At 42.9% G+C, this 64,507-nt stretch overlaps 4 protein-coding genes and 1 pseudogene across 7 annotated transcripts in view; 3 read left to right on the plus strand and 2 right to left on the minus strand.

Annotated features, from left to right (window-relative positions):
* The window catches only part of LOC120054868 (thrombospondin-4-B-like), an 11,812-nt gene extending 1,008 nt beyond the window's left edge, over window positions 1-10,804 (minus strand). The window contains exons 1-20 of the mRNA XM_039002566.1: window positions 10,726-10,804; window positions 9,332-9,529; window positions 8,959-9,206; window positions 8,758-8,869; window positions 8,460-8,545; window positions 8,293-8,344; window positions 7,890-8,071; window positions 7,648-7,785; window positions 5,520-5,600; window positions 5,275-5,427; window positions 5,086-5,190; window positions 4,867-4,974; window positions 4,605-4,764; window positions 3,691-3,809; window positions 3,351-3,403; window positions 3,077-3,258; window positions 2,666-2,844; window positions 2,388-2,436; window positions 1,186-1,382; window positions 350-522 (exon numbers count right to left, since the gene is read on the minus strand). Of these exons, the coding sequence (XP_038858494.1) occupies window positions 350-522; window positions 1,186-1,382; window positions 2,388-2,436; window positions 2,666-2,844; window positions 3,077-3,258; window positions 3,351-3,403; window positions 3,691-3,809; window positions 4,605-4,764; window positions 4,867-4,974; window positions 5,086-5,190; window positions 5,275-5,427; window positions 5,520-5,600; window positions 7,648-7,785; window positions 7,890-8,071; window positions 8,293-8,344; window positions 8,460-8,545; window positions 8,758-8,869; window positions 8,959-9,206; window positions 9,332-9,529; window positions 10,726-10,804 (2,654 nt within the window). The remainder of the gene's footprint in view (window positions 1-349; window positions 523-1,185; window positions 1,383-2,387; window positions 2,437-2,665; window positions 2,845-3,076; window positions 3,259-3,350; window positions 3,404-3,690; window positions 3,810-4,604; window positions 4,765-4,866; window positions 4,975-5,085; window positions 5,191-5,274; window positions 5,428-5,519; window positions 5,601-7,647; window positions 7,786-7,889; window positions 8,072-8,292; window positions 8,345-8,459; window positions 8,546-8,757; window positions 8,870-8,958; window positions 9,207-9,331; window positions 9,530-10,725) is intronic.
* A 3,434-nt stretch (window positions 10,805-14,238) lies between these two features.
* On the plus strand, window positions 14,239-24,263 carry mtx3 (metaxin 3). Of its 3 annotated transcripts, none has more exons than XM_038975680.1 (9): window positions 14,239-14,328; window positions 16,418-16,487; window positions 16,832-16,908; window positions 17,001-17,096; window positions 17,275-17,457; window positions 18,203-18,279; window positions 18,377-18,531; window positions 19,069-19,157; window positions 21,017-24,263. In XM_038975680.1, exons 1-9 carry the CDS (start codon window positions 14,248-14,250, stop codon window positions 21,110-21,112), a joined length of 924 nt encoding a protein of 307 aa, XP_038831608.1. In that variant the 5' UTR covers window positions 14,239-14,247; the 3' UTR covers window positions 21,113-24,263. The 3 variants fall into 3 exon arrangements, with proteins under 3 accessions (XP_038831608.1, XP_038831688.1, XP_038831763.1); XM_038975760.1 differs by having other exon boundaries at window positions 17,004-17,096; XM_038975835.1 differs by lacking the exon at window positions 19,069-19,157 and having other exon boundaries at window positions 21,017-21,127.
* A 5,997-nt stretch (window positions 24,264-30,260) lies between these two features.
* On the minus strand, window positions 30,261-43,049 carry LOC120051358 (ras-related protein Rab-3C-like). Its single transcript, XM_038998190.1, has 4 exons — window positions 42,837-43,049; window positions 39,056-39,174; window positions 30,767-30,891; window positions 30,261-30,451 (listed from the first exon to the last, which is right to left on the minus strand). The coding sequence occupies exons 1-4, from the start codon at window positions 43,047-43,049 to the stop codon at window positions 30,261-30,263; spliced, it is 648 nt and encodes a 215-aa protein (XP_038854118.1).
* A 2,530-nt stretch (window positions 43,050-45,579) lies between these two features.
* LOC120051367 lies at window positions 45,580-50,191 on the plus strand (annotated as a pseudogene).
* A 3,888-nt stretch (window positions 50,192-54,079) lies between these two features.
* LOC120030497 (serine/threonine-protein kinase PLK2-like) lies at window positions 54,080-60,377 on the plus strand. Of its 2 annotated transcripts, none has more exons than XM_038975939.1 (13): window positions 54,080-54,293; window positions 54,450-54,557; window positions 54,663-54,779; window positions 54,941-55,070; window positions 55,256-55,439; window positions 55,556-55,754; window positions 57,356-57,503; window positions 57,768-57,859; window positions 57,981-58,194; window positions 58,405-58,564; window positions 58,810-58,939; window positions 59,241-59,351; window positions 59,610-60,377. In XM_038975939.1, the coding sequence occupies exons 1-13, from the start codon at window positions 54,102-54,104 to the stop codon at window positions 59,799-59,801; spliced, it is 1,977 nt and encodes a 658-aa protein (XP_038831867.1). In that variant the 5' UTR covers window positions 54,080-54,101; the 3' UTR covers window positions 59,802-60,377. The 2 variants fall into 2 exon arrangements, with proteins under 2 accessions (XP_038831867.1, XP_038831944.1); XM_038976016.1 differs by having other exon boundaries at window positions 58,408-58,564.
* The last annotated feature ends 4,130 nt before the right edge of the window (window positions 60,378-64,507 follow it).

The following is a 64,507-nucleotide window of genomic DNA, read 5'->3' on the forward strand; positions in this document are numbered from 1 at the left end:
CCCGACCATAGCCAACACAGTGACTAAGGTCTGGTTTCAATTATGGACTCTTGGCATACAGGAACTACCTCACTGGCTACATCACTACTTAATCTGCTTTAATCAAATACAAAATAGTAACTAGCAAGATAGAGATCACGTTTTTTTTTTTAACGAGTGCATTTCGCAAGTGGCTACCTCAACTAAAACCACTGCAAAGATTTTTTGCCTGACGTAGTTCCTGTATGACAAAAGAGTCCATCATTTAAACCAGACCCTAGTCACTGTGTTGCCTAGTCACTGTGTTGCCTAAGGTGGAGTTTTCCAGACTAGTGTGTGTGGGTAGTCCGTGTGGATGTGTGTTTCTCACCTGATGTATCCAACCTGTGGTCTGTGCTGTAGATACCAGCGGTAGGACACCTTGTCCTTCCAGCCCACGTTCCTCTTGTCCTTCCACAGCAGACGTACCTGGTCGTTGGTGTCTCCTGTGTGCCACAAGGAGTTCCTCAGATACTCCCCTGGACCTGTCTTAGACTTCACCGCCTGGAGGAGGGAGAGAGAGGTGGGAGAAGGTAAGAAAGAAAGGTCAGAAGCCTTTTGAGATTGATCACTGTATTTCATTTAACCTTTATTTAACTAGGCAAGTCAGTTAAGAACAAATTCTTATTTACAATGACAGTCTACACCGGCCAAACCCGGACCAATTGTGCGCCGCCCCATGGGACTTCCAATCACAGCCGGTTGTGATACAGCCTGAATTCAAACCAGGGTGTTTGTGGTGACACCTCTACTGAGATGCAGTGCCTTAGACCGCTGCACCACTCAGGAGCCCATGTAAATCAATCAATATTTATAAAGCCTTTTTTACATCAACAGATGTCACAAACTGCTATACAGAAACACAACCTAAAACTCCAAACAGCAAGCAATGCAGATGAATAAGCACAGTAGCATGCACCCACGCACACACACACCCCTATACCTTCCCTAGACCTATAGGGCACCAGGTACACTAGCCGTTAGAGCATTGGGCCAGTAACAGAAAGGTTGCGGGTTTGAATACCCGAGTTGACAAAGTGAAAAATCTGTCGATGTGTCCTTGGGCAAGGCACTTAACCCTAATTTGCACCAGGGGCACCGTACTACTATGGCTGACCCTGTAAAACTGCACCTATCTGGTGTGTGACCATTTATTTGTATTTTTACCTTGAGCTGTATGCCAGGCTCAGCCACAGCTCTGAAGGGTACAGCCTGCCAGTAGGTCTGTTCAGTCTGTTTCCACATGACCACGTAGAAGGAGGAGGAGTCCTGGTAGCCGAAGATGAAGCCTGCATAGTCATCATCAGTCATCGTGTTCACGTGGAACGTCCCCTCAAAGTCTACCCCACTGAACGCTGTGTAGCCTACACACAGACACGCACACAAATACACACAACACAGGCTTATTACATCAAATCAAACTGTATTTGTCACATGCGCCAAATACAACAAGTGTAGACGTTACCGTGAAATGCTTACTTACAAGCCCTTAAACAGCAGTGAAGTTCAAGAAGAGTTAAGAAAATAGTTACCAAATTAAAGTAAAAAATTATAAAAAGTAACACAATAAAATAACAATATTATGGCTATATACAGGGGGTACCGGTACCAAGTCAATATGCGGGGGTACAGGTTAGTCAGGGTCATTTGTTCATGTAGGTAGGGGTAAAGTGACTATGCATAGATAATAAACAGCGAGTAGCAGCAGTGTAAAAACAAAGTGGGGGGTGGCCACTTGATTAATTGTTCAGCAGTCTTATGGATTGGGTGTAGAAGCTGTTAAGAAGCCTTTTGGTCCTAGACTTGGCGCTCCGGTACTGCTTGCCAGAGCGGGTGACTGGAGTCTCTGACAATGTTTTGGGCTTTCCTCTGACACTGCCTATTATATAGGTCCTGGATGGTAGGAAGCTTGGCCCCAGTGATGTACTGGGCCGTACGCACTACCCTCTGTAGCGTCTTACGCCCGAGCAGTTGCCATACCAGGCGGTGATGCAACCAGTCAGGATGCTCTCGATGGTGCAGCTGTATAACTTTCTGAGGATCTGGGGACCCATGCCAAATCTTTTCAGTCTCCTGAGCGGGAAAAGGTGTTGTCGTGCCCTCTTTACGACTGTCTTGGTGTGTTTGGACCATGATAGTTCGTTGGTGATGTGGATACCAAGGAACTTGAAACTCTCGACCCGCTCCACTACAGCCCCATCGATGTCAACGGTGACTGTTCGGCCCGCCTTTTCCTGTAGTCCACGAACAGCTCCTTTGTCACACACACACACACACACACTGAACAATGTGGGGCCTACACATACAGAGTGAGTAGCACAGAGAGGGTGGACATCCGCCTGTCAAATGGGAACTGAGAGTTGTCTTACCTACAGCGAGGCCAGGGTCAGAGTTCATAGTCTGGACTATCTCCATACCCTGGGGAGAGAAGGAGAGAGAGTTATGATACTACAGATGACATACTAGAGAGTACTCCACTACCTACTGTACACAGCATAGATCAAACTTAATCAAATAACTCAATCAAGGATCGAATGGTGGACTTCATGCTCTTATTTTTGCATACTCTTTGACCCTACAACTGTTATTGTTACTCAATATCTGCTAGATGACTAAAATGTCAGCATGTTAAAGACGATAAGGTCACCTGGTTGAGAACCACCCAGTTGGGATCAATCTGGGCGTCACCCTCAGGGTCCAGTACTACCGTCTGATAGGCTCTGAAGTCAGTCAGGGTGACCTCAGCGTTCTCTGGACAGTTGTCTATCCTGTCAATCACCTTGTCCTGGTCAAAGTCCCCTGCACACGCATCACCCACGCCGTCATCTGGAACACACACACACACATACATGCCGGATTAGTGTACTGTACATCAATGCATCATTGAGCCAGCTAGGTCTTTGTGACACACACACACACACACACACACACACACACACACACACACACACACACACACACACACACACACACACACACACACACTGAAGAACAACTAGACTAGAGAGAGCATTGCTATAATACAGCAGGAAGGAAGAGGATCAGTGTTGTGACTGACTGTCCTCATCTGTCTGGTCAGGGTTGACCACCAGTCTGCAGTTGTCTGCTTGGTCCAGGATACCGTCGTTGTCATCGTCATCGTCACACTCGTCTCCCTGTCCGTCCTTATCTGTGTCCAGCTGGGAGGAGTTGATGACTGTAGGACAGTTGTCCTTAGTGTTCTGGTGACCGTCCCCATCACTGATAGAGAGGAGGGTCAAAGTCAACCCAGTACACTCACTATCAGTAAGTATCACTTCTAAAGGTGCGGATATGTTTATAGAAGGATCTACCTGTCTATGTTGGTGTCACATGTGTCTCCTACAAGATCATCATCAACATCTGACTGTGGGAGAAGAAACATAAATCTTATTCAATAATGTCATGAGGCTGCACATTACTGGCTACTGGCTACATTAACAGTGGGTTTCAGTCTGAGGTTGGGGTAAAGGTTTGATATTTGGTAGGATATTTGACCTGTAGGTTGTGGTGCTATGGTTGTGTTGTGGATGTGCTGTGGTTGTGTTGTGCAGTGTTGTGGTTGTGTCGTAGTTGTGCTATGGTTCTGTTGTGGTTGTGTTGTAGTTGTGCTATGGTTCTGTTGTGGTTGAGTTGTTGTTGTTTTACGGTTACCTGGTTGGGGTTGACCATGTCAGGACAGCTGTCACAGGCGTCTCCCACCCCATCGTTGTCTCTGTCCCTCTGGTCTAGGTTGGTCACACGCTGGCAGTTATCCAGAATGTTCTTCAGGCCTGACCACAAAAACACAAATACAGATAAAAACACAGACACAGTTATTTTTCTAGTCTGAGTGTTAGTGTCCTCGGGCCCCAGATGACAGAGTTTGTTCAGTTGAATAGTTTCCACTGGCTCTCAGCTGCTGGCAGGGTTTATGATGTATTTTTTTTTTGCAGAGACAGACATGACCAAGTGTTAGAGGGGGAGACATGACCAAACGATCAAGAGGTTGCACGATCAAATGCACACACACACACACAAACACACACAATAAACTAGGGCACAGTTTCACTGCATCTGCCAACGGAACAAATGAGTTTAAAAAAAAGGTAATCTAGTAGCTAAAGAGGACAATTCCAAATGGATCATTTATATTGAGAAATGGGAACTCATTTAAATCAATGTTTTTACTAGTGTTTTGAACTTTATGAGGCGGAACCCTACCCCAGCTCCTGTTTTCCCTGTAAACAGATGAGCTAATAGGTAGCAGACTTTGATGGAAGACAGACTGAAACAGACTGAGAGGATGTGAATGGATTCAACAGATATGGCTCTGCTCTGTTGAAGACAATGATAATGTCTGGAACCGCTGGAGACAGGAGACATGCTGTTTTCAACCAGACAGCTAGACTGACCTCAGACTAATTGTGGTTTTGGGAAAAACGTCATGGATTAAGATGTCTCAGTGTGAAAAAGTACTGCTACGGTCACTACCTTAAAATAAATCACTAGCTGTGGTAGAATTTCCTTCTGTCTCCAACTCTCTAATGACCAAAACCTGGGGAAGGCACGTCAAAGCACACACACACCGTCTCCATCCATGTCATCGTCACAGTCATCGCCTAGCCCGTCCTTGTCCGTGTCTCGTTGATCAGGGTTCTCCGTCGTCAAGCAGTTGTCACACGCGTCGCCATGGAGATCCTTATCGCTGTTCTTCTGGTTCACGTTAGGATGCAGCCAACAGTTATCCTGAGTTACACAGAGACAGAGTTACTGCACATGTTAAAGGTGTATCCTACTTGATCGTGAATGCACTATACCCGGAAGGCGTGTAACAGTTGTGTACTGTACCTCTATGTTAACGATGCCGTCACTATCAGCGTCATCATCACAGGCGTCCCCGAGCCCGTCCCTGTCTGCGTCCTCTTGGCCAGAGTTAGGAACGAACGCACAGTTGTCCTGGAAACAAACATGGAGGCTGCCTTACTATGGGGGAGAGGGAGAGGGTAAGAGGGAGGGAGAGGTAGAAGGAGAGGGAGAGGTAAAGAAGTAGATGGAGCTGGATTTTACCTTCTTACAGTTGTTGTCCCTGCACCTCAGCTTTTCGTCTGGGTAAGCATCGATGTCTGTGTCCTTCCCACACACATAGCCGTTACCTGCCCACCCTATGTCACACTGATGGACGGAAGAGGAAAGGTTTTGGATTTGATCTTGGATTGACTGTGCATTAGTGTCACGTGTGTGTGTGTATGTTCTCACCTGGCAGCTAACACTCCCGTCTCTCTCCACTACACACTGTGCATTGCTGTCACAGGGGTTGGGCTGGCCGTTCCCACAGAGCCTCTCCCCACTGCAGCCGCTCACCTGATCCCCAGAGAAGCCACTCTTACACTCCCCACAGCGGAATGAACCCTGGGAGAGACAACAAATACAGGCCCAGGCTTCATCTCAGGCCTACTATCAACAGGCTTGAATGGGAATATTCAAGCTGCTGTGACTCTTACCCTGGTGTTGTGGCAGTGAGAGTTGGCGGTGCAGCCTCCGTTGTCAGGAGGACCCTGGCATTCATCTATGTCATCACACACCTACAGACACACATGGAGAGGAATACACACACACGGTAACCAGTGGTGTAGTGGTGCTTGGAGGAGTGGGTAAAAATTACCAAAGGGCCCACCCGATGAAGGAAAGGCGCCCTGTGTGAAAAATTCTGTGACAAACAGTGACATACACTCTGAATGACCTAAAATGATAAATCCCATATTGGGCTTTCACAGTCAGGCCAACCCAAGCTGTACTGTGCAAGTAGGCTGATAAATGAGGCTGTCAACTGAGTCAGAAATTCACAGGTTTTTGATTTTCCCTTTTTGGGGGGGGTTTCGCTCTCAAAGTCGATTAAATTTTTTGGGGGGAAAATCAACAACATTTGATGTTCTAAGTCCACAACAATGTTTAAACCACATCAGGAGACCACTTTTGAGGTCTCTGGAAAAATCTAAGACATTTACATTTTTTGAGTGTGTAGCACTGTTGATTGGTTAGCAGTGTTTCTGTAGAGCACAAGTTGGCAAAACAAATGGCCACTGGATTGATGCAAATAGTCATGATATCATTTTGCCAGGTAGGCGTGGGCTACATTGTAGCTAGTTGACATTTAATTGAGAAGGTTTTTGGGAAAGCCTTTCCATCCACCAGAAGACAATTAGGCCAATCATTAGCATCGCTATATATGTTTTACTTCATATTATTAGGCTTGTCTTGCGTTGCTTCAAAGCAGCCTATAGCCAAAATCCCACCATATAAACGTGGAGGTAATTCTTTTATAAAGACTTCCTCATATGCTCTCTCCTGTTCTATTGGTTTTCAAATGAACTTAATTTCATTGTCTTGCAGGCAAAGGCATTATTGTAGTCATATTAGCAGCCCACGATAGTTGTTGCATCTTTAGATCTCACCTCTTTCTAAATGACTAACGGATATTTCAATCTCTGCCCATGAAACCGCGTATGGTGCATATTATAGAACGTTTTTTACCCGCAAATTGCATTTTGGGACATTTGCGCGTAGCCATTGCACATTTCTGTACTTACAATGAGAAGAAATAATAGTTTATCAACATTTTAAGCTAAGCATTCTTATCTGTTTCATCCGCCTTATTAATTGATACAGGCTATACCTCCACCACACTACCTTGATACTCATTGTGGGTATTAAGAAGTTAATATATGCAAGGCCCACAGAAACAGTGGTTATATGGTGTATACCTGCCTATGCCCTCCACTACACCACTGACTGTAACAAGGCAGCAGGCAGCCTAGTGGGGCGGCAGGTAGCCTAGTGGTTAGAGTGTTGGACTTGTAACCGAAAGGTTGCAAGATCTAATCCCTGAGCTGACAAGGTAAAAGTCTGTCGTTCTGCCCCTGAACAAGGCAGTTAATCCACTGTTCCTAGGCCGTCATTGAAAATAATAATTTGTTCTTAACTGACTTGCCTAGTTAAATAAAGGTTAAAAAAATTTAAATTAAGAGTATAACACACTCTATACCATGTGCCTATTACTGTTTATAAGCAATTTGCACATGTGGTACCTGTTTGTGTGACTGTGTGGTACCTGTTTGTGTGACTGTGTGGTACCAATTTGTGTGATTGTGTGGCACCAGTCTGTGTGACTGTGTGGTACCTGTTTGTGTGACTGTGTGGTACCAGTCTGTGTGACTGTGTGGTACCAGACTGTGTTGTACCAGTCTGTGTGACTGTGTGGTATCAATTTGTGTGACTGTGTTGTACCTGTTTGTGTGACTGTGTGGTACCTGTGTGTGTGACTGTATGGTACCTGTTTGTGTGACTGTGTGGTACCTGTTTGTGTGACTGTTTGGTACCAGTCTGTGCGACTGTGTGGTACCTGTTTGTGTGACTGTGTGGTACCAGTCTGTGTGACTGTGTGGTACCTGTTTGTGTGACTGTGTGGTACCAGTCTGTGTGACTGTGTGGTATCAATTTGTGTGACTGTGTGGTACCTGTTTGTGTGACTATACGTTACCTGTCTGTCTGACTGTGTGTTACCTGTTTGAGTGACTATACGTTACCTGTCTGTCTGACTGTGTGTTACCTGTTTGAGTGACTATACGTTACCTGTTTGTGTGACTGTGCGTAGGACACTCCCACTCCGTTGATCTCAAGACCAGTGTATCCCAGAGGGCATCTCTCACAGCGGAACCCAGGAGCTGTGTTCACACACCTCACACCGGGGAAGCAGGGGTTAAACTGGCACTGCAACACACGCACGCACACACACACGTTAGCGTTCACACCATACGCTGGGGAAGTAGGGGTTAAAGGTTAAACTGACCCGGTAACACACACACCCCCCCTACCTCGTTCACGTCATCACAGTGAACTCCGTCTCCAGTGTATCCGTCGGGGCAGGGGGCGCAGGTGAAGCGTCCTCCCTCGGCCGGGATACACATGTCCTGATTGAAACACATACCTGGACTACACTGGGACGGGCCTGACCGTGCACCTGTACCTGGGCCTGACGCCATGTTGCCACCCAGACCTACAGACAGAGACACACGCATGTATGATATAACATCACATATAACTTGAGTATCCTCAATCAGTATCAGTCTCATCAATATCTTATTGATCCGGTTTCAGTTGACAGCTAAAATAAGAGCATGCACATAAGGAAGTCATTCATTATCTTCAGAAAGCATTAGTCCTAAGCAGTAACAGTAGCACTGTATTAGTAGTAATATATCTAAGAGAACAGCTTACCACATGCCAGACACTCTGAGATGGTGTTTCTAAGGAATGTGGTCTCCTTAATCTTTTACGGGGGAAAGAAAATACCAGTTAACTGTAGATACAGAGAAAAAGACAAATGGCGGTGCCTTAAAAGGTGAGGGTACAACAGCATGTCTACTGTAAGGCAGGTGATGTACCTGCTGGAGGAGCAGGTCCTTCATCTCTGACATCATCTTGTGGAGCTCTAACATCTGAGACGGATCCTGTCCGCCTGCCTGGAGGCCTGTGGGAAATGTAGTCTTTAGCTACAGTTTTAGCTAAAGTGTATTTCTATGTTCCATCATACAGACTTTATGACTTGATGGTTTATGATAACTTATGTCAAAATGCGGGTCTCAAGTGGGTCAAATGTACAGTATGGCAGAGACGCACAATGTGACATCAGAAAAGGTCAAGTCATGTTTCAGGCAGCTTATAACAGGCCTGTGTTCTTACCCAGTAGCTGAATAGTACCCAGAGACTCGCTCTGCTGTATGCTGCAGTCCTGGAGCGTAGCGACGTTATCTAACGTGTCCTCTATCACCAGTTTCAGGTCCGTCAACTCATCCTGACAGAGACAGGTGGACAAGTGGTTGGTGAGTGACAACACAAAAAACAATCGTACTCATCTGTACCTATGCTAGTCTTGTGTCTCACCTGCCCGGTGGGCTGCAGGGTCCTGAGCGCCACCTTGTTGTGTCCAGGTGTCAGCGTCCCGAAGGCAGCAGGCAGCTCGTCCACAGTGTGAGCCAGTCTACAGTCTACGTAGACCGCCATACGACCTGGTCCTCTCTGCAGACCGCTGGCATGGATCATCACATGATGCTCTTTGCCGTCCGCCAGAGAGGGGTGGCTAAAACTGGTGGTGCCAGCCCTACCATCAGTCTTCTGGTAACGGATCGTCACTGAGGGAAAGGTCAGTTAGTTGCTTAGGAATGATAACCGAAGAGGAGGGGAGAGAAGGAGGCAGATTTGATTTAGATGTATGATCACATTTGTAAATTGAGACAGACAGCACGGCAGTGTTTACCCTTGTTGAGTTTGGCCTGCAGGGTGAACTCCAGGTACTTGCTGTTGTCCCTGGGGTTGATGATGCTGTAGAGATGAGAGGGGGACTTGCTATGGAGCCTGAAGGAGGAGAGGAGGAAGGCCTCATCCAGACCTTTATTCTTCAGCCCTCCCTGTGTCAGGTCAGGCAAGCAGTCTGGAGACACCAGCAGGTCGTACACTAACACAGGACACACACAAACAACACAGAGACAACGTTTATTCAGAAGTCATGTGTTTGTGCCTGTGTGCATGCGTGTGCGACTGTCATTAGTGAGTTTATTAAGTGTGTGACTTCATGCTTGTGGCAATTACTGATGAGCTGTAGAGCTGCTCGTGCTGAGTGTCAGGGCTTTATGAAGTGGTAGATTGTGTGTGTGTGTGTGTGTGTGTGTGGTGCCACTGTTTTATGGCGTGGCAGATTGACCAAAGGGCCAGCAGTAAACTCTTTCCACTGGAACAAATCCACTGCTTCTACAGCCATGACCCACATTCTGGAATAATACTAAGAGATGTGTGTTTGTATGGAAAAATTGATGCGTATGGATTCCAGAGAAATTAAGTTATTGCACAAACACTTTCCTAAAGCCAATCAGTGTCATTCTATTTGGGTCACCCTATGGATAGATGTGTAAGTATGTGACCTTTTCCACAACACAATGCATTAAACACAAACCCATTAAAGTCCTTTTTTTATTTATTTCTCCTTTATTTCTCCTTTATTTAACCAGGTAGGCCAGTTGAGAACAAGTTCTCATTTACAACTGCGACCTGGCCAAGATAAAGCAAAGCAGTGCGACACAAACAACACAGAGTTAGACATTCAATAAACAAACGTACAGTCAATAACACAATAGAAAAGTTTATATACAGTGTGTGCAAATTAAGTAAGATAAGGGAGGTAAGGCAATAAATAGGCCATAGGGGCAAAATAATTACAATTTAGGATTAAACACTGGAGTGATAGATGTGCAGAAGATGAATGTGCAAGTAGAGATACTGGGGTGCAAAGGAGCAAAACATAAATAACAATATGGGGATGAGGTAGTTGAGTGGGCTATTTACAGATCATTTTAACTGAGCCGCTGCTAAATATATCATTATAATTCATCAGAAAATCACTGCAAAATGCTTGATTTAATGAGTAATGGAGAAATGACAGATTCAGAGAAGCAAAGTCAGAGATTCAGATTTAGTGTAGATTGAGTAGATTTAGAAGTTATAGATTAAGAAATTACAGACTCAGTAGATTAAGAAGGTACAGATTGAGTATATTGATAAGGTATTACAACGAATAAAGGTTACTGGTGTACTACTTTAGGAGCATTTTGATAGGTCAGAGAGGGGTATTGATAGGTGATAGGTTGAGGTACTCACCAATGCCTTGTGCTGTGACAGTCGTGGCCAGTTGTAGCATCAGCAGAGAGAGGACCACTTTTCTGATCCACACCCCCATCCTCACACTTCCTAGTCTTCAGCCTTCAGCACAAACCAGTCCTGAGAGCCCAGGCTGGGTCACCGTCACGACTAGTACACAGTACACCTGGTCCTACAGACAGGGATCAATACAGCAGCTATCTATTTAGAATACCCCTGGTGCTGACTGATGGATAGACAGACTGACAAACTGACAGACGGATGCTGAAAGCAGAGTCCTAGTAGCAGTGGGGAGATTCTCCTGTAGCTACAGACTGGCTTTTTTAAAGGGGCCAGACCTTAAAGTAGAGGGGTGTGTTCCTGCATTCCTGTAGCTGCAGAGGGGTTTTGAAAAGGGAGGGTAACGTCTCAGTGTTCCTGTAGGGACTGTGTTTTTAAAGAGGTGGTGTGTGTGTGTTTGGTCCAGGAGGGAGATGTCCAGACCTTGGACGTTGAGACAGTTTTTAACTCTGGAGGAGTTTCAAGTTGAGAGTCTGGTCCTCATCTCTGTCTCTGGGCTCCTTTTGGTAACCGCAAGATATTTCTACATCTTAGAGGCTTCAGAAAAACAGACCATTCCCAGATGCATTTACCACGTTCTGTGTGTCAGTCTGTCTGTTTTTCTATTTTCTCATTTTATTTCACCTTTCTTTGACCAGGAAGTCTTTCAAGAGAGAGAAATTAAATCTATCAGATAATCACATAATTTCCTATAGTTCAAGTGTCCGTAGTTCAGTTCACCCAAATACCTATTCTGGCTGTGGGTACTGGCCCACCCTATTCCCATCAGGTGCTGGACGGACGCCATATTGGAGCCTTTGCCTATGACACAAAGGGGAAAATACAGATAAAACCAGCTGGAAGGAATGAGAGTTACTGAAATTGACACAATGCATGACCATGTCATAAATACTTCACATTCTTTCTCCTGGACATAGCACTTCTACATAAAATCATTTCTGATATTTACTATCTTGTAAAGATATAGGGCCCAGGAGACCTATATACTGTAGTAGAAAACCACCTTTAAAATAATTACTATTTTAAGACATGGAGAGTCCATTGCCATATGCATGGACATGTAGAGTTAGACCAGTCAAGTCTGACTGCCATAATTGTTCCGCTATGTAACTTCCTAGTAATGGAGTCACCCCCTCATAATCATAGGTTTTATGGTCATAGAGCTGCAGTTAATGAATACAGGCCCTGCAGGTTGCAATGTAATTGAAGGACAATCATTGAAGAACACACATCCGCAAAGTGTGTGTGGAAGAGGTGAAAAAAGTATTGTTATCTAACAACAATGACAAGCCACCTGGGTCTGACAACTTTGATAGAACATTACTAAGGATTATAGCAGACTATATTGCCACTCCTATTTTTGTATCTCTTCAATCTAAGCCTACAGGAAAGTGTGTCCCCCTGGAGGGGAGCAAAAGTTATTTTGACCCTGCTGGTCATCTATGAATGTTTGAACATCTTGAAGAACAAACAGGCCTTAATGACCATGTACTATTATAATCTCCACCCGGCACAGCCAGAAGAGGACTGGCCACCCCTCAGAGCCTGGTTCCTCTCTAGGTTTCTTCCTAGATTCCTGCCATTCTAGGGAGTTGTTCCTAGTCACCGTGCTTCTACATCTGCATTGCTTGCTGTTTGGGGTTTTAGGCTGGGTATCTGTATAAGCACTTTGTGACCTCTGCTGATGTAAAAAAGGCTTTATAAATACATTTGATTGATTGATTCCGCTACCCAAGAATAGCAAAGCACCCTTTACTGGCTCAAACAGCTGACCAATAAGCCTGCGACCAACCCTTAGTAAACTTTTTAGGAAGAAATTGTTTGACCAGATACAATACTATTTCACAGTAAACAAATTACTGACCTTCAGCATGCTTATAGGGAAGGACACTCAACATGTACGGCACTTACACAAATGACTTATGATTGGCTGAAAGAAATTGATAAAAAGAAGCTTGTGAGAGCGGTTTTGTTAGTCTTCATTTCAGCTTTTGACACGATTGATCATAATCTACTACTGTAAAAACATATATGTTACGGCTTTACATCCCCTGCTATATCGTAGATTGAGAGTTACCTGTCTAACAGATCACAGAGGGTGTTTTTTAATGGAAGCCTCATCAACATAATCCAGGTAGAGTCGAGATTACCCAGGGAAGTTGTCTAGGCCCCTTACTTTTTTCAATTTTTACTAATGACCTGCCACTGGCACTGAGTAAAGCATGTGTGTTTATGTATGCTAATGACTCAACATTACACACGTCAGCTACCACAGCAAGTGAAATCACTGCAACACTTAACAAAGAGTTTCAGTCAGTTTTAGAATGGGTGGCAGGTAATAAGCTAGTATTAAAGAAGTGAAAAACTAAAAGCATTGTAATTGGTGACAAACCATTCAATAAAACCCTAAACCTCAACTAAATCGTGTAATGAATCATTTGGAAATTGAGTAAGTTGAGGAGACTAAACTGCTTGGTGTAAGCCTGGGTTGTAAACTGTCATGATCAAAACATAATGATGCAACGTTAGCTGAGGTGGGGAGAGGTCTGTCTGTAATAAAGCGCTGCTCTGCTTTCTTGACATTGTTATCAACAGAACAAGTCCTACAGGCCCTAGTTTTGTTGCACCTTGACTACTGCCCAGTCATATGGTCAAGTGTCACAAAGAGGGACATAGGAACATTACAGTTAAATGTACATGGAGAGCTGACATCAATTACATCCCTGTCAATCTCTCCTGGTTCAAAGTAAAGGAGGGATTGAATGCATTACTACTTGTCTTTGTGAGAGGTATTGACCCCACAAGACATGTCACAAGGGGTCTATTCACCGTCCCTAAGTCCAGAACAGACTCCTGGAAGCGCACAGTACTACACAGGGTCATGACTATATGGAACTCTATTCCACATCAAGTAACTCATGCAAGCAGTAAAATCATATTTAAAAAACAGAACGATGCGGACTGTGAAGAGACACACACACTGGCACACACAAACACATACACACACACACACACACACACACACACACACACACACACACACACACACACACACACACACACACACACACACACACACACACACACACACACACACACACACACACACACACACACTACACACACATACATTGTAATATTGTTGCATAGTGGTATTATACATTTTGTATTGTAGATATGCAGTGGTGTAATAATGTTATATGATGCACAGTTTTTTTATTTTTGTTGTGTGATGTAAGTGAGCTAATGTGTTTGGACCCCAGGAGGAGTAAGCCAGCAGCTAATGGGGATCCCTAATAAATACAAATACATCAGTCCTGTTTGTTGTAGAAATATACTATTTGAATAGACTATTTGTTTTTTTACCTGCAAAGTACTGAAGTCTACCTTTGGAAACCCCACCTGCGGGCCTCTGGGTACTCGATGACATCACCCACTTCCTGATCACGGCAGCAAACAAACATGGCGGCCACCATGGAGCTGAGATGCTGGGGAGGTGATTGGGGTTTGCCTTCCGTCCACACAGAATCTCTCATAGTGCTGGTAAATGCGTTCATAAAAAACAAAATTATGATATGACCTTTGTGTCACGAATGTTGTACTGCATGGCTACATTTCTCATTGTTTTATCTGATAATCTTCACCTCTGATGATGCAAAACCATCAACAAGACTGAGCTATTTTAGCTAGCTAACGTTAACAAACTGGAAAGTTAGCTAAGTATTAGTGGTAGAATCGATATTTGGTATTTTGTTTTTTCTAATCATCTAGACTTTTAGAGGCTTTTCAATGAAAACTTGAACCAACTAACAACATGCACTGTTCAGAATTTGTCTAACTGGCTGTAGCTAACTAGCTACAGTAGCTAATAGCTGTCAAATGCCATTCTCATTGCTAACATTTCTTCAAGTTCAAGGTCAGCTCTATCTTGATTTACTACTACTGTCCTCGGTACGACCATTCTCCTGTCTTCTTATGCTTAACTGTGTAGTTATGTATCCCAGTAGTTAATTTGAATATATCCCTATTTTGCTAGGACACTTGCATTATCCCGTTCCCTATAGGCTAGTTGCAGATACTGTATGAACAATGCAACGAATTTGCACAAGCTCTCATAACAAGGTGACACCGTTCCTGTTGAAAAAGGTGTACAGCTGCCAGATAATTTGCTGGCTCACAGTGTCAACAAAACAATTTGGCATGATTACTATAAGCCTACATGTTTCCTGCACTTCCTCTGTTTGGACTACACTTTTCCTCATAGCTACCTTTCTGGGCTACTCTTTGCCTAGCCATATCTATTGACTAAAAAGAGAAGACGTTTAACAATCTAAGTTCTTTGTATGAGATACAAAGAACTCGAATTGTTAAATGTCTCTTTTTAAGTCAATAGATATGGCTACACGTTGCCATGTGTGTTATCACTGTCACTTGTCCACTAGGACTGCCATATCTGTATTGTTGTTCTTGGTGCTTACCCACCATGCTGATAGTCTGCTTTTAGAACTGGAGCCAATGCCAAATGATACTTAGTGATATCTTGTAGGGCCGTGACGATACCAGTATAGCCATACTCGTTAGTGCGGTGGAAACAAAACGCGAAGCTTCAGACACACTTTATTTGGATAGAGCATCTACAGATGGACTATCAACAAACAATCTGTTGATAAGCAACGGGAAAGGGTTAAGGTTAATGCTAGGGTTAGTAGATAGTTAGTTGAAAGGTTACTGATAGTCTATAATAGAGCATCTACAGATGGACTATCCAAATAAAGTGTTACTTTAACTTTTGAGGGGAAAACTGCACTAATTCTGCAAACAAACATGTTTAAGTTGTCACCCAGAGTCAAATGTATTTATTTTCTAAGCTATAGCACACAATATTTTACATCGTTTTTTTAAAGGACCAAAGAGTTTGGTCTGCTTCGTGGTTTAATTTTTGCCATGGAAAAAATATTGTGATTCTGGTATCGTCACAGCCCTCATATCTTACAGAGCTTAACATGCCATACCCCAGAAAGCGTACTACTCTGACAACATTGATATGAAAGACTACATAGTACTCTGACAACATTGATATGAAAGCCTACATAGTACGCTGACAACATTGATATGAAAGCCTACATAGTACGCTGACAACATTGATATGAAAGCCTACATAGTACTATGACAACATTGATATGAAAGTCTACATAGTACTATGACAACATTGATATGAAAGTCTACATAGTACGCTGACAACATTGATATGAAAGCCTACATAGTACTCTGACAACATTGATATGAAAGCCTACATAGTACTCTGACAACATTGATATGAAAGTCTACATAGTACGCTGACAACATTGATATGAAAGCCTACATAGTACTCTGACAACATTGATATGAAAGCCTACATAGTACTCTGACAACATTGATAGGAAAGCTCATAGTACTCTGACAATATTGATATGATCTTATCTGGCTAGAGCAAGGGACAGTTCATGACAAATGACTGTCATGTCTTCCACCATTACTCATGGTTATTATTATTATGTAGGCTTTATAATAAAGTGTTGTTCAGTAAAATGGTCAAATACTCTTATTTCTTGGCATTCCTCTGAACAACTAACGTATCTATGCTCTCTCTCAGGCCTATGCCAAGTTCTCTGGAGCCACGATCACAGTAACTCCCATAGACTGGACGTGGAAGACTTTGACAGGTACTGCTGCTTGGTTTAAAGTCCAAAGAAACAGAATTCAGTTGTTCTTATACAAGTAATAACATGATAATTATTATGTCATTTCACCATGTAAAAAACATCACTAGGCTACTACAGTAGGTAGGAATAGATACATGACTATCTGATGCAAGACTGTCAAATTGACTGCTTACTATACATATAGCACATTGTCGGTCAGAGGTGTTGTCTCTATGCCTGCTCTACTGTAGTTGTATAGTCCATGACATATGGAATGTGCAGTAGCACAGGAGGAAAGACACACTGTCAAACTCCCCTATAACCAACACTACTGGCACACTGTTCCCCTCTATCCAACTCAACAGGCACAGTGCCAGAGTTGGTCTACCAGGGATCTACAATAACCGAACCTGCTCAGATTCTCAACTTCCTGAGAAAACAGGTAAAGTCTCCTTTCTGCCTTCACCATAAATGACCTTTTTAAGAACTGTATTTGCAGTGCAGTGCTAACAACAAGGCCTGTGTGTTGTCTAGCAGAGGTTTAATGCAGACTATGAGTTGTCGGCGAGGCAGGGAGCAGACACCATGGCCTACATCGCTCTACTGGAGGAGAAACTACGACCAGCCCTGGTAGGAACAACCCGTGTGTGTAGTTGTGTTGTGTACTGATTGTTGTGGGTGTGTATGTTGTTTTGCACTTAGACACATTTTGAAGTCCAGCAGTTTTTTGTTTGTGTACTGAGAGTGTTATGTGCCCGGTATTGTGTACTGTATTCTAAATATGTATTCTGTGTGTGTTGTCCTGTAGTTACACACATTCTGGGTGGACGCTGAGAACTATGCTAACCTGACTCGGCCGTGGTTCGCCTCCCGCTCTCCCTTTCCCCTCAACTTCCTGGTCCCTGGTCGCCATGCCAACACAGCCCTGTCCCGGATCCTGCTGACCAAGGGAGAGTCTCCTCTACACACCATCACTGAGGTGGAGGGAAAGGTAGGACAGATTCCCTCTACACACCATTACTGAGGTGGAGGGAAAGGTAGGACAGATTCCCTCTACACACCATCACTGAGGTGGAGGGAATGGTAGGACAGATTCCCTCTACACACCATCACTGAGGTGGAGGGAAAGGTAGGACAGATTCCCTCTACACACCATCACTGAGGTGGAGGGAAAGGTAGGACAGATTCCCTCTACACACTATCACTGAGGTGGAGGGAAAGGTAGGACAGATCCCCTCTACACACCATTACTGAGGTGGAGGGAAAGGTAAGACAGATTCCCTCTACACACCATTACTGAGGTGGAGGGAAAGGTAAGACAGATTCCCTCTACACACCATTACTGAGGTGGAGGGAAAGGTAAGACAGATTCCCTCTACACACCATTACTGAGGTGGAGGGAAAGGTAAGACAGATTCCCTCTACACACCATTACTGAGGTGGAGGGAAAGGTAAGACAGATTCCCTCTACACACCATTACTGAGGTGGAGGGAAAGGTAAGACAGATTCCCTCTACACACCATTACTGAGGTGGAGGGAAAGGTAAGACAGATTCCCTCTACACACCATTACTGAGGTGGAGGGAAAGGTAGGACAGATTCCCTCTACACACCATCACTGAGGTGAAGGGAAAGGTAGGACAGGAACATACACTGCGGGGACTACTTGATACCAAACGATATCCCGACCCTGCATTCTAAGTAAATTCACCTTTCCCCGTCCCCTCTCTCGTCAGATTTACAGTGAAGCTAAGGAGTGTCTGAATCTGCTTTCCCACAGATTGGGGACGGCCTACTACTTCTTTGGGAACACGTGAGTTCTTGTGTAGTTTGGTCAGATGCTAGATAAGGCTGGGTGTGATTATATTATGTGTGGTGTATTAATGTAGCTGTGTTTCTCTGTGGCCCAGGCCATGCAGTCTGGATGCGTTTGTTTTTGGCTTTGTAGCTCCCCTCCACAAGGCCAGTCTACCCAGCAGCCCTCTGCAGAGCCACCTCAGACAGCTGGACAACCTCCAGCGCTTCTGTGACCACATACTCAACGCTCACTTCAGCAGTCATCCCGGTGAGACCAGCGCTCTATGCCGTGTGTGTGTGTGTGTGTGTGTGTGTGTCGCTCTATGCCGTGTGTGTGTGTGTGTGTGTGTGTGTGTGTGTGTGTGTGTGTGTGTGTGTGTGTGTGTGTGTGTGTGTGTGTGTGTGTGTGTGTGTGTGTGTGTGTGTGTGTGTCAGTTTATACATGATGATTGCTTCAGGTCCAGGGTATTGAGTAAGGGTTACAAAGATCCTGCTGTGTTTTTAATAGAACGTGTCAGTGAAAATCTGGTGAACTTCAGGTCCTGCAAAGCCTTTTCTAAACACAGGATGTACAGCTTTTGCCAAGTTGTCATTTGCAGCAGGAGCAATACCTAACCGTCTATGAATGCGCGTGTGTCGGTCCGTCGACGAACGTACACGGTTTATTGCTTCTTTTGTCTGGGCTGTGATGGAGAACTTCTGCTGCGTTCTGGCATATCTCTCTCTGCTCTCAGTATCTCTGCTTTCTTAGTATAATGGGCTCTCTCTCTCCACTGTTCCTGGTCCACCCACCCTCTCTCTCCAGGGTCTCCCCAGCCGGTTCAGGAGACGGTGGATGCCAACCTGCAGAAACTCACTCAGCTTGTAAACAAAGAGTCCAACCTCATAGAGAAGGTCCTGCTGCTCTCGTCTCCGTGTGTATTTGCGTGTGTTGTGTTAGTCATTGGAGTATATTGTGAGCATTAGTTAGACACTTTTTTGTACGTATATCAAGACTAGTTCACTTCTTCTGTTGGTGTGTGCACGCTCGCATGTATGTGCATCCGTGAGTGTGTGTTTATATTGTGGTTAGTAACTGTGTTATACAGCGCCTTCGGAAAGTATTCACACCTCTTGACATTTTCCTCATTTTGTTGTGTTAAGAAGTTAGATTAAAAAGGATTGAATTGTCATTTTTGGTCAACGATCTACACAAAATACTCTGTCAAAGTGGAAGAAAAATTTAAACATTTAATGAAAAATAAAACACTAATCTTGATTAGATAAGTATTCACCCCCCTGAGACAAAACATGTGAGATACACCCTTGGCAGCGATTACAGCTGTGAGTCTTTCTTGGTAAGTCTCTAAGAGCTTTCCACATCTGGATTGTACAATATTTGCCCATTACTCTTTTAAAAATTCTTCAAGTTCTGTCAAGTAGGTTGTTGATCATTGCTAGAGCGCCATTTTCAAGTCTTCCCATAAGACGATTTAAGTCAAAATTCTAACATTCAATGTCGTCTTTGTAAGCAACTCCAGTGTAGATGTGGCCTTGCGTTTTAGGTTATTGTCCTGCTGAAAGGTGAATTCGTCTCCCAGTGTCTGTTGGAAAGCAGACTGAACCAGGTATTCCTCTAGGATTTTGCCTGTGCTTAGCTGTATTCCGTTTATTTTTATCCCCCCAAAAATCTCCCTAGTCCTTGCCGATGACAAGCATACCTATAACATGATGTAGCCACCTCCATGCTTGAAAATATGAAGAGTGGTACTCAGTGATGTGTTGTGTTGGATTTGCCCCAAACATAATGCTTTGTATTCAGGACATTATATATATATTTTTGGAGTATTACTTAAGTAGGTAGCCTAGTGGTTAGAGCGTTGGGCCAGTAAACGAAAGGTTGCTAGATCCCTGAGCTGACAAGGTCAAATCTGTCGTTCTGCCCCTGAGCAAGGCAGTTAACCCACTGTTCCTAGTCCGTCGTTGTAAATAAGAATTTGTTCTTGCCTAGTTAAATAAAGGTTACATTTTTAAAAAGTGCCTTGTTTGCAAACATGTTTTGGAATATTTGTATTCTGTGCAGGCTTCCTTCTTTTCACTAATTTAGGTTAGTATTGTGGAGTCACTACAATGTTGTTGATCCATCCTCAGTTCTCATATCACAACCATTAAACTCTGTAACTGTTTTAAAATCCCCATTGTCCTCATGCTGAAATCCCTGAGCAGTTTCCTTCCTCTCCAACAACTGACTTAGGAAGGAGCCTGTATCTTTGTAGTATTTGGCTGTATTGATACACCATCCGAAGCGTTGTTAATAACTTCACCATGCTCAAGGGCTATTCAGGGTTTGCGTTTGTATTTTTACACATCTACCAGTTGGTGCCCTTCTTGGCCAGGCCTTGAGAAACCTCCCTGCTTGGTGTGGTTGAATCTGTACTTGAAATTCAGTACTCGACTGAGGGACCTTACAGATAATTGGGGTAGTCTTTCAAAAAAAATGTATGTGATTTGTTATCACATTTTTACTCCTGAACGTATTTAGTCTTCCCATAACAAAGGGGTTGAATTGACTCAAGACATCTCAGCTTTTCATTTTTTATAAAAGTTTTTTACATTATGGGGTATTATTGTGTGTAGGTCAGTGACACAAAATCTAAATTTAATCCATTTTTAAATTCAGGCTGTAACACAACAAAATTTGGAAAAAGTCAAGGGGTTTGAATACTTTCTGAAGGCACTGTATGTATGTTTACTGACTGTGTGTTCTCCTGCAGATGGATGACAACCTGAGGAGCAGCCCTCAGCACAAACCCCTCAGAGCAGACCCCAGACCCAGCCTGGGCAACGACAAGAGCTCTACCCCTGCCTAACCCCTAACCCCTCACCTCTAGCCCCTGACCTCTCACCCCCGACCAGCCTGGTGGATGGGAGGGGTGCTGTATTATACTAAACCTGGTTCTGTAAATGCCCTAGCCTGAGTGCCAGTCTGTTTGTACTAGCATGCCAACTCTTTCTTACTCATTGACAAGGACAGCAATGGAGTTGGCAAGAGCACAAACAGATCTGGGATCAGGCTACAAATACCCTGGGTTATCCTTTAAATTATGCATTTGATTGTTTTAGACAGTTTATGCCTTGCAAGTGTAATTAAAACTGCCCTGAATGGAAACTATCAATGAAGAAAAATAATGGCAGAATTGTGGACTATTTAGAGATGATGATGTCTGTAAAATAGATATGGTTTCATGAAATGAGGGAGAAGTGCACGGGGAAATGGAAAGGTTTTAGTGGTTTAGAGCGGAATGCCGAGGACTGCTACCAAATGAGAAGCCTTGAAAGGCAAGAGGCAGGAAATGAGAAGGCCAGTTGGTTTAAAACGCTCTGAGGTATTATACTGCCTTTCTACTGACCTGCTGTAAGAAAGGGAAAACCTTTTCTAACAGATTCTAAAGGATTGAAATGACTGAGGCCGCAATTCATTCAAACCTGCATTGTAGTATGTATTAACACAGGAACATGTTTTCCTGTAGTCGGGTAATATCCAAACGCAAAACTCCTCCCACAGGTACAGGTACTGTAGATGCTCTCAGGTTTCAGAAATAAGTTGTGTTCATGGACAGTGGTCGTGTAAACAAGGTCACTGCATAAACACTAATATGGCAGGTTTGATGGAATTTGTTCATAGATAAGGGCTAAGTCTATGCTAAATATACAAGGCAGTTATTCTTTAGCTCTGTGGTATAATGGAAAATAAAATGTATGGGTCACTTATATATATGTTTGTAATGAACAGTACAGGTTGAATTGATGCATCATTTTGAGAGATTCTGGTGTAAATGAGGTCATTACTGACAGGCAGGCACTGACACTGGTCTACTTGAGTTTTGAAACGTCATAGCTACTGTAGTTGCTGTTGCACAATCCTAAATGATCAGAATAATGCTCTTTCCTCACCTGAGGACTGACTCAACCGTTTCTCTGCTGAGACTCGACGCACGCCTCAAATGGCACCCTATTCCCTATATAGTGGGCTACTTTTGACCAGAGCGCTATGGGCCCTGGTGAAAAGTAGTGCACGATAAAGGGAATACAGTGCCTGAAACAGGTTTTCCTCTAGGATTTTGCCAGTGCTTAGCTGTATTTCTAGCTGTCTGTGGTGTTTCCATCCAGACCTGCTGTATCTATGTACATAATCATTAAAAGTTAGTATTACTTTATGAGGGCATGTAGCTGTCTAGTTTCAGTTCATTTGTGTTCATATTGAAACGGGGAATGTTTAATACAGTGCAGATTATTTTGTTTGTTAGGATGTCACTTATTATACTGAGGGAGATGTCTAAGCCTAAAGTTTTCCCTTTAACAAATAGATCATCTTTACAACTGTTGTTAAATTAGCTCTGTAAATAGACTTAAGTATATATGTACATATATATGCTATCATATCGCTGTAGAAGTTAGCTCATTTAATTAGCTATAATCCTGCCTCTTCATTAACAGATCGAGTAGTTGTGATCTTAACGTTGTATAATTGTAAATACATTTAAATACTAATCCAATGCATTTCATTCAGCGTTGTTTCTTTGTAACGGTGCTGCTTAGATGAATGCAGTTCAACTCTCCTCACATGTGTTTTCATTCTTTAGCTAAGACTGAAGTGAGTCATTGATTCTACAGTTGGGGTTCATTTATAAGGCATACGTGTTTTAGATTGTTGTTCAGCAGTATCAAAAAGCACTACATTTGTATACTGCCCTACAAAATGCAGTACCTATGTTGTTTTTTTTACTGCAAAATCTGACTTCAAAGTCTTTTTATGTCTAGACAGCAATTTCTGATATATTCTGATCAAAAGATCAAAGATTTTTGACCAAATTTGTAGTCATTGCATTTTGCCTTTGTAGGGCAGGCAGTATATTGTGAGGTATTTTACTTTTGATATCAATTCATCAAGTCTGATCTCTAACACAAACCAAAAGGTGTAATGGATTCTCACTCAAAAGATGTTGCATAAAGCTTACTTCATTATTAGATTTTTCCCCAATTATTTTCTCTTTTGATCTCTAATTCACCCCATGTTGTGGAATTGTTTTTGTAAAGATTTGTTTTGTTTATCATGATTTTGTCTATATTAGTTATGCTGTGCCTACATCACCATCGCCTTGTCTGTTATGAGCAGGTCAATCTATTTGGGAACAGGCCTTGCATTAGACAATGATGGAGAACTCTGCTAACATACTGTACGCCATCTCTGCCTGCAGATGTCAGAAGTATGTCATTACTGCATGTTTGAAGTATGTCATTTGTCTCCCACTGACATCCAGAGCCATATATTTATATGACTCTGGTGACATCCAGCATCAGCTACTGTAATACTGGCTCTATTCACCTGAATGTTCCATGTTGTTTCCTGTGCTTTGCCTTTGCTGTTGTTTGTTGTTTACTTCCTTTGTTGACAGGATTAACAGGGACTGTTCAGTGCTTAAAGGGAATGTATCCATGTAGTGAATATTCCCTTTAAGCAATGAATATTATTCACTTCATAGATACATTCCCTTTAAGCACTATGGAATTAGTTACAACTTTATTCATTGTTTCGGTTTGTGTAGAAGAACCTATTTGGGTTGAAATACATGTATAGGACAAAGGGAGACAGTATTAGGAAGGACTAGTACTGTGTGTCTTGATAAGACTGCAGAAGGGATTGTATAGCTGTAAACTACTGTAACCAACTTTCTCAGATTAAACTCATGTTTGGAATTGTAATAACAATATTGTCACTTTTTTCCAAGTTCAGAAAGTCACAGTTAGGATTTGGCCCATTGTCCTTAGCTAGTCAATACTTGAAGTTAAAACAACATTAGTAAATTCATTCTCCTGAGGTTTTGTGATGGGATCAAAAACAGAATTTTAACCATGATATTGACATTGTAATACGCTATCATATTCCTGGTTCATTCTTTGTGCATGGTTGCAAATGAATGCTTTCATTTCAATTTAATAAAAGTATAATCTAACCACCTATTTAATTTGAGTCTATTGTGAAATGAAGAACAACCTAATTTACAAAATACAAGATTGCCAATTTGCCCTTTTCCTCTTCCCTGCCTCTCCCATTCACTCTCACTCTCTCTCTCCTCTGGCTGTGTTGTGGCTGGGTGGGTAAATGTCCTCTTTGTTTTGTCTTGGCAATCAGCCTGGAAAATAAAGGTGATTAAACCGATGGGAAATGATGCAAAGCCCTGACCTCAGAAATAACCCTATTTGTCTGTCATTAAAACTGATAGAGGACTTTACTAGCCTGCTGCCTGTGTGTTTCTGCTCTAGCCTGCTGCCTGTGTGTTTCTGCTCTAGCCTGCTGCCTGTGTGTTTCTGTTCTAGCCTGCTGCCTGTGTTTCTGCTCTAGCCTGCTGCCTGTGTGTTTCTGTTCTAGCCTGCTGCCTGTGTGTTTCTGCTCTAGCCTGCTGCCTGTGTGTTTCTGCTCTAGCCTGCTGCCTGTGTGTTTCTGCTCTAGCCTGCTGCCTGTGTGTTTCTGCTCTAGCCTGCTGCCTGTGTGTTTCTGCTCTAGCCTGCTGCCTGTGTGTTTCTGTTCTAGCCTGCTGCCTGTGTGTTTCTGCTCTAGCCTGCTGCCTGTGTGTTTCTGCTCTAGCCTGCTGCCTGTGTGTTTCTGCTCTAGCCTGCTGCCTGTGTTTCTGCTCTAGCCTGCTGCCTGTGTGTTTCTGCTCTAGCCTGCTGCCTGTGTTTCTGCTCTAGCCTGCTGCCTGTGTGTTTCTGTTCTAGCCTGCTGCCTGTGTGTTTCTGCTCTAGCCTGCTGCCTGTGTGTTACTGCTTTAGGCTGCTGCCTGTGTGTTTCTGTTCTAGCCTGCTGCCTGTGTCTTTCTGCTCTAGCCTGCTGCCTGTGTGTTACTGCTTTAGGCTGCTGCCTGTGTGTTTCTGTTCTAGCCTGCTGCCTGTGTGTTACTGCTTTAGGCTGCTGCCTGTGTGTTTCTGCTCTAGCCTGGTGCCCGTGTATTTCTGCTTTAGCCTGCTGCCTGTGTGTTTTTGCTCTAGCCCGGTGGCTGTGTGTTTCTGCTCTAGCCCGGTGCCCGTCTGTTTTTGCTCTAGCCCGGTGCCTGTGTATTTCTGCTCTAGCCTGCTGCCTGTGTGTTTTTGCTCTAGCCCGGTGTCCGTGTGTTTTTGCTCTAGCCCGGTACCCGTGTGTTTCTGCTCTAGCCCGGTGCCCATGTGTTTTTGCTCTAGCCCGGTGCCCGTGTGTTTTTGCTCTAGCCCGGTGCCCATGTGTTTCTGCTCTAGCCCGGTGCCCGTGTGTTTTTGCTCTAGCCCGGGGACTGTGTGTTTCTGCTCTAGCCCGGTGCCCATGTGTTTTTGCTCTAGCCCGGTGCCCATGTGTTTTTGCTCTAGCCCGGTGCCTGTGTGTTTCTGCTCTAGCCCGGTGCCCATGTGTTTTTGCTCTAGCCTGGTGCCTGTGTGTTTCTGCTCTAGCCCGGTGCCCATGTGTTTTTGCTCTAGCCTGGTGCCCATGTGTTTTTGCTCTAGCCCGGTGCCCATGTGTTTTTGCTCTAGCCTGGTGCCCATGTGTTTTTGCTCTAGCCCGGTGCCCATGTGTTTTTGCTCTAGCCCGGTGCCCATGTGTTTTTGCTCTAGCCCGGTGCCTGTGTGTTTCTGCTCTAGCCCGGTGCCCATGTGTTTTTGCTCTAGCCTGGTGCCTGTGTGTTTCTGCTCTAGCCCGGTGCCCATGTGTTTTTGCTCTAGCCCGGGGACTGTGTGTTTCTGCTCTAGCCTGGTGCCCATGTGTTTCTGCTCTAGCCTGGTGCCCATGTGTTTTTGCTCTAGCCCGGTGCCCGTGTGTTTTTGCTCTAGCCTGGTGCCCATGTGTTTTTGCTCTAGCCCGGTGCCCGTGTGTTTTTGCTCTAGCCCGGTGCCCGTGTGTTTTTGCTCTAGCCTGGTGCCCGTGTGTTTTTGCTCTAGCCTTCCACATGGAAGCCATTAAGTGTTTTCTGACCAGCCACACGTTTCACGTCTGCACATGCACCATGGAAACAATGCAGAAATAAATCAAATAATTTCTCTTTTATGAAGGAAAGTATCAAAGGACAGTCAGAGGTGGTGCGGAGCCTGGAAAACAGTCATGTAATTATGTTGGGAGTGAGATAATAGATATTTCCTTTGGAAAAAGAGAAGGCCTCAGCATAGTTCTGAGATTAGGTTGTAGATCAGGCCAGCTCTGCTAACAGTTGTTTTATTAGAAACATTAAAAGATGTTAAATACCAAGTATCAATGCTTACAGACTAAAGTGGATCTAAAACCTTTTCTCGAACTTTTCCAACAAGCAATAAAACTAGCAGTAGCCTTGGTGTCATTTTGTGTCTGTTTTAGCCAAGTATAACCATCAAATCAGAATATTCTTGAGAAAGGCTCAAGTTGACGCGTGAAGAATAAAACATTAACTCCACTGTTCTTGCCTTTTCTAAAGTACGTTCTCTGTGTGTGTGTCTGTCTATCTATCTGTCTGTCCGTCTGTCTATCTGTCTGTTTATCCGAGCCAGAAGGTTTTAGGAGGCATCAGTGTGTTTACTCTGGGCAGTGAAGAGTCTTTCACCTGTGTAGGGCCCTTGGGTCCATCAACGTAATATGTCCCAGTCCATCCATAACGTTAGGATTTAGGCTTGGGTTAGACAGTGTGTTATTAATAGATCAGCAGTGGTAAGAGGACTTTTGAAGCGTTTGTCCATTTATACACGTTTCATTCCAGACTAGAAGTGTGTGCAGAAAGGAGGCCCTCTAGTGGTGAAAATGGCCATCTACCAAAATCTCTGTTCTGCTACTTAGTAGACATGAAGCTAGGGTTTTGGCTAGGGTTATGGTTGAACCGAGGTGTGGCCATGAAGCTAGGGTTAGGGTTGTGGTTGTGTTTGAGGCTAGGTTCAATCCTAACCCTAGCCTCAACCAGAACCCTAACTCTTGCCTTAACCCTAGCTTTATGTCCACCTCCCGGTTCAGCCGTGGTTGAATTTAATCTGCCACTGTGTCTAATTGTCCCAGCCTTAGGCCTATATATCCAGTTGTCAAGGCATATGAACAAACAGGTTACAGAGCAAACAATGCAATTATCACAACACATAGGTGGTGATATGGCTATTTCCTCCTGGCTTGGCTTCCTCAGTGATTTTACCCACGCACCACTACTTTATACCCTAGCCCCAACCCTTTCCTTGACCTCAACCTATGTTCATAGCCTTAACCTAATGCTAGGCATAGAAAATCATCATGTAAAACATGAACCTACCTGGTTTTTCCATTAGGAGGCATGCTTTCTCTATAAATAGAGTGAGACCACAAAAATACACCAAGAAGCTGAACACCTTCAATCACAAGGTGGGAGCCAATGGATCTCCACACACAAAAACACAATACACACATGACATGAATACAATTTGTTTATTTCCTATCATCTTAAACACATAGTTTGTACATTGCTTGCACTTGAAGGTACAAACAACGTGGAATAGACGTTGAATTGACGTCTGTGCCCACTGGGCTGAATAGTGGAGGTCATGAATATGCATAATCACCGATGAGGAAGTAGATGACAGGGGATTTTAATGTAGAGATGTTTGAGGTTTCAATCTGAGCAGGGTAATGGCTACTATTCATGTACAGGTAAATAATAATCTCACACAGACAACATCCTGTTGGAGTAGAGATATTTCCCTTTTTTATAACATAGACTTAATATCAGTACAGCATATGGCATACCCTAATTTCTCTGACTATCTTCCACAATACTGCATTTTGACGTATAGTACGAGTTCACCAACAGATAGCTAGCAGGAACAGTATATAGTGCATGAATACATCAGTAGAAAAGGTACACACATACAATAAGTAATAAACACACATACACTAATTCGCCGCACTGCAAATCCCAGATAAAGCGCGCACACACACACATATACACACACACACACACACACACACACACACACTTAGTGTGATGCTTGCAGTGCCGTACAATACAACACCAACATTAGACCAGTCACTCAACTGCAGGTATACTGTACTAGAAGGACTATGTACAGGAATAAATTCCTAAAATATTGCACTTGTTGGCCCATTGCATCACACAGCCAAAGCTATGAAGATGCACTTAATTCTATATCTATAACATAGATAACATACACCCTTAGATATATAAATATAGATAATTCAATGTCTTCATGCAACTTTTCTCTTTTGAACCTTCCATTTTCTATGCAAAGACACGATGTAAAACAAACTACACTGTTTTTTTTTGGCACAATTACAGTTATCAAATATTTTATGTACTTATTCCCCTAATATGTGGTAGATTATCTTTACTGGGAGGTACAGGACTGTCACGACATCCTATATGTAAAGGACAATTTGCTTCAGCCAAGGATGGAGACAATAACAACATGGTTCAAGGATGTGGAAAAGGTGCACTTTCTTAGGTATATGAAATATGGACACCATTCTCCCTAAAAATACTGTTCCGGAGGATATTGATGTTTATCCAGTCAGACAGACTCTATCATGGCTTCAGTATCCACCTGTCATAACATATCATATCTTGGCTGTGGTCATTTTTTTTTTTCTCTTCGGGAAGTGGACATGAGGGAAGGGTCGGGTTTGTAGTTTGGGTAAAGATAACTGTAATGGTCTGGGTAGAACAACATAACCTAGGTTATTGGTTATTTGACAGCACACTTGTCAAATGTCTTAATAAGGCTAGAAAAAGAGGATCTATTCAGTTTTAAAGAAATGTATACACACTCATCAGATGGCATATCAGGACTACTAATACAAATGCACATGTACAGTATACAGTACTCACAGACACAATGTAGTATATTCATGAAATATGAAGTCAATGTGGCAGGTGACCATAAAGGAGAAGAGGCCATGTTGGAAATACTAAAAGGCCACATTTGTTTTTTATCCAAGGTAGATGATTGAAATTTATCACACTGCCACACTCATTCACTCTTCCTAAAACACACACACACCGCAAACAGAAATCAGCTACCATCTACCAGTTTGTCTACAATACACAAAATTTTGGCCCTCGGCAGAAGACAATATGTAACACAAACATAATAAATGCATAAATAGATGGCTAAATAAATGAAAGCACTGATTATAACTTTATCGCCTGCAATTTTTAGGATGGACAATAAAAACAGTGACAAAGCTCTGGGTTCTCCTAATAGAATTAGAATTGATTACAAGTCTTTGAAGCCAGTTGGAAGGCTACTGTGCAGTGCATGGACCACACATTGAATTCTAACAGCCTTTACAAGCATCCTTTTTAATGTTGTAAGGTAAGCTAAAGAGGATAATGGATGTTTGTAGTGTCATATCATTAGCCATCCTGTAAGGCCGACACAGACATACTCATCAGACATATTCAGACCCTCTGTGTTTCTAGGTAAAGGTGTAAAGATCTGTACCTCAACACAGCTATAGAGGGACAGACATTGATTGCCTGGTCACAGATCAGTGCTCTTGCCAACTCCATGTTTGACAATTCCATAAGGAGTTGTCAAGAGAACAGAAACAGACTGCCGCCCTGGCTGATGTACGATGATAAAAGAGGTCAGATGACACATCAGAATACTACAAGACAGGGGTGCACAACTCCAGTCCGCAGTCCTGCTGGGTTTCCTTCCATCCTGGCACTTAACTGATGGACTACTGTCACTGATTGGCCAGAGAGTGCACCTACAGTATCTATACAAGTCAATCTCTGATTAAAAGGCAAGGAGGAAAATCTGACTTTACTGCAGCCATCCAGGACCTTAGTTGTGCACCCCTACTTTAAGACTACTGTTGAGTCGCAAATGGCACCCTTTTTCCATTAAGTACACAACCTTTGACCAGAGCCCTATGGGCCCTCGTCAAAAGTAGTGCATTATGTAGGGAAAAGGGTGCCATTTAGGATGCAACCTATATCTAAGGGACTGGGTATCTACGAAAAACACAGGAAGCGGGAGGAGCCACTAACAGTTACAGGCGGACTGCTGGAGCGGCGGGGCGCTGTCTGTCAGTTTGGCGCTAGGCGTTCCCGTGGTAACGGCAGGATCAGTGTCCAGGCTCTCGGACATCCTGTCACAGATGATGTCAACGAGGCATTCAAAGGTCTGCTTGACATTGATGTTGTCCTTGGCACTCGTTTCAAAGAACTCAAAACCTGCGGAGGGATAGCGAGGGAGAGGAGAGAAATAGTATATGAACATTGTAGATGATGTTTACAAGAAGTTAATTGTCTACATTCAGAAATCTCTTGACAATGACTAAGTGAAAATGAAAGCCTGTCAAATACTGTACGTTATGTTTACAATAAGTCAATGAACTTACAAAAGCCCATGTAGGCACCGGTGCTGTGAATCAGTATGAGCTAACGCATTATAATGCTTCGTATCTGACTGTTGACCATTCGATGTGTTCATTATTTTATCTCTGCCACTATAAAGTGTCCCTGATCAATCAAATGATAGCAGCTCACCGAGTTGTTCTGCCAGCTGTCTCCCGCTGTCTGCAGCCACCACCCTCTCCTCCTCCATGTCACACTTGTTCCCAGCCAGCACCACCTGGGCGTTGTCCCAAGAATAGGTCTTAATCTGGGTCGACCTGCACACACACGCACATGCACACGCACACATACATATACAAAGAAAACAGAGCACTGCATCTATCGACTAGAAGCTATAGGCGACAAGCTGATATAGTAAACAACATATCTCCTCCATCAAACCCAGGTTTACTACAGAATGGCGCTGACAGACACCGTACGTCTGCTTCTCGCTCCTAGCTAGAAGCAACTTAGCAGTTTTGTGAATTTTTTTGTGTTCTGTCCATACTGTTTAAACACACCATTAATATACAGTATACAGTGCATTCGGATATTATTCAGACCCCTTCACTTTTTCCACATTTTGTTACGTTACAGCCTTATTCTAAAATGGATTAAATCGTTTTTTTCCTTCATCAATCTACACACAATACCCCATAATGACAAAGCAAAAACAGGTTTTTATACATTTTGCTATTTTTTTTTCACGGAAATATCACATTTACATAAGTATTCAGAGCCTTTAATCAGTACTTTGTTGAAGCACCTTTGGCAGTGATTACAGCATCGAGTCTTCTTGGGTATGACGCTACAAGCTTGGTACACCTGTATTTGGGGAGCTTGGCACATCCTCTCAAGCTCTGTCAGGTTGGATGGGGAGCGCAGCTGCACAGCTATTTTCCGGTCTCTCCAGCGATGTTAGATTGGGTTCAAGTCCAGGCTCTGGCTGGGCCACTTAAGGACATTCAGAGACTTGTCCCAAAGACACTCTTGCGTTGTCTTGGCTGTGTGCTTAGGGTTGTTGTCCTGTTGGAAGGTAAACCTTTGCCACAGTCTGAGGTCCTGAGTGCTCTGGAGCAGGTTTTCATCAAGGATCTCTCTGTACTTTGTTCCGTTCATCTTTCCTTCGATCCTGACTAGTCTCCCAGTCCCTGCCGCTGAAAAACCTCCCCACAGCATGATGCTGCCACCACCATGCTTCACTGAAGGGATGGTGCCAGGTTTCCTCCAGACGTGATGCTTGGCATTCAGGCCAAGGAGTTCAATCTTGGTTTCATCAGACCAGAGAAGCTTGTTTCTCATGGTCTGAGAGTCTTTAGGTGCCTTTTAGAAAACTCCAACCAGGCTGTCATGTGCCTTTTACTGACGAGTGGCTTCTGTCTGGCCACTCTACCATTAAGGCCTGATTGATGGAGTGCTGCAGAGATGGTTGTCTGGAATGTTATCCCATCTCCACAGAGGAACTCTGGAGCTCTGTCAGAGTGACCATAGGGTTCTTGGTCACCTCCCTGACCAAGGCCCTTCTCCCCCAATTGCTCAGTTTCGCCTGGCGGGCAGCTCTATAAAGAGTCTTGGTGGTTCCAAACTTCTTCCATTTAAGAATGATGGAGGCCACTGTGTTCTTGGGGACCTTCAATGCTGCAGAATCTTTTGGGTACCCTTCCCTAGATCTGTTCCTCAACACAATCCTGTCGCGGAGCTCTACGGACAATTCCTTCGACCTCATGGCTTGAAATTTGCTCTGACATGCACTGTCAACTGTGGGACCTTATATAGACAGGTGTGTGCCTTTCCAAATCATGTCCAATCAATTGAATTTACCACAGGTGGACTCCAATCAAGTTGTAGAAACATCTCAAGGGTGATCAATGGGGAAAGGAGGCACCTGAGCTCAATTTCAAGTCTCATAGCAAAGCATCTGAATACTTATGTAAATAAGGTATTTCAGGTTTTTTTTTATACATTGGCAGAAATTTCTAGAAACCTGTGGAAAAAGGGAAGGGGTCTGAATACTTTCCGAATGCACTGTATAGTTATATTCCAGACTCTGCCATTGCTCGTTCTAATGTTTCTTAATTTAGTTTCTTGTTTTTAACTTTTTGTATTACGTATGTATTGTTATTGTATTTCTAAGTATTACTGCACTGTTGGAGTGTACAGTGAGGTCAGACTGGTCATACCAGTTCAGCTGTAGGTCAATTCACATCTGACTGATGATATTATTCACAGTGACATCCTGGTCAAAAACAGCTGCTCTGAAATGGGGGTTTTGCACTGAATGTTTATAATCTATCTCTAATCTAGCCTATATTTAATGGTGAAATTATTACCGATATCTATGTTTATCTCTCACAATTATTCGTTTTGTGTTTCAATGGCCAATAACCAGGAGAGGAGAGAAGCAGCAGTGTCTAGTGCCCAGCGTGACTCCGTCACTGTCAGGAGACAACTGCGTCACACACAGGAAATGAGTGTGAGTTAGGACAGGAGCTCATTCACACACATCCTGGCAGGGAAGGAGACGTTTGCTTTGGAAAATATGCATCTTTACCCTCAACCTTCTAACCAGGACAAATAATGGAAAATAATAATGGAATAAAAGCCTACCATAGGAAGTCTGTTCAGGCCCTTAATTCAGAATAATAAATATACATATGTATCATGCTTTATAACATCCCATGACCCTTACGTGGATGATTTAAAAAAAATATATATATACTGTATATATATACAGTGTCAAGAAAAAGTATGTGAACCCTTTGGAATTACCTGGATTTCTGCATAAATTGGTCATAAAATTTGATCTGATCTTCATCTTAGTCACAACAATAGACAAACACAGTCTGTTTAAACTAATAACACACAAACAAGTATACGTTTTCATGTCTTTATTGAACACACCGTGTAAACATTCACAGTGCAGGGTGGAAAAAGTTTGGGAACCCTCGGATTTAATAACTGCTTGACCCTCCTTTGGCTGCAATAACCTCAACCAAACGTTTTCTGTAGTTATGGATTAGACCTGCACAACGGTCAGAATTTTGGACCATTCCTCTTCACAAAATTGTTTCAGTTCAGCAATATTCTTGGGATGTCTGGTGTGAACCGCTCGAGGTCATCTCAATTCGGTTGAGGTCAGGACTCTCCAGAAGGCGTATTTTCTTCTGTTGAAGCCATTCTGTTGTTGATTTACTTCTGTGTTTTGGGTCGTTGTCCTGTTGCATCACCCAACTTCTGTTGAGCTTCAATTGGCAGACAGATAGCCTAACATTCTCCTGCAAAATGTCTTGATAAACTTGGGAATTAGTTTTTCTGTCGATGATAGCAAGTTGTCCAGGTGCTGAGGCAGCAGGGCAGCCCCAAACCATGATGCTCTCTCCACTATACTTTACAGTTGGGACAAGTTTTTGATCTTGGTGTGCTGTGCCTTTTTTCTCCACACATAGTGTTGTGTGTTCCTTGCAAATAACTCAACTGTAGTTTCATCTGTCCACAGAATATTTTGCCAGTAGTGCTGTGGAACATCCAGGTGCACTTTTGCAAACTTCAGACGTGCAGCAATGTTGTTTTTGGACAGCAGTGGCTTCTTCCGTGGTGTCCTCCCATGAACACCATTCTTGTTCAGTGTTTTACGTATCGTAGACTAGTCAACAGAGATGTTAACATGTTCCAGAGATTTCTGCAAGTCTTTAGCTGACACTCTAGGATTCTTCTTAACCTTATTGAGCATTCTGCACTGTGCTCTTGCAGTCATCTTTGACTTACAGTCACTCCTAGGGAGAGCAGCAACAGTGCTGAACTTTCTCCATTTATAGACAATTTGTCTTACCGTGGAGTGATGAACATCAAGGCTTTTAGAGATAATTTTGTAACCCTTTCCAGCTTTATGCAAGTCAACAATTCTTAATCTAACTTCTTCTGAGATCTCTTTTGTTCGAGGCATGGTTCACATCAGGCAATGCTTCTTGTGAATAGCAAACTCAAATTTTGTGAGTGTTTTTTGTAGGACAACCAACATCTCCAATCTTGTCTCATTGATTGGACTCCAGGTTAGCTGACTCCTGACTCCAAATAGCTTTTGGAGAAGTCATTAGCCTAGGGGTTCACATACTTTTCCCAACCTACACTGTGAATGTTTAAATTCTGTATTCAATATAGACAAGAAAAATACAATAATTTGTGTGTTATTAGTTTAAGCACGCTGTGTTTGTCTATTGTTGTGACTTAGATGAAGATCAGATAAAATTTTATTACCAATTTATGCAGAAATCCAGGTAATTCCAAAGGGTTCACATACTTTTTCCTGTCACTGTATACATATATTTGTTGGTCTGATGTGGATGTGATTAATGAGGAGCATCCAGACGCTGTACTTGAGGAATTTATGAAATTGCTTCTTCCAATTATTGATAAACATGCATCTGTTAAGAAACTGACTGTTAGAACTGTTAAGGTTCCATGAATTGATGAGCAATTGAAAAATGGTATGGTTGAAAGAGATGTGGCAAAAGGAGTGGCTAATAAGTCTGGCTGCACATCTGACTGGCTGACTTACTGCAAATTAAGAAATTATGTGACTAAACTCAACAAAAAGAAGAAGAAACTTTATTATGAAGCCAAGATCAATGTTGTAAAGAATAACGGGGAAAACTTTGGTGTACTTTAAATGAAATTATGGGCAGAAAGACAAATTCAACTCCATCTTTCATCGAATCGGATGGCTTATTCATCACAAAACCATTTGATGTTGGCAATTATTTTAATGATTACTTAATTTGCAAAGTGGGCAAACTTCGGTAGGAAATGCTAATAACGAATAGTAAGCAATTGTATTCATGCATAAAAAAACTATAAATGAAAGAAAAGCATTGCAAGTTTGAATTCTATAAAGTTGGTATGGGAGAGGTGGGAAAATTATTGTTATAGATCAATTATCACAAACCTCCTGGCATTGACAACTTAGATGAAAAGCTACTGAGGATGGTAGCTGACTCTATAGCCACTCCTATCTGTCATATTTTTTATCTGAGCCTAGAGGAAAGTCTTTGTCCTCAGGCCTGGAGGGAAGCCAAAGTAATTCCGCTACCCAAGAGTGGTAAAGCGACCTTTACTGGTTCTAACAGCAGACCTATAAGCTTGCTGCCAGCTCTTAGCAAACTGTTGGAAAAAATTGTGTTTGACCAAATACAATGCTATTTCTCTGTAAACAAATTAACATCAGCATGCTTATAGAGAAGGGCACTCAACATGTATTGCACTGACACAAATTACTGATGATTCTTTGAAAGAAATTGATAATAAAAGACTGTGGGAGCGGTACTGTTGGATTCCAGTGCAGCCTTTGATATTATTGACCATAATTATATGTTATGGCTTTTCAACCTCTGCCACATCGTGGATTCAGAGCTATCTAGCTAATAGAACTCAAAGGGTTTTCTTTAATGGAAGCTTCTCTAAAGTCAAACATGTAAAGTGTGGTATACCACAGGGCAGCTCTCTAGGCCCTCTTCTCTTTTCTATTTTTACCAATGACCTGCCACTGGGATTAAACAAAGCATGTGTGTCCATGTATGCTGATGATTCGACCATACACGCATTAGCAACCACAGCTAATGAAGTGACTGAAACCCTTAACAAAGAGTTGCAGTCTGTTTTGGAATGGGTGGCCAGTAATAAACTGGTCCTGAACATCTCTAAAACTAAGAGCATTGTATTTGGTACAAATAATTCCTTAAGTTCTAGACCTCAGCTGAATCTGGTAATGAATGATGTGGCTGTTGAACAAGTTGAGGAGAATAAATTACTTGGCATTACTTTAGATTGTAAACTGTCATGGTCAAAACATATAGATTCAATGGTTGTAAAGTTGGGGAGAGGTCTGTCCGTAATAAAGAGATGCTCTGCTTTTTTGACACCACACTCCAAAAAGCAAGTTCTGCAGGCTCTAGTTTTGTCTAATCTCGATTACTGTCCAGTAGTGTGGTCCAGTGCTGCAAGGAAAGACCTAGTTAAGCTGCAGCTGGCCCAGAACAGAGCGGCACGTTTTGCTCTTCATTGTAATCAGAGGGCTGATATAAATACTATGCATGCCAGTCTCTCTTGGCTAAGAGTGGAGGGGAGACTGACAGCATCACTTCTTCTTTTTATAAGAATCATTAACAACATTAACATTGTTGTTTGTATAGTCATCTTACACACATCTTTTCACACTCTTTTCACACTCCCCAAATCCAGAACAAATTCAAGAAAGCGTACAGTATTATATAGAGCCGTTATTGCATGGAACTTCCTTCCATGCAATATTGCTCAAATAAACAGCAAACCTGGTTTCCAAAAACAAATAAAGCAACACCTCACGGCACAACGCCTCTCCCCTATTTGACCTAGATAGTGTGTGTGTATGCAATGATACGTAAGATACCTGTTCCTTTTTTTTTTTATGTATGCAGTTCTGTCCTTGAGCTGTTCTTGTATATTGATGTTCTGTATTATGTCATGTTTCATGTTTTGTGTGGACCCCAGGAAGAGTAGCTGCTGATATTACAACAGCTAATGGGATCCTAATAAAATACCAAATATATAGTCTCATAAGTAATTATAGCTAATGATATTTAATACATCATACATGGTTTTACTACCACTTATCAGTTATTATGGATGTTTATAGTCAGTGTTATAACACATTACAAAGGATGTTATAAAGCATTATATGTATGTACTTCATAGAAAGTGTTAACTAATAAAGTATTTTTGTGCTCTGTCACTGCTATGGCTTTAGTGAACAAGCGCACTGATTTGAACAGCTCCAAGATAATAACAGTCATTAGCTGACTGGTATCAAGACTTCAGAATAGAGCAGTTCGTGATTCTACAGTAGTTGCTGTTAAATTTGATTGCATTGCAATGTCTCATACAGAGAGCCTGTTAAATAAATGAGTTTTCTTCCTTTCTTAGCAGTTAGTCATCCGACAGTACATCAGCGCGTTGCCGTAGTGATCGCGAGCGCCCCTTTCCTCTCTGTGCTCCCATAATCCTGTTGGGCTGTGAGGGTGCGATAAGGCTACAGCAGTGAGCTGTAATCATGCTACAGAGAGGGAGGGGTCACACCGTCTGGCCACAACACCTGGATCTACACAACCACAGGGAACAGAGATGTTTAACCCGTCTGCTTTCTACAAAGATGCCCTACTCAACATACCAACACTAGGGTTGATGTGACACGCCCATTCTGTACACAAAAGAGGACATGGTAGTCAAAATCACATTCTGTAACGTCCTGACCAGAGTTCGTATGTGTTTTGCTTGTTTAGTGTTGGTCAGGACGTGAGCTGGGTGGGAATTCTATGTTGTGTGTCTAGTTTGTCTGTTTCTATGTTGGGTTAAATGTGTTGCCTGATATGGTTCTCAATTAGAGGCAGGTGTTTGACGTTTCCTCTGATTGAGAACCATATTAAGGTAGGCTGTTCTCACTGTTTGTTTGTGGGTGATTGTTCCTGTGTCAGTGTTGGTGCTACACGGGACTGTGACGGTTAGTGTGTTTTGTCAGTTTGTATAGTGTCTTGTTTTGTTTGATTAAAGTCATTATGTCTAATTACCACGCTGCACATTGGTCCTCTGATCCTTCTCGCCTCTCCTCGTCTGAGGAGGAGGACGACGTAGACTGCCGTTACACATTCGCTCTACACAATTGAGAAAACATTTTTCTTTTCGTTTCACCGTGAGACATTTAATAATCGTTTTGTCAAGTGCATCCATCAAAACATTCTCTTTCTTAAACTATTCTGGTAGAGTTTATCCCAGAAACCTGGTAATTGGGACTGATGAAATAGACTTCTTGTTCTTATTTCTAGGAATAAATCATGTTGAATCCAGGATACAGGAAATATACAGTACAAGGTTCCGGTAGTGTAGGTATTCAGTATTCGGATGGAAATAGATTTTGTGGCTCACAAAGACAGTGATTCGTGACTTTGCCTGACCTACCCAGGGGCCCCCCCCCCCCCCACACACACACACACACAGATGGGCCAGTGGCTCTCTGACAACAAGCGCTCTAATCAATACGCTTAGATAAGGAGATACTGACGGAGATGAAGGTCAGCTATTTGGGTCTGTTTCTTCACAGGGAGAAATCTTCTACTCATCCTGTCTCAATACAAGCCAACAACACACTGTTGTCCATAAAGATATGTAGTCTTTCTGAGAATCTTGTGTTAAGATATACAGTATGTAAACAATACTTAACACAAAACATGTCATCTGAAGTTGTTTCCTTCCCTCCTGTATTTCATGGTACATGATATACTGACAAAATTGCAGTCCTTCCAACGTGCTGTTATTGCTGACACATACTGGTTTTCAATTATATAATAAACTGTGCTATTTAACACAAATGTTCCTCCTAGAGAGGGTGAAAATGCGTGGTACCCCAGTAGAACTCACCAGTCCTGCACACAATGGAAGGACTCCTCGTTGGTGATGTCATACATAAGGATGAAGCCCATGGCTCCCCGGTAGTATGCAGTGGTGATTGTCCGGTACCGCTCCTGTCCCGCCGTGTCCTGGAGAGAGATACCGAACATTGTTGTTGCTGGTCAGGCACGCACACACACACACACAGTCACTCACAGTAAGTCACACAGAAAGTCTCCCATCCATGTGTGTATTTATTCTGGACTGGTTTGGCTAGCTGTGATGATCATGTATCCTGCATCGCTGACTGGTTTGGCTAGCTGTGATGATCATGTATCCTGCATCGCTGACTGGTTTGGCTAGCTGTGATGATCATGTATCCTGCATCGCTGACTGGTTTGACTAGCTGTGATGATCATGTATCCTGCATCGCTGACTGGTTTGGCTAGCTGTGATGATCATGTATCCTGCATCGCTGACTGGTTTGACTAGCTGTGATGATCATGTATCCTGCATCGCTGACTGGTTTGGCTAGCTGTGATGATCATGTATCCTGCATCGCTGACTGGTTTGACTAGCTGTGATGATCATGTATCCTGCATCTGTCACAGCCGATGCTGGAAGAAGACCAAGGTGCAGCGTGGTGAGCGTTCATTTTCCTTTTAATTTAAAATGTCGCCAACAAAACAACAAATGAAAGAAACAACCGTGAAGCTTACAGGGCATTAGTGCCACAAACAAAGTTAACTACCCACACGGAAAGGAGGGAAAAGGGCTACCTAAGTATGATTCCCAATCAGAGACAACGATAGACAGCTGTCCCTGATTGAGAACCATACCCGACCAAAACATAGAAATAAAGAAACATAGAAAACAAAACATAGAATGCCCACCCCAAATCACACATCAAACCAACTAGAGACATAAAAAGGCTCTCTAAGGTCAGGGCGTGACAGCATCGCTGGCTGGTTTGGCTAGCTGTGATGATCATGTATCCTGCATCGCCGGCTGGTTTGGCTAGCTGTGATGATCATGTATCCTGCATCGCCGGCTGGTTTGGCTAGCTGTGATGATCATGTATCCTGCATCACTGGCTGGTTTGGCTAGCTGTGATGATCATGTATCCTGCATCGCCGGCTGGTTTGGCTAGCTGTGATGATCATGTATCCTGCATCGCCGGCTGGTTTGGCTAGCTGTGATGATCATGTATCCTGCATCGCTGGCTGGTTTGGCTAGCTGTGATGATCATGTACCCTGCATCGCTGGCTGGTTTGGCTAGCTGTAATGATCATGTATCCTGCATCGCTGGCTGGTTTGGCTAGCTGTGATGATCATGTATCCTGCATCGCTGACTGGTTTGGCTAGCTGTGATGATCATGTATCCTGCATCGCTGGCTGGTTTGGCTAGCTGCGATGATCATGTATCCTGCATCGCTGACTGGTTTGGCTAGCTGTGATGATCATGTATCCTGCATCGCTGGCTGGTTTGGCTAGCTGTAATGATCATGTATCCTGCATCGCTGGCTGGTTTGGCTAGCTGTGATGATCATGTATCCTGCATCGCTGACTGGTTTGGCTAGCTGTAATGATCATGTATCCTGCATCGCCGGCTGGTTTGGCTAGCTGTGATGATCATGTATCCTGCATCGCTGGCTGGTTTGGCTAGCTGTGATGATCATGATGGTCATTATCTATTCACAAATTCTAGAGGTTCAAGTCTCCCCAGTAAATGAATAATGCACTATGATCAATAAATCATATAATCCAAATCACTCTCCATGCCTGCAGGGCCCATCCCAAACAGAGCAATTGATACAAGCACAACAGGGTGTCTGGTGATGTCTCCACACCCCATGGGAAGCAGACCATTGATCCCATATACCATAGCTAACCATTGAAATGGAGAGACATTTCTGACGCCATGCTGATTAGTCACTGTGGTGGCTGAGACCTACTGGCCATATTATACTGATTATGTCATGTCTATGGGTTTACAATAAACCTCTTGTATAGGGGCACTCAGCAGTGTGCTATTTCCACTGCGAGGCCAAACAGTGCTGGGTTACATTAGCTACAGAGAGAGGCCTGCTCTGCTCTCTCTGTGAATATGGCTATAATTGTGTCTGTGTGGTAGCCAACGGACATCTCTGACCTTCAAAAGCACACACAGCTCAGAGGCTGTCTACCTCAATCTCCCTCATACAGCAGCTGGGCTGAGCAATGGAAACCCACAATATACACAGTAATGCATGGACGTACGTGCACCTGCATGCAGATGTTCAGGTGTGTGTGTCTATATATTTGTGCGAACAATGAACTGTAGAATGTTTTTGTACAATACAATTCAGTAGGCTATAGCATTACCTAATTCTACATAATGTTTTTTAAGGACATTTCTTTATCCTTTTTTTTTTATTATTATGAAAATGGTTCTCTTTTTTGCAGACTGTGACATTACTTTACATTAAACATTCATCTTCTAGACAATGCGTTGACTGTTGACTTTCCTCTTGGCTGAATACTGAAGACATACTGTATGCATCCACACATTTCACTACCCTATCGATTCAGGGCCAAGTGCTTGACAATGACTCATTTAATCTTGGGGCTATTTGAGTGGGCAGCTTTGCTTGTTCTTAGCTAAAAGACACAGCAAGACAGAAAAATCCTGCTGAGTCCAATGAACAGGAGCTCCATTTGAAACGAATTGACTGAGTTTATTTAATCATCGCCATGGCACCACAGAGCAGTTTACACTGTGAATAAGCCCAACAAATGGACAGAATCTTTAGTACAGTCCGTGAAGAGTGACAATAGGCCATCTTATTTGAATCTTACTGGTAAATTCGGGTGTACTGTGGCTCGTCAGGAATAGTACAGTACTCAAACAGCCCAATTAGACAACCTAGAGCTATTCAATTGAATGCTCTCTCTGGCAATCCTGCCTCTGTTAGAACCCGCTTGTTTTTGCTTAACTGACAAAAACCCATTACCCTTATTACTCACTAATTAAACTGTCTACATTCAACCCTCAGCTGATAAACTGCTACAGTCCTGTCTGGGACCAATGAATTTGTGGAACAGACAGTAAATATGACAGCGAACAGCATTGCCTCTCTAGGAAAGAGAGAGAGCGGGTGTTTGGAGGAAGCATGCTTTAAATTGTCACCGTAGCTATCTCAGAGGTGCTCAGAAACAAACTCCTTCAACTCCAAACCTCATAATAAAAAAAAGCTGTAGGTGAGGTCGGACACACACAGGAGGAGAACACAGTCTGAGAGGAGTGTTGTTCAGTGATCCAGACACATCCATCTGCCTCTGTTCTCTACACTGCCCTGCCTCGCGTTCCATCACGGTAGGCCTTGCTCCTACATCTTAGCAGCACAATCCACCTCAAATGTGTCATGTCAAATGTCACATTTAATGTTATTGTGACTGGATCCTAGTCTGCATGTTGGCTGTTAGAAGTCTATAACAACGTAGAAAGGCAGTATCGTTACAAGCTTTAAGGGATTGGGGTTTAAAGTGATTTATAAGCCCCAATCCCTTAAAGCTTGTAACGATACTGCCTTCTACATTGTTATAGACTTCTAACAGCCAATGTGCAGACTAACCTGTGACAGGTTGTGACTAGATGCACACTTGTAGTTAAACTTAACAAACATACATTTGGGGGGAAATATAAGGCAAATACTGCAATTGAATGAATAGCTCATATTTGTGCACACTGTAGTTGAATAGCTTCACTTACAGTACACTAGACATTATCTATCACAATAGTGAGTACCCCTGACTCTAGCGACAGACCTACCCAGATCTGCAGTTTGATCCTCTTGTCGTTCTTGTAGACGGTCTTGACTTTGAAGTCGATGCCCACGGTGCTGACGAAGGCTGAGGTGAAGGCGTCGTCAGCGTAGCGGAACAGGAAGGAGGTTTTACCCACGCTGCTGTTGCCAATGATCAGCAGCTTGAACATGTAGTCAAAGTTCTGGTCCCCGCCCTCCTTCCCCTGAGTGACAGCCATCTGGAAAGACCAGGAGTCACAGTGTCAAAGGTCATGACAAACATGAAATCAACTCATTGGAATTAGAAACGCCACTCAAAGGTTTAGATATGTTGCATGGAAGACGGATGTCACAGACGTGTAAAAGAATAATATATTATTAAAATGATCACACGCAAACACACCAGCCTCTCAGATTGGTGTTAAAAGCATACAGACCGTGTCTGATGGCAGATGGCTGTGTTGGATAAACAAAAAGAGCGCTACACACCCTGGGGTTGGTGACACCTGTGTTCTACATCTTCACATATGTGTGCCTGCCAATGAACATCAGTCAGATCCTTCACAAGCAAGCCATACCATACCCAGCAGGGTGTGGAAGGTGTCTGACCAATTATGCTTGGATTTATCAATGGTTATGCCAATCAATTCAACAATCCAACAATTATTGACAAAAAAACAAATGTGGAATGTTTCACCTTTCTTGCGAAATTCGTCTGCATTTGTCAGCATTCTATATCAATAGAACTAGGCTACAGCAGACATCTTTGTTCCTAGTAGCCTAAATGTTTTCACTGTGCATCAGCAATTTGCCATGTCAAGCATGTGCCTGTTCTGTTAAACGGAGAAGGATTCTTTCGGGTTTACATCAAGCAAGCCTAAACTGCGCTATTAACAACACTGTACTGTCTATGTACAATGTTTCGTAAACAAAATGTCCTATTACCGATAACAATAATCTAGAAATACATGGACACGGCATTTTAGGTGTTTTATGTGCTAATTCCATTTAGAAATGTTATGAGGACGACGAAAATACACTATTCCGTTTTGCTACACAAATGTAGGCTAGTTCTCGTAAATTGGATAAAACCTTGCAGAATTTTGGAACATCGGAAATACAGCGTAGGTCAATCAAGTTCTTTGCGGAATTCTATAACAGTCTAGCAAAAAAATTACATGATGCAGAATTAAAAAAAAAAAATCATAGCAAACCAACCTGCGTCGAAGGATTCGTGTCAGTCAGTGGCTTTTCTGTTTTTATATAAATATGTTTTACTGTAGAAGACGGTTCAGTTTGATGCTCGACAATTTCAGCACCTGGGAGCTGTCCCTGTGTTCCGAAGCTGAACTGTCCGGCCCAATCGCGAGCCAGTATTCGTTCGTTGTAGAGCGTAGTAAGCGCATTCGACGTCAAAGTTCACAATATGGAGCTTGTAGTCTTTAGAATTCCAAAAGGGTGACTGCATTATTCAGCATGCAACACAGTCACTTTGACAACATTCATTTTGACAACTCCAGACTATAATATTTTTCAAAAATGTATATTTTTGTGAACATTTTCATTCATCTAATAATGTATTTGGACAATTATACAATTTCCTCTGTGGCATTACCAAAAAATATGCTTGCTCTTAGAAAAAACAATATAACATTTCAGAAATGTAAAGCACAATAACAATGTGCATTTTGCCTAAATTAATCTGTTCAATGTAGCCTAATGATGATGTGTGTTGAGTCATTCTGAAATCAACGGTTTCATCTGGGTACCATATGACTATGGAAACTGCAATACTTGGAGGGGGATGTGAGAAAATGTGGGAAATATTTTGCTATTGTCGTACAAGCTTGGATTCTGCACCTCTCTCCTATCTGCCTCTCATCTCAGCACCACACACACAAGATGCTGAGACTGAAACTACAGTAATAGATGCCAAACACTGCTGTAGATTAAACCTGGTCCTGACCTGAATCAAAATGTAATTCCAATGGGAATTCTCCATTAAGACAGTCCAGGCCCAGGCTGGGAAACCAGCCCTTATTAAACAGGCCCTAGAAAATATATATTCTATTCTTTGTATAGGTCTAAAATACAAAGTTTTATTAAGACATGAATTGTGAAAAATACAAACATAGGGGATATTAACCTGTTGGATCGCACCACAAATGCTTAAAAGATAGCATTTGGAGACAGTGGCCAGATAAACAAAACCAAAGCATGGATTGCTGTTTTGTGAGACTTTTTTTCAGTTATTGGTAAGATTTCACATTTGTAGCCATTTCTGTCACTTTCTGTGACGAATAGGAATGAAGACCATTCCGTTTTAAAATAAGCCTACATTGACATTCTTCGCACAATTCTTTGAAAAGGTTTTGATGGCGGAAGTTTCAAAAACAAAACTTTTCTATGAAGTACTCTGCACGATAATAGTGCCATGGCACCCTCTGCTGGGGGCTTGAGTTCTTGCATGTCTAGATATTGAATTACTGTATTACATTTCGATGTCTATGACAAGTAGCAAATGTCATTATTAGAGGAGCTCCATTTGCAATGCTTCACAAATAATTGGAATACCTGTAAAAACTTTTGTTCAAGTATTTTTTCATGATTGTGTCCAAGTATTTTTTCATGATTGTGTCAAAATAAAAAAATTGCAAGACATTAAGCCTATCCCTGTCTACCTTACTGTTGCCTCTGCTGTTTTGGTTGGCCTAAAGTACTAATATGGATGCTAACCACTGTTTTATGTAGCCTAATAGAGAGTTTATCATGGAGGACTCCACAGAATTCATCCTCCAGGATCAAGGCTCCAGTAAGGACAACCCCATCCTGACAGCCTCCACTGGGGCTTTGCTTGCTGGCCTCTACGGGATATGGACTATGTTTTCCCTTCCTGACTTCCGCAAAGTACCAAGAAGACTCAAGGTATATCTCATTCACATGAATGTGCTTAGGCCCCTATAACTGTACAGTGAAATCAATAAACAGTAATAGGCTTAACAATGCTTTGCTGCTTGTCTTGGAGTTCTTTATCTGTGTTCCATGATGCCTTCAAAAGAAAAAAGGGGCTTATGTGGTAAGGCAAATATTTGTAGAAGAATTGGTAAGTCAAATACACCGAGTGTACAAAACATTAGGAACACCTTCCTAATAATGAGTTGCACCCCCTTTTGCCCTCAGAACAGATTCAATTCGTCGGGGCATGGCCTCTACAAGGTGTCGAAATCGTTCCACAGGGATGCTGGCCCATGTTGACTTCAATGCTTCCCACAGTTGTGTCAAGATTGTTTGATGTCCTTTGGGTGGTGGACCATTCTTGATACGCACAGGAAACTGTTGAGCGTGAAAACCCCAGAAGTGTTGCAGTTCTTGACACACTCAAACCAGTGCGCCCTGGCACCTACTACCATACCCGTTCAAAGGCACTCAAATATTTTGTCTTGCCCATTCACCCTCTGAATCGCACACATACACAATCCATGTCTCAATTGTCTCAAGGCTTAAAAATCCTTATTTAACATGTCTCCCTCCCTTCATCTACACTGATTGAAGTGGATGTAACAGGTGACATCAATAAGGGCTAATAGCTTTCACCTGGATTCACCTGGTCAGTCTGTCATAGAAAGAGCAGGTGTTCCTAATGTTTTGTACATTCAGTGTATATAAATAATCAACGAGAGGCTATGCGTTCTATGGGAAATAATGACTCGCTTGCCGAGTGGAACAAACCTTCCAAGGAGTTGCATTATTTTTCAGAGAAAGCATAGAGCCCCCAGTTGAATATCCCTTTTATACCATCGCTATAATTCAACACATTTTCCCCTAGAAATGTGTTCACTTGCACATCCACTGAAGTTACAGTAGTTGCCTTGGTTACCAAACAAACTTGCTAGTTTAGCTAACCAAACCATCAGTCCTAGCTTGCTATTATGAAAATCGAATTCAGCAATGCGAATAATGTTTTTAATTCGACTTTTGCTTTCAAAAGCAGCTCAAACATAGAACATGTAAGAATGAATTAAAGCCATTGAATTCTACCGTTCTGATATACAGTGCGTTATAGGTTATACTTCATCTCGGGCATAACAACACCCATGCCAATATATCCTCCAAACACAAGCTTCTCGGGCATTATCACTTAAATAATGCACGCTCTAGAATTCACTTCAAGCCCATCAGAAACTAGTATTCAACGATGCCATGGTATATACACTACCGTTCAAAAGTTTGGGGTCACTTGGAAATGTCTTTGTTTTTTAAAGAAAAGCGCTTTTTTTGTCCATTAAAATAACATCAAATTGATCAGAAATACAGTGTAGACATAGTTCTAAATTACTGTTGTAGCTGGAAACGACTGATTTTTAATGGAATATCTACTGTGCATAGGCGTACAGAGGCCCATTATCAGCAACCATCACTCCTGTGTTCCAATGGCACGGTGTATCAGCTAATCCAAGTTTATAATTTTAAAAAGCTAATTGATCATTAGAAAACCCTTTTGAAATTATGTTAGCACAGCTGAAAACTGTCGTTCTGATTAAAGAAGCAATAAAACTGGCCTTCTTTAGATTAGTTGAGTATCTGTAGCATCAGCATTTGTGGGTTCGATTACAGGCTCAAAATGGCCAGAAACAAAGTACTTTCTTCTGAAACGCGGCAGTCTATTCTTGTCCTGAGAAATGAAGGCTATTCCATGCGAGAAATTGCCAAGAAACTGACGATCTCGTACAACGCTGTGTACTACTCCCTTCACAGAACAGCGCAAACTGGCTCTAACCAGAAAAAGAACACAGACACTGGACAGAGGAACTCTGCCTAGAAGGCCAGCATACCGGAGTCGCCTCTTCACTGTTGATGTTGAGACTGGTGTTTTGCGGGTACCATTTAATGAAGCTGCCAGTTGAGGACTTGTGAGGCGTCATCTCTAGAGGAACTCTAGAGCTCTGTCAGAGTGACCATCAAGTTCTTGGTCACCTCCCTGACCAAGGCCCTTCTCCCCCGATTGCTCAATTTGGCCGGGCGGCCAGCTCTGGGAAGAGTCTTGGTGGTTCCAAACATATTCTATTTAAGAATGATGGAGGCCACTGTGTTCTTGGGGACCGTCAATGCTGCAGACAATTTTTGGCACCCTTCCTCAGATCTGCGTCTCGACACAATCCTGTCTCGGAGGTCTACGGACACTTCCTTCTACCTCATGGCTTTGTTTTTGCGCTGGCATGTACTGTGAACTTTGTGACCTTATATAGACAGGTGTGTGCCTTTCCAAATCATGTCCAATCAATTGAATTTACCACAGCAAAAATGTCTAAAAACCTGTTTTCGCTTTGTCGTTATGAGGTATTGTGTGTACAGTAGATTGATGAAGATTTAAAAAATATCTATATTTTAGAATAAGGTTGTAACGTAACAAAATGTGGTAAAAGTTAAGGTCTGAATACTTCCCGAAGGCACTGTAGATTGGATTGCTACATGTTTACAACCCTGGCAGGCATGTCTTGTCTGTGCTTATGATGGGTCAGTGCTGTCTCCATCTTGTCTGTGCAAGGACCTTTTCAAGGCTTTGTCCACCTCTGCAGCTGAATTGTTGACGATATGAAGCCTCCATTCAATCCCCTTGCCTTTTGTTTTTCTACAATACTGCTGTATAGGTATACAACTGTAAAAGCTCAAGGGTTAAGTATTTCCTACCTAGAACCAATTAAAAAGTTCTATACAACTCATTGGGGGAAATATTAGTTTCCCACACACCCCGTTTCCTAGACTGAGGGCCAGTCTGTTTGTGCTATCGTGCCAACTCCTTGTCAATCATTGTCCTGTTTGGCTTGACAATCAGCAATGGAGTTGGCAAGAGCAGAAACAGATCTAGGACCAGGCATCTCCCATATTATGGACAATTTTGTATCCTCTATTTTAGCAATCCTTTTTCACACTCATCAACTGGCATTATTATTGACATACAGGTGCCTTACCTGTCCTCGAGTAAAGCTCAAACCGTAAACGCCATGAAGCTGCTGAAGGGACACAGAGGCCAACTGGCTGATCTGGGGTCAGGAGACGGGACACTGATGAGTTGGCTCTGGTGAAGTAAACCACTCAGCTATGAACAATAGAGGCTTGTGTCCTAAATGGCACCCTGTATAGTGTACTACTTTTGACCATAGGATGGCATTTGGGACAAAAATCAAGTCTGTCACTTACATTTCTTTCTGTTGTAGCAAGGGATCTTGTGTCGTGATGGCAACTGGCAACAGAAAAATTATAGTGAAATGAGTCACTCACTCTTCTGCCACAGGTAGTATGACTCAACTTCACTGTACCTTCTTGTTTAAGATGGTTGCTGCTACCTCTGTTGGCCTCCAGTGCACTGGATTTGAGATCAACTCCATGTTGCTGGCGTATGCTAGAGGGCAAGCACGCTGGACAGGAGTGCCAAACAGCCAGGCAAAATTTGTCAATAAAGACTTCTGGAAGGTACAGTACAGCTCTCTAACAAAATACTGTTTAATAGACACATACTCTTTACTAAATTAGTTATTTAATTTGACACTGTATTCCTTGCACCTGGAGTGCTACATGTTATCAGGAATCAAGGTAAGACGCAAGTGCAGACTGTGAAGTAACAATGTTTATTGTAACCACAAGGGCAGGCAAATGACAGGTCAAGGCAGGCAGGGGTCGATAATCCAGAGTAGGAGCAAAAGTACAGGATGGCACGCTGGCTCAGGGAAAGGCAGAGTTCAGTAATCCAGCAGTGGAACAAGGTACCGGATGGCATGCAGGCTCAGGGACAAGCAGAGTGGTCAGGCACAGGGTCAGGACAGGCAAGGGTCAAAAACCAGGAGGACGATAAAAAGAGAGGCTGGGAAAAGACAGGCGCTGACAGGAAGAACGCTGGTAAGCTTGCCAAACAAGACAAACTGGCAACAGACAAACAGAAAACACAGGTATAAGTACACAGGGGATAATGGGGAAGATGGGCGACACCTGGAGGGGGGTGGAGACAAGCACAAAGACAGGTGAAGCAGATCAGGGTGTGACACATGTCGGTGTTCCAGCCACACAAGACCTCCACACTGCAAGAACAGTTCCTGCTCTCTGCAGCAGATGTTTTATTGTTATAAATCAGATAAAAAATAATTAGGTGTGCTGGATCATTTGGTTAGAGTGTTGATCTGATTGGTTCATGACTAAAACTAGTCTCTCTGATTGGTCCTCAGATGTAGGTGCTGGGTGAGAAGCCGCTGATGGAGCTTCCTGACGATGCATGTGTCATCGCCTGCCGCTTCCCCCTCCCTCATTGGTCCCACGAGCCTCGCAGGGCGACAGCCTCAACGAGGTCTGGGCCTATGACATCAGCACTGTGCAATCAGCCCTAGGCTAATCGACATTCGTGACCCTATGACATCATACTGTGACATTATCGATGGCTTGATTCAATCCTAATGTCATTCACTGTTTCACACCAAACCCAATATAGGTTCATTAACACCCCAATCAAACCACAAACCCAATGTTGTCAACTGCCTCTTGTATACATTTCATTTGTTGATCTATTGAACAATCAGTGGCGACCTATCATTAAGGGTAGGTGGGGCAGAGCCCCCCCCCCCCATCTGTTTAGCTTCTCTCTTTTTTTGGTGCCTGTTTTTCATGTTATTTTGGCATTAATACTTGTCACATATCAGTTTGCAAACAATGTAAAAAATAAAATAAAATCTTTGAGTTAAAAAAGACACATACTTGGGTCTCTTTTTTGCTTTCTTGAGTAAGGCAGCTCCAAAATGCAGGTGTTTCAGCTCAGTGCTTTCTGTGGTGGTGGAGCAGCCAGCGGAAAATACGGAGCGTAGGGGTTGGTAATGTTCTTTAGTTGCACCGTGATTGGCTCAGTGTTCTGTCACTCACCGCAAAATCTGCAGATAGAGCTCGAAAATTCAAGCCCCTTGGGTGCTACCATAGAGTTACATTAGAAGTACCCATCCAAGAAGGCTCATGGTCATTGGCCATAGATAAAATTACGTCAAATCACGTTATATCTATCATAGCTTTGATTGGACTGATCATGTCAACATCATCCTTTCAAAGTTTTTGCGAGCAAGCTAGCAGTCATCATCATGAATCGGCTCAACAATCTACTGGGAAATCCTTTTCAATCCTTGTCATATGAAGATAAATAATGAAGAGAATGAAAAGAAAAACGTATCTGTGCTCATTGGCCATTGGACATAAACATTGCACAACAATGAGTGGTTTGGAAGCCTGCTATTCAGTGGAGTGGGTGTGTGGTCCAAATCTGGGTTTAAGGGTCTCTTTTCCAAGCTTAAAAGGATAAACATTCAACATTGGCCATGCTGTCAATCCAGCATGACTTCTGTCTTGCTCAAACAACTGGAAATTCGGAACTGACAAATCTCAGACCTCAGTGAGTTCAAGACAGCTGGGAACTTTGAAAAAAACTAGCTCCGACAGGAAAATACATTTTGAACAGTCATCCAACTCGGAATTGCAAGTCGGGAACTCAGGCCTCTTTCTAAACCTCCGACCTGAAGATCATTGATGCCATCATGATTCAACCTTGTTTTTTTTTTGAGTTCCCAGTTGTCTTGAAAGCATCATAAATCCAGAGAATGCCAGACTTTGATGACAAAATTTTCCCACGAAGGACCGCTGCACACCATCCTGTTCAAGTGAGCACAGCACAACAAGGTGAGTCCAAAAATGTATTTTATGCTACTGCATAAATTATGTGATATGCCAGGTGTCACGCCCTGGCCTTAGTATTCTTTGTTTTCTTAATTATTTTAGTTAGGTCAGGGTGTGACATGGGGAATGTATGTGTTTTTTGTAGTGTCTAGGGTGGTTGTAAGGTTTAGGGGGTTTATTAGAGTAGTTGGGTTTATGTTTAGTATAGTAGTCTAGCTGTGTCTATGGTTGAGTGTAGGTATCTAGGAAAGTCTATGGTTGCCTGAATTGGGTCTCAATTAGAGACAGCTGGTTATTGTTGTCTCTGATTGGGAGCCATATTTAAGGCAACCATAGGCTTTAGCTGTTTGTGGGGAATTGTCTATGTCGAAGTGTTTTGTGTCAGCACTGATGTTTGTATAGCTTCACGGTGTTCTGTTTGTTTTGTTTTTTCCTTCTTTAAAATAAAAGATGTACTTTCCACGCGCTGCGCCTTGGTCCTCTCTCAGTCCCGTTGACGATCGTGACACCAGGTAGATATGTATACTGTAGCTAAGAAAGTAATACTAAGTGTATGTTGTGTAGTAAGATGTTAGTAGCCCATGTGCCTCACCCTAATCATTTGGTCCCTTATCCCCTCATCATTTAGCCTATTGTTCTGACTTGGTAGTGCACATGTAGCCTATAGCCTGTTTTAGAGAAATGTAATCATTGAATATTGTAAGAGCTTTCATTGTCTGCTTATATGCCCCCTTTATTTATCCTACGGTTCTGACTTGGTGTACCGGGCGAATACTGTAAAAACTGCCCATGTTTTGAATTCTGTCGCTGTACATTTCAAAAGTGCTGAACAAATAGTTATATTGACTACGTCCGTCCTAGCTCGCTCATTAATGTCTTAATCTAAATTATGGATTGCATCTTATCCGCCCGTTGTCCCCTTATGCCATAGTTTGTACATTTCAATTGTCAGTCGAAACCACTGTGAACAACATATGAAGGGTGAGGTGCGTTCCTCAAATGTAGAGGAAATGTATTATAAACATGTCCTTACACTGGGATTAAACCAGATGCCGGATACTGTATGTCCTCATAGGATATATGCAGAGCATTGGAAAAAAATTTGTAAATAAGTCTCACCCACTGTGATGTGAAAGTAAGGTTGCAAACTGTTGAAACTGGTTGAAACTGTGAATAAATGAATACAATTCAATGTTCTGGATGTTGTCAGCTGGGTTATTGTCTTAGAAAATGGCCATTCTATAGGCCTACTCATTTTCACTTCCACTGAGTTCATACAGGAGGATACTATGGAAAATGCTTGAAGAGCAATAGTTATCCAAGCTGATCACTGTACTGGCCAGTGCACAGTCATATAGAGGTCAGTGTATGACATAGAGAGCCCAGCATTTGGCTGACTTCATATCATCCCCACTCTAACTAAAAAGGCACATTCATTGAATTGTGTTTCCACGTGCCACGCAGGCAGGAGAGAGCAGAGGAACAGTAGTAGGCCAGTGAGGGAAGCATGGGTACATGGTGTGTAGCTGAGCCCCCTGCTGGCTTTAGATCTGTGGGTTATATGATCACATTGACCCAGGCTCCCTGTAGTGGGTCGTGTGTCTTCTCAGAAAAGTCACTTTCTGGTTTCCAAATGGGACCCTATTTCCTCCATAGTGCACTACTTTTGGCCTGTAATGCATTATATAGAAAATAGGGGGTCATTTGGGACCCACTAACCTTTCCACCCCCTGTGACTGCTTCTGTCTGCTGACTAACAGGGGGTAGACATGCACGTGGGACGTGCAAAGCCCCCATCTCCTCCCCATCCAAAGACCAGGAGCTGGCTACAGCATCCAAGCAAGGACTATGATAATCTGCTCTGACATTCTGTCAGATCCTAATACTGTATTTCAACCTGGAGGACTGTAAAACCACCAGATGGTGCTAGAGATTCAAATTAAGATTAGAGTGGCAGAGAGCCATAGATGTATTCCATTTTTTAAATACATTTTTATTTTACGGTTTTAGATCCATTCACATTTCACATTTAAGTCATTTAGCAGACGCTCTTATCCAGATCGACTTACAAGTTGGAAAGTTCATACATATTCATCCTGGTCCCCCCGTGGGAATTGAACCCTGGTCCCCCCGTGGGAATTGAACCCACAACCCTGGCGTTGCAAGCGCCATGCTCTACCAACTGAGCCACACGGGACCATCCATAGTTGTATTAATTTACACTCACAGCGTAGTAGCATTTCTATAAGATGTAGCAATGCATCTGATTTTACAACACATTTATTACTGCACATACTTTACAAAGCACATGATTTAATCATTCGTTTTTTATTACTGATTCACCATATACTAGATTACCCCCCCCCACCCCAACCATGTATTGCTAGGGCAATAAACCGCTGTGTAATGCTAGAGCAAAACAACTAAATGTGCACCGGGGGGGGGGGGCAGGACCGAGTTTGGGAACCCCTGATATAGAAGAGTTGCAAGCGTGACGTCAGAGAGCCAGGGCATGTGCTTCCATATAAACCCAAACACACAGCCTCTCCGGACTGCATTCAGAGTACGAGCTGTGAAGACACAGCCTCGCAATGGAATTACTTAGGAATATCGCTGAACAGCCGACGAACATCAACAGGATGTGCGAGCCCAAACTGCAGGGGTCCTGTGAACTGCGGAGAAAGAGGACGGAGGATCACCGTCATCCACCTGCGGAGATGTCGAGGATTGTGACGGATCACGCCAGCGGGAAATGTTACTGCCGTGGGAAAGTTCTGGGAAAGGTAGCCATCAGTGAATTATAGCACAACGCAAATTACGCCAAGACAAGATGGTTCTTTATAGGTGTCCACTTCGGGAATTGTTATTCCAAAACATGCACAATTTGAAATAGGTTGGTAAATAAGCTTACCAATATGATTGTGATATTTTCTTTTCAGGGAGGTTTCGCCAAGTGCTATGAGATGACCGACCTGTCCACGAGTAAAGTTTACGCTGCGAAAATTATTCCCCACACGCGCGTATCCAAACCGCACCAACGGGAAAAGGTAAGAGCGCTCCCCACGCTTCATCTCGTGTTATTATAGAGCTATATAGACTGATACTAAATCTAATTAATTCCTTTTAATCATCACTATACCTCTTCTCCATAGATTGACAGGGAAATCGAGCTACATAGAGTTCTCCACCATAAACACATCGTGCACTTTTACCATCATTTCGAGGACAAAGATAACATCTACATTCTCCTAGAATACTGCAGTAGAAGAGTGAGTGTTAATGTTCTACTTAAATAGTGAGCCTTTATTTCTAAACCACAGCCCTCAATGGGCGGTCATGTCTCTGGCTAATGTGAAAGATTATGTTCTTACTTTCCATAGTTGGCTGACTACATCTAATATGTATTCTCCCCCATGTTCTCTTTGCGCAGTCTTTGGCACACATCCTGAAGGCACGCAAAGTGCTCACTGAGCCTGAAGTGCGATACTACCTCCGTCAGATCGTCTCCGGGCTGAAGTACCTGCATGAGCAAGAGATCCTGCACAGAGACCTCAAACTGGGTAAGCATCTAGCAAGACACACAATAGAAGCCAGAGTCTTTATCATTAAATCGGCCAACCACCATATGCAGAGGAATCCAAACCTGCAACCTTTACCTGTCATGACCAGCAAACCAACCACCTTATGTTATTGATCACTCACATACAGTAAATGGTTTAATATTTGTAATCTTCTCCACTCCTAGGTAACTTCTTTGTGAGTGAGTCGATGGAGCTGAAGGTGGGAGACTTTGGGCTGGCTGCCAAGTTGGAGTCTGCTGGGAACAGGAAGAAGACCATCTGTGGGACGCCCAACTACCTGTCCCCTGAGGTGCTCAACAAGCAGGGCCATGGCTGTGAGTCGGACGTCTGGGCCCTGGGCTGTGTCATGTGAGTGCACTACTATATTTATACATTTCTTGTCAATAGAAGGCTCTGGAAAATGACATTCTCTATGTAAATGACAACCAGTCTCTAACTAAGTCTCTCCCCCTCCTCTGCTGCAGGTATACCATGCTCCTGGGCAGACCCCCGTTTGAGACCACCAATCTGAAGGAGACGTACAGATGTATCCGGGAGGCACGTTACTCCCTGCCCTCCTCCCTGTCGCCCCAGGCCAAACAGCTCATCTCCAGCCTCCTGGCCAAGACCCCAGAGGACAGACCTCACCTGGACCACATACTGCGCCATGAATTCTTCACACAGGTGAGTTAGCTTAGCCCCTTTTTCTGGCTCTCTCTGTACCATATGGAGCATGAGACTGCGAACCTAGTTTATTTTTAACATCCTTTTTAACATCCTGCTTATATATTGTGATGTGTTTTCATTCAAGTATGTGTTGTCCATTATTCTGTTAGGCTGGCTGGCCCGACACCGGTACACTTATGACAACATCCAGCTCAAGTGCAGGGCGCGAAATTCAAAAGATATTTTTTTTTAAATATTTAACTTTCACACATTAACAAGTCCAATACAGCATATGAAAGGTACACATCTTGTGAATCAAGCCAACATGTCCGATTTTTAAAATGTTTTACAGGGAAGACAAAATATGTAAATCTATTAGCTAACCACGTTAGCAAAAGACACCACTTTTCTAACTCCATCAGTTTCTTACTCCATCACTAGCTATCACAAATTCGACCAAATAAAGAAATAAATAGCCACTAACCAAGAAAAAACTTCATCAGATGACAGTCTGATAACATATTTATGTATAGCATATGTTTTGTTCGAAAAATTTGCATATTTCAGGTATAAATCATAGTTTACATTTCAGCTACAATCAGAAATTGCACCGAAAGCAGCCATAATATTTACAGACACCAACGTCAAATACCTAATTACTCATCATAAAACATTTCTGAAAAATACATAGTGTACAGTAAATGAAAGACAGGCATCTTGTGATGCCAGACAATATTTACGATTTATTAAGTGTTTTACAGCGAAAACAAAATGTAGCGTTATATTAGCTTAGCTTAGCACAATAGAAACACTTGGGCGCCGGCGACTACGACAGATATATGAAATAACATCATAAATTGGGTCTTACTTTTGCTGATCTTTCATCAGAATGTTGAACAAGGTGTCCTTTGTCCAGATGAGTCGTTGTTTGGATTCAGAATGGCAACTTTCCCTCTTCATTTAGCATGGGCACTAGCCGAGTGCTACATATCTCTCCAACGTAAACACAGTCAGAGAACGCAACACGGCAAAACTCCCGAAAAAATTTCAATAATCTGATTAAACTATATTGAAAAAACATACATTACGATGATATGGTCACATGTATCAAATAAAATCCGAGCCGGAGATAGTTGTCATCCATTACGGCAGCAAAACAGAAGGCAATCGCACTTCCAAGTCGCGCGCTTCAGAGTACCGGAAGTGGACGGTCACGTCAAAGAAATAGCTTTTATTCCACCCCAGACCAAGATAAACACAAAATTTCTTCTCTCACATCATCTTGACACCCAGAGGAAGGCGTATGGAGTGTACGTAGACTCCTACGTGTCATGACCATGTATAGGCAGGAAGTTGAAGAGAGCATATATTTCTGACATTCTACTTCCTGGTCAGGGAAAGTGCTGCCAAATGAGTTCTGTTTCACTCAGAGAAATAATTCCAACGGTTTTAGAAACTAGAGAGTGTTTTCTATCCAATAATAATAATAATATCCATATTGTACGAGCAAGAATTGAGTACGAGGCCGTTTGAAATGGGCACGATTTCACTGGCTACTCAATACTTTCCCTTGCAGCCATAAGAAGTTAACATCTCTCGCTCTCCCTCCCTCCTTTCAGGGTTTCGTGCCAGAGCGTCTCCCTGCTAGTTGTTGCCACTCCGCACCAGACTTCCACGTCTCCAGCCCTGCCAAGAGCTTCTTCAAGAAGGCAGCGGCCGCCCTCTTCGGCGGGAAAAGAGACAAGGTCAAATACTACGAGACTCTGAGTGAGTATATCAATCATTCACCTCGCAAGACGGCTTTAGCCAATGTCGCCAATTCATAAATCAGTATTTGTTTTCCTCATGAAAGGACATTCAACATTTTTGCTAATTAACAAGTGGTGGTAAAAGCTGTGGTGTCATAAATCCACATATTTAGCCATGATAGTTTTTGGCAAATTTCCTAGCTAATCACACATGCGGTTTGAATGAGAGGCTGCAGGGTGAGGCCATCCAAAATGAATGCTGACTGTGTGTTGTCTCTGGTAGATCAACTCACCAAAGAGGAAGAGGAGATCTACAAGCTTCGACATGACCTGAAGAAGACTGTCATCAGCCAGCAGACCAAACAGATTACTGAGGTGAGGTGATCGTCATGATCAAAAGAAAATAGAAAGTCATTTTATGAGGAAATGCTGAGTCATGAGAAAGGAAAGTGTGAGGCTATGTTATTTAACCCCTCTCTTTTTCGCCTCCTCTCAGGACGGAAGGCCACTGTCACCATCTGCTGGGAGGCCGGTCGCCCCGTCAACCGAAGGCCTGCCCCCGACGACGCGAGACACCATACGGCTTATCGTCAGGGGCAGTCTGGGTAGCTGCAGCAGCAGTAGTGAATGTCTTGAGGACAGCACCGCTGGCAGTGTGGCTGAGACAGTTGCCAGCGTTCTCAGAGGATGCCTGGAAAACATGCCCAAAGGTAAGCCTAATGCATTTATAATCCTGATGATGACAGTTGCGTTTGTTGACATTAGGCAGGTACAGTGTAATTACACTGTAGTACTTACTACCATGTAAAGAAATGATTCCAACACCAATGGAACTTATATGATCATTGGGACTCCCTTTGTTATTGCATATGGTTGAATTGTGGTTTAATCACAACTACCTTTCCTCTCCCTCTCTCTAGCAGATGACCTCCCTAAAGGGATAGAGTGCAGTAATCTGCAGTGGGTCACTAAGTGGGTGGACTACTCCAACAAGTATGGCTTTGGCTACCAGCTCTCTGACCACATAGTGGGAGTTTTGTTCAACAACGGGACACACATGAGCCTCCTCGCAGACAAGAAGTACGTACTCTGTTCTCTTTATCACCGAATATATCACTCATACCTTAGTTGGAGATAGTTTGGGCTGTACTGGAAAGTAGTCCCGGCTTCAGATGTAAAAGTAAACAAAGTCAGAGAAGGTATTTTTGTCCTTTAGGCTTTCATACTCTGATAAATAAATAAAATCAATCTGTTTGGCATGCGTCTTGTCCTTCAGAAGCCCAACAGGTGTTTTCTGTTGTTAACTCTCTTCTCTCTGTCTGTAGGACTGTCCACTACTATGCTGAGTTGGGTCAGTGCTCTGTGTTCTCCACCTCTGACGTCCCTGAGCACTTTGTAGGTCAGGTGACCGTCCTCAAGTACTTCGCCCACTACATGGAAGAGAACCTGATGGATGTAAGTCTTCACCATAGAGCTTCTATAGCCTCTCCTCTCATCCTCTACTCCTCTCTTTTCTTTTCCTGTTGTTCCTATATTCAGCAACCTTTCTTCTATCTTTCCTCTCAATTTCTTCCTACTGTTACCATCTCCTCATTTTTTCACCTCCTTTCCGGTCCTTTCTTCCTCTCCCCATCTCCACCTCCCGGTCCTCTGCTCTGCTCCACCCTCCTATACGTTCCTGTCCTCCATCCACCTCTTTCCTTTCCTAGTCTTCTCTCAGTCTAATGATGAACCTGTTCCTGTGTTTGCTGTGTAGGGTGGAGACCTGGTGAGCCAGGCAGACACACACAAGCCCAGACTCTACCTGCTGCAGTGGCTCAAGTCTGACCGTGCCCTCATGATGCTCTTCAACGATGGCACATTTCAGGTAAACACACTCATCATCATCACAGCCAAAATAGACATTACTCAGCCAAGAAATACATGACACCGTGCAGCTACGGTAAACCAGCAGAACAACTAAAATGAGCTTATTCTAACACATGGCACATTTCAGGCACACTTGTCATTAGTATCCCAAAAGGGTTCTAATATCTCCAGACATGTTGGTACTATGCTATTTGTTCCATGTCCTATCCTGTCAAGACTTTATTAAACCATTCATATCCATATCTTTCTCTAACAGGTCAACTTCTACCATGACCACACTAAGATCATCCTGTGCACCCAGAGGGAGGAGTACTTGCTGACATACATCAACGAGGAGCGTGTGTCCTCCACCTTCAGACTGAGCTCCCTGCTCACCTCCGGCTGCCCCGCAGACCTGCGCCAACGCATGGAGTACTCACTCAACATGCTGCTGCAGCGCTTCAACTGAACCAGGAAGCAGTGCAAGGTGAAAGGACAGTGTATGGGGTCAGACCTGTGTAAAGCGATGGACCACTGATTGGTAGCCTTTTTCGAATCTATCAGCAGAGGTGCAGCTGAATCTTGATGGACAGACTCTGGAAAGGGCTGATCTGTATGTTGATAATTGGACGATAAGAAGACTGGATGTTATGATGAGGGGATGGAGGTACGAATGTGAAACCCATCCGATTTTGAGGAAGATGGAAGTGTGGAAGTGGAAAGGAAACTGGGCTGGGACCAGATAAAGTTGATGTTTTTCTAATCAAAGTAGAACCATAACGGCTGATGGATGCTCCAGGTGTAAGTGGAGCTGGACTAGACGACTGTAATGTACACAGCACTTCTGCAGAGCAGAGGCAGGGGAGGCTGTGTTTGTGAACATACACTAAGTTAGACTGTGATTCATTCTCTGAGGACAGATGGACATGGCTGTGTTAGGCTGGGAAGGTTGACGTTGATCATACAAGAAGAGCCATTACTCTGATAATTAACTTATTGTGTACAAAAGTGCATTATTTAATAAATAAAAAAATACGTACTATGATATGACTGACTTATTGAGGTTCTCACACACCTCATCGGTTTTAAGTGCTTCATTTCAAGCATTTACTGTCAAAGATTGCTATTAAATGTTTGCTATTTTTAGAGAGACAAACAACCTGTCCGAGTAAAACTCCCCAGGTAAAATGTTTTCCTGGTGTTTTGATAAAGACCTTTTTAAATACTGACAGAACGAATTCCACAAAGCCTCAGGCGATATATTTATTTTATCCACTCACATTTACATTCCATCATTTCACAAATTTCCTATCATGTCAGCTGTTTCCAGCTCCCTCGGGTCAGGGAACAGAATTGAGTCGAGGGTCTGGTAAAGCGTTTTGTTGCACTGAGGAAGCTTGAAGATGATTCAGACTGCAACATTTGTCACATTGGCATTGCAACTGGAAAATAACACACTACTTCTATTTCCTCATATGAAATGGCTGCTTGAATTGGTTGTTGAGATGGTGGACAGAAGTAATGCTTTAGAATTTTTATACAGAATTTATATAGTCAGATTGCTTATTATTTTACTCTCAATTGATAGCTATTCAAACAAAGTTGTTTTGTAAGGACAACCCCCCCCCCGTGGTAAAATGATGGCCAGGTTATGATTACATCAACGTGTGATGTTCCTGTTTGACTACTCTTTTCCGTCGAGATCCTACCAAATTCATTTAACCTGGCTTAACTCTGTATCCATAGAAATGGGTATAGCTCGAGTAATGGAAGCACCGTAGAACTAGAATTCTATTTCTACGGGAAGCACTTTGGTTACGGAAGAGACATACAGTGGTTGTGGCAACAAGGTCCTTGTCTTGGTTCTTCTCGTTAGCTTGCCTCTGACCTCAGCTCTGTCTGCCTCTTCGTAACGTGGCTCATTCTGTTATAACGGAGCTCACCGTCCATTTACAAGATCATTCACAGATGTCCGGCATAGCTTAGCATAGCATTAATGATAATGATAATCAAAATAATAGCTTTCACTGTCATTGCGTTTTAACATTGATGACATTTACCACCACTAATTCTCTTTCTGAAACGTGACTTGTCTTTTGTTGACAGGTTCTATTATTAAGTGCAGAGCCCAAGAGCGTCAGTGAACCGTGAGATATTTACAGCTGAAAGGGGACGTCTTTAAAATGGTTGTCTTAACATCCTGGATATCCATCTTTAATGACTGTCCTGAAGATAAATTATACATGCTCCTCATGCATAAACAGGAACACACAACGAGACAAGGCAGGAAGTACAAGTACAGAAATAATTTATGACACTTCCAGGTCTCAGATCATGTAGTTTGACATCGACAGCCTCTGGAGTCAGTGGATCCTTCGGTCAGAGTCACAGAAATAAACCCTGTCAAATGAGAGATGCATGCCATGCATGCCAAGACCAATATACCCCCTCTTCTCCACGTCCAAACACATTTCAGGCAAACCTCATCCTTCTTAGAAGGAAAAGTACGTTGAAGTTGCATGTTGGAACCTCATTGTTTGGCACAGATCTAAGATCAGCTGCCCCCTCCCCTTCATCCTTTTAGGCTGGGTTTCTGTACAGCACTTTGATATATCAGCTGATGTAAGAAGGGCTATATAAATACATTTGATTTGATTTGATCCTAACCTCAACCATTAGAGGGTCAAATACCAAACTGACCTTAGATCGGCTTCTAGGGGCAACTTCATCCAACTCCCATTGAGTCAGCATAAGAGACAGGCCCAGTGGCACGATCTTAGAGGATTTCTTAACCAACTTTTATAATTTACATCAGAGCAGAGCTAATTTAAATAACAATTTAGACAATGGTGTTCAGTCATCACATAAAGAGCGAGTTCAGAAGATGTTCTGGGGAGTGTGTGTTTGACATAAAAAGTGTTTTACTTCAGATTCTGCAACTTTTTTAGCTCCTTTAGACCCAAGCTATTTTCTGCTGCTTCATGTCATGTTGTCAGCAGAGAAATCCTAACCAGTGCAGACAAGCTTAGCATGAGCGAGACCTAAGCTGGGGGTGTCAAAAGGGATCCTTTTCCCTCAACAATCGTCACAAGTTCTCTCTGGGCGAAAGTGTGACTCACGGCTTCTTTAAAGTCAACTGTATTCAGCTCTAAAAAAAAATATTGCTTGATGTTCTCTCACAGCAAAACATGGTGGATATCAGGGGATTAAAAGGCCTTGCAAATCAAATGTCATGGAACCTTTGTAGTTGGTGCCTCCCACCACATTGGCACAAACATACTGAGAAAGCTATGATGAGTATTACTCACGTTGCTGAGCTGTTATGCACATTCATCGACCGCCAGATGAAGAAAACACAGTAGTCAAAGCAAAACTTGTCAGGACAAACTCTGTGAAACTTGAAGGGCCATGAAACTGGCCCGTTAGCTTCTCCGTGTGGGTGTTAACGTGTGTTTCTATGTGTGACTGCATGAGTGTATAGGAGCCCAGCTGTGAATGTTTTTTCTCCCATTGTCTTAAAAGTTCTCTTCTACTCTCCCGTGTGTTCCAGCATCTCTATAATTCTGAAGGTGAGTCATGGTAATAGGTGCATTAACTGACGTTTATGGCCGACGTTGTGACGTTAACAATCCACTGATTGCTGCTATTCCCAACAATAGTCTTTAAATAGGTTTAAATCAACCTGTGCTGCATATCCACAGGCTGCTACCCTGACTCCAGGAAGAAAGCTGCCTTTGACAATGTTTAATTCATTCAAGTTCTGAGTATTAGATATTATACGGTATGATTATTGTTCCAAACCAAACAGTAAGTAGGGCAATAGGGAAAATGACGTCAGTTTACAGTTTACAGTACCTTTCTTCCCCCGCCGCAGTACAATCCTTTTGTAAACTGGTGCACACTGAGGGAAGGAAACAATTACTAAGTTCCTACTCCTTGCACAAAGGCGGAGGTAGCGGTCCTGCTGCTGGGTTGTTGCCCTCCTACAGCCTCCTCCACGTCTCCTGATGTACTGGCCTGTCTCCTGGTAGCGCCTCCATGCTCTGGACACTACGCTGACAGACACAGCAAACCTTCTTGCCACAGCTCGCATTGATGTGCCATCCTGGATGAGCTGCACTACCTGAGCCACTTGCGTGGGTTGTAGACTCTGTTTCATGCTACCACTAGAGTGAGAGCACCGCCAGCATTCAAAAGTGACCAAAACATCAGCCAGGAAGCATAGGAACTGAGAAGTGGTGTGTGGTCACCACCTGCAGAATCACTCCTTTATTGGGGGTGTCTTGCTAATTGCCTATAATTTCCACCTTTTGTCTATTCCATTTGCACAACAGCATGTGAAATTTATTGTCAATCAGTGTTGCTTCCTAAGTGGACAGTTTGATTTCACAGAAGTGTGATTGACTTGGAGTTACATTGTGTTGTTTAAGTGTTCCCTTTATTTTTTTGAGCAGTGTATGTTGATTGTTATGGACATTTTTGTAGGGGTTAACACACTTTTCAAGTCTGAAAATTCAAGGTGGAAATTACAAACTTCAGAAGCCTTTTTAAACCTTGAATACACTGCATTTAAAATGGTTAGTTTTTACCTATTCCATTGTGTGTGGAATAAAGACAGACAAATTATTCTCAAAATCACATTCTGATCATATTGGATGAACCTCGAACGTAACTAATCCAGGATGACATACAGTATAAACCATTCATATAAACCATTCCACTCATAAGAGTGAGAGTGAATAGGCTTTAATCTAGATGGTGCATATTGTAAGCTATTCAAGCAAGCTTCTGCATGTCAGAGAGAGCAGATGTGAGAATTCAGCTGTGCCATCTCCTGGTATTTGACAGGGCACATGGGGCTAATTGATGTATCTAGTCCTGCCCGTTCATGCAGCTTGGCACAGCAGCATGGATGGCTGTTCAGCTTGGCTCTACCCTGTGGGCCTGTTTGGGCAAGAGAACCAGGGCTGGTAAAATGGGTACAAGTATGCAGGATGCACACTGCCATGACAGTCTGCCAATACTCATCTGTTTGAGGAACCATTGGTCAATTCCTGCGTAATCCAGCCATCAAGATGGTATCATCCCTAAAGCCAAACTGAGTTAGACACTAATTTAAGGTCAGTTTTAGAATCGAGTAGGGTAAGATGATCCGAGAACTGTACCTCTGCTAAC

The sequence above is a fragment of the Salvelinus namaycush genome, chromosome 1, assembly GCF_016432855.1.
Source record: "Salvelinus namaycush isolate Seneca chromosome 1, SaNama_1.0, whole genome shotgun sequence".
In the NCBI taxonomy this organism is placed as follows: domain Eukaryota; kingdom Metazoa; phylum Chordata; class Actinopteri; order Salmoniformes; family Salmonidae; genus Salvelinus; species Salvelinus namaycush.

Coding starts and splice junctions, on each gene's coding strand:
- mtx3 (XM_038975680.1), top strand. CDS start 14,248: ATGGCGGCCACCATGGAGCTGAGATGCTGGGGAGGTGATTGGGGTTTG. Junction 17,097..17,274: donor AGAAACTACGACCAGCCCTG/GTAGGAACAACC, acceptor GTTGTCCTGTAG/TTACACACATTCTGGGTGGA. Junction 18,532..19,068: donor TCACTTCAGCAGTCATCCCG/GTGAGACCAGCG, acceptor CTCTCTCTCCAG/GGTCTCCCCAGCCGGTTCAG.
- LOC120051358 (XM_038998190.1), bottom strand. CDS start 43,049: ATGGCTGTCACTCAGGGGAAGGAGGGCGGGGACCAGAACTTTGACTAC. Junction 39,175..42,836: donor GGATCAAACTGCAGATCTGG/GTAGGTCTGTCG, acceptor ATCTCTCTCCAG/GACACGGCGGGACAGGAGCG. Junction 30,892..39,055: donor TTCCATTGTGTGCAGGACTG/GTGAGTTCTACT, acceptor GTGTGTGTGCAG/GTCGACCCAGATTAAGACCT.
- LOC120030497 (XM_038975939.1), top strand. CDS start 54,102: ATGGAATTACTTAGGAATATCGCTGAACAGCCGACGAACATCAACAGG. Junction 55,071..55,255: donor GCACAGAGACCTCAAACTGG/GTAAGCATCTAG, acceptor CTCCACTCCTAG/GTAACTTCTTTGTGAGTGAG. Junction 58,940..59,240: donor TGGAAGAGAACCTGATGGAT/GTAAGTCTTCAC, acceptor TTTGCTGTGTAG/GGTGGAGACCTGGTGAGCCA.